At 28.7% G+C, this 72,089-nt stretch overlaps 4 protein-coding genes and 1 long non-coding RNA gene across 5 annotated transcripts; 2 read left to right on the forward strand and 3 right to left on the reverse strand.

Annotated features, from left to right (window-relative positions):
• Positions 1–949: 949 nt before the first annotated feature.
• LOC136090913 (uncharacterized) lies at positions 950–1,675 on the reverse strand. Its single transcript, XM_065817889.1, has one exon. It carries the CDS (start codon positions 1,673–1,675, stop codon positions 950–952), a length of 726 nt encoding a protein of 241 aa, XP_065673961.1.
• A 20,623-nt stretch (positions 1,676–22,298) lies between these two features.
• LOC136090914 (uncharacterized) lies at positions 22,299–23,069 on the reverse strand. The gene has a single exon (XM_065817890.1). It carries the CDS (start codon positions 23,067–23,069, stop codon positions 22,299–22,301), a length of 771 nt encoding a protein of 256 aa, XP_065673962.1.
• A 6,405-nt stretch (positions 23,070–29,474) lies between these two features.
• LOC136090504 (uncharacterized) lies at positions 29,475–31,865 on the reverse strand. The gene is made up of 2 exons (XR_010643452.1): positions 30,162–31,865; positions 29,475–30,026 (listed from the first exon to the last, which is right to left on the reverse strand). It is a non-coding gene; the product is annotated as an uncharacterized LOC136090504 (long non-coding RNA).
• A 16,314-nt stretch (positions 31,866–48,179) lies between these two features.
• Positions 48,180–50,813, forward strand: LOC136090915 (uncharacterized). Its single transcript, XM_065817891.1, has one exon. It carries the CDS (start codon positions 48,180–48,182, stop codon positions 50,811–50,813), a length of 2,634 nt encoding a protein of 877 aa, XP_065673963.1.
• An 18,097-nt stretch (positions 50,814–68,910) lies between these two features.
• On the forward strand, positions 68,911–70,645 carry LOC136090916 (uncharacterized). The gene is made up of 3 exons (XM_065817892.1): positions 68,911–69,077; positions 69,587–70,063; positions 70,171–70,645. The coding sequence occupies exons 1-3, from the start codon at positions 68,911–68,913 to the stop codon at positions 70,643–70,645; spliced, it is 1,119 nt and encodes a 372-aa protein (XP_065673964.1).
• Positions 70,646–72,089: the final 1,444 nt, after the last annotated feature.

The raw sequence follows: 72,089 nt of genomic DNA on the forward strand, positions 1-72,089 counted from the left end.
TATCAAGTTTCAAAAACACCACTTGAATTAACAAATTCAACGAAAGCAAAGACCTGTAAAAAACTTTCCACAGAGGCACAAATTTATTTTGAGAAAAAGAAAAAAATGTATGTTGTAATAATTTTAAAATAAAAACTTTGCTAACAATTTGTTCTCGACTAATTTATATTAAATTATAAAGGAAAAGACGTTATTCCAAATTATTATAAATTATTATATAAATAATAGTTATGGAAATAAAATAATATTGACAATATTCATTAATGGTTAATATTTTGAACAATATAAATTAGGATTATTTATTATAGTTTGATTTTTTTATTTACTTACATTTCTTATAGAGTTGATGAAATAAACTTTTACTTATCACTGTCTAATCTGCATCAAAAAGTATGTCCTTATAAATGATGGGGAAATTACAAATAAACATGTATAAAGAAACACTCTAGTGGCAATAATATTTTAGACCTCTCATACCTAGCAAAAAAATATTTAGGAGATCCGCCTTCTTCTGTGTTCAGCGAAAGATTGTTTAGTACTGGGGGAAATATTTATGAATCGACACGATCTCGACTAACTGCAGAACATGGAGAACATCTAGCTTTTGTGCATGAGAATTGGAAATTTTTTGGAGAAATGGAAACAAAAAAATAGATTCACTATTTTTATATAACATATTTTATTACTTTTCATAACATTATAAAAATTTATATTTTTTTCTAACATAACGCAATTTGTTCTATTATGCTTAAAATATGTTATACTTTATGTCTATATTGATTTTGAAGTTCTCTCTTTGTATAGTTTGGGTCCATAAGTTGTATAATTAAATAAAATTTAAAAAGTTTGATAACCATCGGTCGATGGTTATCAAGGCCGATGCAGATACCGATGCATCAGCTAAATGGTCGATGCATTGGCAGGCCGATGTCGATGCATCGGTGCACACCTACCTTCTATAGCTGCATGATGTTTCTTCATCTTCCACTTCAGCCATATTTTTAAATGTAAGAGCAAATGGGTTTTCTTCACTAATAATAGTTTGCGATCGAAACATTAAATCACTTAAGCAAAGATCATTACCACGTTGTTGCATTCTAAAATTTACTGCTGCAAGTGGATCATAGATGTATATTTGACAATATGTCGGCGGAAATTCTTGATTTGGCCTAAGATTACCTATACGATAAAAAACTTGAGTACATGTTCTAAAACATGGTGGCTCATTTTTCATGGGTTGAACTACATTAGTTTTAAATGAAGCAAAAAAAAAGCAGGTATTATAAATTCTGATATATTTAAAAAAATTCAGAATGGCATTTCCATCTGCATAGTTTCCTTTAAATAAATCTTGTAAATATTGTGGAAATGGTGAAGGTTGCGACATAACTACCTTTTCATTTTGGCAACATAAAAAATGTATTTTATCAGGAAATTTCTTAGCACCACAATGCTGACAAATATAATTTATTTCTCCTAAATAATTATAATCTGGAATAGTATTACTTTTTGCTTTACAATGCATTCTTTCGTATCTAGCAGCATATCTTGTATTTTGTCGATTATTAATTTCATCTCGCCTAAGCCTATCTCTTTCATTTCTGCGACGATTAACTTGCCTATTAACATTTCCATTTTCTAAACTAATATCTGCTTCTAGCCTAATATCATCCATTTACTTCACTTTTAATATCATCCATTAACTTCACTTTTAATTGGAAGTAGTAACAAAAATTCTTAAACGAATTTGGAAGATTTTGATCTTTTCTATATAATTTTTTTTCTACTCTAATTTAGAGTCTAAATAGCACACACAAATAATTTTTATATATAACAAAATGTCATTTAAAATAAATTATAAAATAATCTTATGACTTTAAAAATATATATATATATATTAGCTTGGAGATGTTTGAAAAAAAATTATCTTAGCAAATAATAATAAAAAATAATATTAAAAACCTGCAATTCTAATAATAAACATACTGCTTACACAGAAAAGTTAAAAAAAACAAACGTTGTAAACCGTTTTTTGCAAACTTCAATACTAACGTTTTTAAAAAATTCACTAAACTTTACAATATTTTGTTCTTCTTTACCACAAAATATTGTAAAGTTTTGTGAATTTTTTAAATTAAAATTTTCTAATTCAATCTCAAAAAAAATTTCAAACCTGCAAAAAATGTTTTACGATCCACAATTGCGTTTTCAATTTAAAAATTCTGTACTACCTACATTTTCATTTTCAATTTAAAGAATCTTAAATACAGCTTTTTTTCTTTTATTTAAAAGTATCAAATTTTAAAAACTTAGTTCATTAAATAATATAGATGCAGGAGAAAAAAAGGTTTATATATATATATATATATATATATATATATATATATATATATATATATATATTTTAAGTTTACAATGTTAGTCGTGTTACATGATTCATAAACCGTAATACATAAACATAAGTCGTAATACAATTACGCAAATAATACAATTCAGCGTACTAACAATATAAAGCTAGGTTTCCAAAAGAAAATCATAAGGATCTTATCATCGGAACCTTAAAAAGTAATATTTATAACGTATGTATATAAAATAAAAAATATTTATAAAATAAAATATATATATATATATAAATATATATATATATATATATATATATATATATATATATATATATATATATATATATATATATATATATATATATATATATATATATATATATATATATATATACATATATATATATATATATATATATATATATATATATATATATATATATATATATATAAATCGCTCGCTTCATAAGCGAGAGATTCCGAGTTCGATCCCCACCACGTCCCTGGTAGTACCGTGCTCAACTTGTTTCTCTGCGCAGCTGCCTTGTTCGTCGAGGTTCGTGTTTCGGAGTTATAGAGTTGAGAGAGGGTTATAACCACTAATAAGTAGCCTCCTCATCTGTAGTGGCCTTCTTGGCCTTGAGGAGGGGAATAACAAAAAAAAAAATAAAAAAAAATGTGTGTGTGTAAAAGATTTAACGTATTTACATTATGCTAAGATACACCACATTTTAATATATAATAAGCTGAAGATTTAGCAATTACATTTTACATACATTTTATTAGAATTTTAGAAGGATCAAAGTTTGGTAATACTATTTTATTTCAAAGATGGGGTGAACGATATAAAATACAAAATTGATTGAACTTAGTTCTACAAAAAGGTTCATTTAAAAAACTATAATTTCTTAATGTGTATTTATTTATTGGTTTTAAAAAAAAAGGTCGTTAAAAGCAAATAAAGATAAATCGTTTTTCCATATAAAAGTAAAACACAAGACATTAAATACGTTCAGCTTATAAACATCTAGAACCTTCATATAATCAAAAAAATATTTTGAATGTGAAAAGCGATCCGCATAATTAACTACGCGATTTACATGTTTCTGACTGTGATAAAGATGTTGTAATTTACTTTTATCCGTACTTCCCCAGGCGATGATTGCATAATTTATATAATTGTGTATAAATGAATAATAGAGTTGGGTTAGGTTTTTTTTGTTTAGAAAATTTCGGGCTTTGTATAAAATGCCAATGTTTTTAGAAATTTTTGTGCTTACATAATCAATATGTTTTCTCCAAGTAATATTTTAATCAAGATAATCACGTAAGAATTTTATAACAGTATCTCTTTTTATTATCGTTTCATCAATATAAATTTGAGGCATACTACTTGGTAAAAAACGTTTTATTGCACAGGAGTGAAAGATAATCCATTTTGTTTTGTTAATATTTAAAGTTAATTTATTAGCTTTGAACTAATTAGAAATGAGATTGAGTTCTTTGTTTGTTGTTGAAAAGAGTTCATAAACATCAGTATGGGATAAGAAAAGATTAGTATCATCAGCGAACATTATACTTTTCAATTTGGAAGTATTGTTTAAGTCGTTTACATAGATTAAAATAGTAGTGGTCCGAAAATAAAACCTTGTGGAACACCACAGGTTATGCTCAGGGGTTCACTTTGCTGACCATCATTACTATACACAAGTTGTTTTCGATTTGTTAAATAGCTTTTAAACCATTTTAAGATTTTATTGTTTAAACCATAATGTTTAATTTTTTTGATTAAAATTCGGTGATCGACCGTATCAAAAGCTTTTGATACGTCAATAAAAACACCTAGTGTGTATTGAGATTTTTCAAAAGGTTCAGAGATGTAATGTATAAATTGAATAATGGCATGTTCAGTTAAACTCCCTTTTCTGAAACCATACTGATTGTCATGAAATAAGTTGTTGTAATTTAAATAATTGTATACTTTGTTGAAGATAATTCTTTCTAAAATTTTTAGAAAATATAGAAAGAACAGAGATAGGACGATAATTACTGATATTGGATCTGTCGCCTTCTTTATGGATAGGGGTAACCCTGGCAAGTTTTAAACGTTCAGGAAAAATACCTTGATGAAAAGATGCTCTGAAAATTTCAAAAAGAATTTATTTTAATTGTTCGTAGCAGTCTATAACAATATTTCTGTTTATTTCATCTGCACCAGGTGCTTTGTTTTTTTTTAAGGATTTGAAAGCTTTTTCAAACTCATCAAATGATAGTTCGGCAGATAATTCTTCGGAGCAAATATCTTTGTCAATAGGTACCAAAAAATCATAAAATCAGGTTTGGGTATTTGGTATTTTTCTTGACAGAGTTAATCTAATTTCAGTGAAATATTTATTGAATTCATGAGCTATTATTTGTGGTTCATACAAGCTATTGTTATCGACTTTCAGCATTTGTGGCATCGAGCTTGAGCATGTTTTTTGTTTTCCAGTAATTTCTTTTAATACTTTCCAAGTGATTTTTGAGTCATTTTTAATTTTATTAGTTAATTTTGAATAGTAAGTTTTTTTTAAATTTTTTCGAATTTTTTCGAAAAGATTTTTGTAATCTTTTTATATTTTTTCTCTAGCTGGTGTTTTTGTTTTCAGACATTTTATGTATAGCTTTTGTTTTGTTTTTAATGATTTTATATATATATATATATATATATATATATATATATATATATATATATATATATATATATATCCCATCTTCCGCGGATAATAAAGATAACATTAATAAATGCCTCTATTAATGTTATCCTTATTAATAAATTGCGTTAGAAAAGATTCGCTATATCTCGCGTTGTTTGAAAGACCATTCTGATAGATCGTTATTTTCAATTAGAGCGATTTGACCTCTTATAGTTTTCCTAATTTTCAAGTATATTTCTTCACAAGGATTTGTGGAAAAAGCGAGTTTTGAGGTAAAAAACAAACATCATAGTGATAAATATCATATAAATCTGATAATGAATGATAAAAGTTAACGTTGTCCATCACCAAAGTCACCAAAAATGCGCAATGCGCACTGTAGTAAGCGGACGTGTTTTTTTTTTTTACGGCTGAAAAAAGTTTTATCTTTAAACAAATTTTATAATAACATATATTTATTTACAAAAAAAAAGAAGAAATAATAAAATAACAACAGGAAGGTTTGATAAATATGACTGTCACAATTGTTGAAATTCAAAAAATGCTAAAAGAAATGTTTTTAGAATATAAAAAAGAAACAGCAGCAATGTTTTCAGAATACAATGGCAATTATATTGAAACAGCAAGAAAAAATTGTTATAGACATTTTAAGTGCAAAGAGCAACATATACAATGAAAGACTAGAAAAAGTAAAACAAAAAGTTATTGATAATTCTAACGAAATAAAGTTATTAGTTAATGATGTAGAAGATGTTAAGGTGAGCTTGAATTTCCACGAGGAGTTGTTCGATAAAAAAAATTGCCAGTATCAACGAACGAAATAACAAAAAATCAAGAAAAGAAACATCATTTAGTAAAAATATCATGGAAAAACAAAGAATATCTGAAGATAGATCCAGAAGAAAAAATCTAAGAATTGATGGGTTGTTGGAAACTGAAAAAAAAAGCTGGAATGAAACAGAAGAAAAAATTCAATCGCTTTTTGCAAATAAATTAGGGTTAACTGGAATTAACTGGAATAGATGTAGAGCGGGGTCATCGAACAGGATTAAAAAGAAATGGACGCTCCAGAACAATTGTTATTAATTTTTTGAGGTATAAAGACAAGATAAAAATTCTAAAAGAATCATAAAAACTTAAAGGAACTAACGTGTATGTGAACGAAGACTTTTCCCGTGAAACTGTGGATATAAGAAAAAAATTATTAGCGGAAGTGAAGAAAAGACGATCCAATGTTGAAAATGTTTATCTTAGGTATGATTATTACTTCAAAAAATTCTTTCTTTAAATTTAGTAATAATAAATCAAATCAAAATTAAAAAGTTATTTATATTTTGAATGAATATTTAAAGGTAACATATATATATACATTTTTTTTAAAATGGCGGAAAATAATATTTTGAATGTTTTTGATATATCTACTAGAGAAAACACGATACTTTTAACAAATGACTTTGACCCTGAAGTGAATTATTTTATTAATTTTTAATAGATACTGTTTATTTTGATATAAGTGATGCCTCCAGTTATTTAAACTCTTCATTATCCAATTTTTCATTAATAAATTTGAACATCAGGAGTATGAGTAAAAATTTTGAATCCCTAAAAATAACTTTAAAAAACTTAAACTACAATTTTAGTGTAATCTGTTTAACAGAAACTTGGTGTCAAAATGGCGATGAGTTAAATTCCAATTTTTTTCTACCAGGTTATAATTCAATACACCAACCCACAAAAACGACATTGGCGGGGGCGTATGTACTTTTATTCTTAATTCTTTTACTTTCAGAAAATTACTAAACCTCAGTGTCAATGACGCTAATTGTGAGTCGTTAACAATTGAAATTCTTAATCAGAACACCAAAAATATTTTTAAAACTTCTCTTTACAGACCACTTAATGGTAATTTTGAAGCGTTTGAAAGACACTTAAAAAGTATATTGCCAAAAGTCATTGAAAAACATATTTACTTAATTGGTGATTTTAACATAGATATTCAAAAAATAAATAATGATTCCTACGCTAAACGGTTTGTAAATACAAACCGTTTAGCGTAGGAATCATTACTTATTTTTTATACTTCAGAACAGTTTAATACTTGTAATTAACAAACCAACACGCGTAACACGCAATACTTTTTCAATTATTGATAACATTATCACTAATATTGCCTTGACTTGCCAAATCAAAAGTGGAATATTAAAAACTAATATCAGCGATCATTTTCCAAATTTTCTTATAAATTACTCTTTAATTCCTGAATCTAAAAATTTATTCGCAACATATCTAAGACAAATAAACAACCAATCTATTATAAAATTTCAAGAACTATTAACAGAAATTGATTGGAATCTTTTAACTGAGTGCAATGATGCTAATGATCCATACAACTTATTTTTACGGTTGTTTTCTAAACAATTCGAAAGATCCCTTCCAAAAATTAAAAAAACGACTTATTCCAAAAACTTTAATAATCCGTGGATGACAAATGGTCTAAGAAAATCATCCAGAAAAAAAACAAAGGTTGTATGAAAATTTTTAAAAAAATATAACTTAAAACAATAAAATTAAATACAAAAGGTATAAAAATTATTTTGAAAGGATAAAAAAGCAATTAAAAAAAAAATCATTATTCTAACCCCTAAGAACATTCGATCGGAAATAGTAAAAAGACATGGGAAGTAATTAAATTAGTTACAGGTAAAAAACAATTACAAAAAAACACCACTATTCCAAATAGATTAAAGCTAACCTTGAACAAACAAATATTTGATAAGAAAGAAATAGGTGAAAACATCAACAAATTTTTTATAAACATAGGAAAAAAATTAGCAGCAGATATTACTCCTGGAAATAAAACATTCCAATCCTATTTAAAAAAAACACACTATGTAATAGATGAGTCGGAACTGTCTCTAAATGAACTTCAGGGATCCTTTACTGCGCTTAAAATAAATAAAAGTGCCGAGTTTGATGATGTTAATGTTAATGTTCTAATAGCTGTTTTTGATGTTATTAAATTACCTCTTTTGCTTATCTTCAATCTTTCAATAACAACTGGTATTTTTCATTATCAATTAAAAATAGCAAAAGTAGTCCCTGTATACAACAATGGCGACGATTCTATACCATTTAACTACAGACTTATATCTATCCTTTCTTGTTTTTCAAAGTTGCTTGAGCGTATTATGTATAACGGACTGTATAGTTATCTTGAAAAACATAATATCTTATACAGCAAACAGTTTGGTTTCCATAAAGGGCATTCAACACATGCAGTAACTGATTTAGCCAGTCAAATTCTGGATGGGTTTGCTAAAAAACGTTATACTCTCGGTTTGTTCATCGACTTGTCAAAAGCCTTTGACACTATAAAATTCTCTTGTACAAACTAGAAACATATGGAGTGATAAATAGCAACTTAAAATGGCTGCAAAGTCACCTTAAAAATAGAAAACAAGGAATATCTTATGATTCAACGTGTACAAAGTTAGAAACAATAAGTTGCGGAGTTCCTCATGGCTCTATTCTTGGATCCATACTATTTCTGGTTTATGTAAATAATATTTACCTATCTTTAAACATGCCTAATTTTGTTCTTTTTGCTGATGACACTAATCTTTTTTATACCCATTCCAATATAAAAAAATTTTCTTTACAGTAAATCGTGAGCTGGAAAACCTAAATGACTGGTTCAAATCAAACAAATTCTCTTTGAATATCAGTAAAGCTAAGATAATTTGCCTCTGCAACTTCCTCAGCTAATAATAAATAACAATATAGTAAACAGAGTTTCACCACTTAAAATTTTAGGAATAATATTTGATGAAAATCTTAATTGGAAAAATCATACTACGCTAGTTGAAAACAAAATTTCTAAAACCTACTAAGTATTAAATGTTTAATAGATTTATATTACTCTTTTATCCATAGCTAAATAAGCTATTGTAATATTACTTGGGCAAGTACTTGCCGTTCAGCGTTAAAAAATATATACATTAAGCAAAAACAAGCCAGTAGAATTATATGTAATTTGCATAAATACGCCCACTCCAAGCCGTTACCCCAGGTAATTAAAAGCTCTTAATGTCTATGAGTTAAATGTGTTTCAAAACTTGTTATTCATGTTTAGATATCAAAATGACATGCTTTCAAAATCCGTTAATAACCGATTTCTAAAAATTAATCATAAATACAGAGTGACCAGAAAAAACGGAGACAAACATTTTTAATCATTTTTTACTAAATCTACAAAAATTAAGTAAAACAACAATGAATAACAACAACATGGAGCTTCCGCAGTATTATACTCAGCCGGTTACAAAGTGGCCTCCTCCGGCGGCAATACATAAGTCCAAACGCGTCTTGAATTTTCAGCGATGGGCTGCAGGTCTTCTGGCGACAATGTGCTTTTGGGCTCACGGAAGTACCACAGTCTCGAGAATGTCGCGTCGGTAGATTTCTTGGTTGATTTTGACTCCTTGATCCATGAAAACGAGGGGGGTCTTACCCCTAGCGCAGATTCCGCCCCACACCATGACGGACTGCGGATTTTGGCGGTGTTCGACAATGGCCGACGTGCCGGGAGCCTCAGCGGACCAGCTCCCGTCGTTTTGGTGATTGTGCGCCTGCTCGACGGTGAACAGCTTCTCGTCCGTGAACAGGATGCGCTGCCATCGCTGAGCAACGGCGCCCGACGCCTGAGTTGGCAACATCTCTGGAGCCGCACACGTTTGTTTTCCTCGGTGAGCTATTGAACTTTTTGGAGCTTATAAGGCATGAGGTTAAGCTCCCTATCTGCCATTTGTCGTACCGACTCACGTTTCATTCCGGTTTTACGGGCAATTTTTTGCATGGAGACCCTCGAATTTCGCTTGACTCGCTTCCTGATGATCTGGCGGTTGGCGCACGTGTTGACGATGCGTCTTCTACCACTTCCTGGACGGCGATCATTGTGGCCGAGCTCCTTGAAACGATTGACGGCCTTGGACACAGTTTGCTTAGGCACATTAAGCAAGCGAACAATTTACCTTTTTTTTTTTTTTTCTTTTGGTGTTAAATAATATATACAGTTTCGAAGCACATAAATAAAAATAAATATTGGCGGGGCAAGAAGAAGACTAATTTAGCCTTATCACCGAGCCCTATTCTCACGTATTTACAAAAACCGCAATATTTAAATACCAAACTATTTAACAAACTAAATTAAATACCAAACAAATTAAATACCAAACAAATTAAATACCAAACTATTTAACAAACTAGTTAACAAACTATTTATTAAAAAAATAAAAAAATAAAAAAGTAAAATAGATAACAATTCCTTGTCTTTTAAAGAAAAACTTAAAAAATAAAAATTTAAGGAAAGAGTAAGATCAAGTGAATAAGAAAAAATAAATAAGATATTATCATTTGCTTAAAACTTAAAAGTTTAAAGAAAGATTTAAAAATAAAAAGTAAATAAATTAATATACACCATAGAAATAACATAAATAAATTAGTCTACTTCATAGAAATAACGTAAATAAATTAGCAAATGTCAGAGAGGTAATACCATAATTAAGATAATTAAAAAAAAAAAAAATGTCGATACACTCAGTGACATAAATTTTTTATTAATTATTTTTTGTATTTGAGTTTTAATTTAAAAAAACATTTAAAATCGGATATATTAAAATTCATAAGTAAGAATGCCTGTTTTGATTCATTTTTAAACTGCTCTTTACTAGTTTTATGAGTATTTGCAATTTTGGGAAACATTTTCTACAAGTAGGGTCCACGATAAAGAACTGAATATGAAGTTAGTTTTAAATTATATTTTGGGACAACAAAGTGGTTACTTGAAAATTTTGTTGGATATTTATGAACTATTTTGTCAAAATAGGATTGAAATATTTTAGGAGATAATTCTATATTTGTTTTATACATGAACATTAAAACTTGGTGTAAGTTGATTTTATATACATTTAATGCTCCAAGTATACGCAGAATAGGCTCACAAGGTAGAGTTCTATTAGCTCCAAAAATTATTCTGCACGCGTGTTTTTGTTTACACTACAATTTTTTTAATATTGTATGGTTTGTACTTGTCCATGCAAAATTGCAATAAATTAAATAACAATGAATAAAAGAGGAATATAAACTTTTAAAGAACTACTGTTTAAAAATGGTTTAGCCCTATATATCATTGCAAAATATTTTGATATTTTATTTTAAATTTTTTTTATATGTAAACTCCAACGTAAATGTTCATCTTAGATTACGCCTAGAAAGTTTACTGAGTTTTCTCTTTTAATGTCAGTGTTATTGATTTTTAGATTAGGCAATTTGATGGGAAAATTTTTTGATTTATTAACTTTGTGGTACAAAATAAACTTGGTTTTATCCACATTTAGAGAAAGTTTATTACTTTTGAACCACTCATTAACTTTCAATAATTGTTCGTTTGTTGTTTCAAATAGTGTATTAATATCACTGTGGGAATAAAAAAGATTGGAGTCATCTGCAAAAAGAATACAATTTAATAGGTCTGTTGCTAAATTTAAATCATTAATATACACTCGGAACAACAGTGATCCTAAAATAGAGCCCTGGGGAACCCCACAAGTTACGGCAGTCGGAAATACTTGTTTTTGTTCATAAACTATAAATTGTTTTCTATCAGCCAAAGAACTTTTGAACCAAAGTAAATTGTTATTTCTTACACCATAGTGTTCAAGTTTTATTAGTATATTATGATTAACGGTATCGAAAGCTTTTGACAGATCAATGAAAACTCCTAAGGTAAAGTAGTTACTACTAAATGCACTTGATATTTGATTAACTAGTTCAACCACTGCATGCTCCGTTGAATTTTTTTTTTGAAACCAAATTGTTTTGAATACAGCATGTCGTTTTCTGATAAGTGATTAAAAAGCCTATTGTACATTATTCTCTCAAGTAATTTTGAAAAACAAGGTAAAATAGATATTGGCTTATAATTAGAGATATTTGAGTCATCTCCGGACTTAAATATCGGCGTGATTCGTGCAATTTTTAGCTTTTCAGGGACGATACCTTTTTTAAGTGAAAAATTAAATATGTGAAATAACGAGGGTTCTATTATATTATATACTGATTTTACAACATTAACGTTAATTTTATCAAATCTAGCACTTTTGTCAGTTTTAAGGTAAAAAAAGGCGGTTTGCTATTCAATAAGTTTTAAATTAGATTCATCCATAACTTTATCGTAATTTTTTAAATAAGATTCAAATGGTGTTGAATTTATAGGAATTTTTAATGCCAAATTTGGACCAGCATTAGTAAAGAAGCTGTTTAGTTTTTTAGCAATCATTGATTTATCATAAATTGTGTTTTTATCAATTGTTTTTTTTGGCAGAATGTTTCTCGCATAATTTTTCTTTCCTATTATTTCTTTAACTACACTCCATGTTTTTAATAAAGCTTTTTTGAGTTCCTTTTTATTTTTTCAAATATATTTTTATAATTTTTATATGTCATTTCGTTTTTATAAGTTTTTTTTTTCAAGTACTTATCATATAACTTTTGTTTTTTTTTTGGAAGATTTTAGTAACCCGTTAGACATCCATAGAGTTAAAACAGTTTTGATTTTTACAAAAAAAAAATTTTAAGGAAATGCTTGGTCATATTGCCTACAGAATAGATTAAAAAATAGATCATATGCGTTGTTAACGTCATGTGACTGCAATACCAAATTCCAACCAACGTTGTCTTTTAAAAGATTTTGAAATTTTTTTGCCGAGTTTTCATTGATCTGTCGCCTAAATATAATGGATTGAGAAGGAATACTGTTAAATAACATAATAGTAACTAGATATGTTGGGAAACGATCCGATAAGTCAGTTTTGACTATGCCTGTTTAAAGACGGTTATTAAGATGGTTGTTAGTTATTATATTATCAAGAAGTGTAGAAGAGTTGTTAGTCACTCTCGTTTAGTGATCGACCTAAACCGAAATTTGAGCCGAAACCGAAAGTACCGAAATTTCGGTTCAGTGAAGCCGTAGCCGAAACCGAAACCGAAACCGAAATTTCGGCCGAAATTTGAAAATGATTGTTTAAAATCCCTGAACCTTTTAAGATCACCGAATTAAAGCAAAAAAAAAACTATTTTACATATATCTAGCCAATCACCATGTAACATAGTTTGATAAAAACTCTAATATGTCGAGACATTTCAATAATTAAAGGTAATAATTGAAGTATTTTCTCTGCGAAATACATATTTTTTTATGTTTTCTGGCAAAAGTCTGTTTCTTTCATTTGAAAGAATTTCTCCAGCAGTTAAAAACAACCTTTTAACTTCGGCAGATGTTGGTAGAGGTCGAAGGAATCTCTTTGCTACTTTTGCCAAACCAAACTTTGCTTTTAATGTTGTATTCTAATATAAATCTATGAAACTTTTTTTTTTTGTTTTGTTTAGGTGCCTCAAGAAGACCTATAGGTCTTGTCACAAAGCACCGCGGAAGTGCATTTAACCAGAAAGTTCACGCCTCCTTCATTAGGGGAGAGTGGGGTATTGGCGAACACCTAAGCGGGAATGCGAATTAAAGACACCAGTTATACAAAATTGATCATATTTATTGCTTATCAATTAGTTTAACTACTCAGTCACAAACCCTCAAAAGGAATTTTTAAAAATCTTAATATAAAATAAAAATTTATGCCAGAAATAAAACCATTGGTGTTCGGAATTACCCTGCCTACGTGGGGTAATTCCGAACACATTGGGGGGCAATCACAAGCACTGTTGTGTAATAGCGAATAAAAAGCTAATTGTAATAACTAAGTCTAAAAACTATATTATGCAACAAAAACAAAAAAAAGGAGTGACTTTATTTCCATAGAAGCTACAACAGAGTGTTACTCAAGAAAAAAGTTGCATAAAATTATCAGAAAAATTTAAAGTCAAATTATAGTGAACAACATCCGCAGCTTCATTACACTACTGCACGTCTGGAACTGAGCATAGGATCCCTTCTCAGCAGGTAAAAAAAAATTGTCGAATTTATTTTTTTACAATGCTGTTTTGACCATGTTCGGAGTTACCCCGCGTTCGCCATTACCCCACTCTCCCCTACCGTGACGCAAAAACATATCCGAAGCTCGTTTTGAGCCTGGATCTACTGCTAAATAGGCAAGCGCTCTAACCACTGCGCCACAGTCGCACAAGAAACTTCAGACCTTCTTTAAACTTTGAATCAATTTTTGAGATTTATAGGACTGCCGGTAGTTGTATTGCTTTTTCAGTTAAGAGATTTTTTAGAGTAAACCACTTCTTAAATGTGATTCTAGTTACTATTGTATATTATAAAGTCCGCTAATTGATTGAAGTTTTAGATTGTGCGATCCACGAGATATTTTCAAATTGCAGATATTGCAAGTTCCGTGTTTGAAATCACTACCTGTCACGGTAAAATGGTTCCATAAACCAGTTTTTTATCGATTATTTTCCACTGTAAAATTTAGCACTGAGAAACTTTTGATGAAACTATTGGTTTGGGTTGCTTTACTTAAATGTTAATTCATTTTAAGAATGATTTGAGAATAGTAATTTAAAACTATTATGTAACGTGATTTCAATTAAAATTTTTACAATTGTTATAATTAAAAATTGATTTACTAACAAACGATTACAATTAGGAAACTGTCATGATCTGACTCTATTTTAAAACTAAAAAAAATCTTTTAAAAGTTTCGGTTCATTTCGGTTGTGGTTTGAACCGAAATTTCGGCCGAAACAGGAAAAGTGAAAAAAATTGTTGAAGCAGAAATTTTGGTTTCGGTTTCGGCCGAAGCCGAAAGTTTCCGTTCACTACTCTCCTTGGCTTGTTTATTGACGGAAATAAATTATTTTGAAGAAGAGTATTTATAAGATTGTTAATATTATTATTGGAAGCATGGTTTATTACGTCTATGTTAAAATCCCCAACTAAGGCATGACTTTGAGTTTTATTTATATTTGTTAATAATGGTTTAAGATGAGTTTTAAATTTTTTTAAGCTAGTAGATGGAGGTCTATATGTGGCATTTATAATTATTTTTTTGTGGTCTTATTTATTAATTAAATGAATAATGACTCACAATCTTTTTCATTTACACAGAGATTGTGACGTAAATTATAACTAATTGAGTTGCGAACAAAAATACATACACCCCACCAACACCAAAACCACGTGGTTGATGAACTGATGAGTAATTAATTAGTTCAAATTGGGCATTTGTTTCACCACGCTTACACCAAGTTTCCATTAGACAAATAATTTTAAAATCGTGTTTTAATCGAATATTAATGTTTAAAATTGAAAAACTATTTTTATTTTTTTGAAGATACTGTTTAACTATATTTTTAAAACAATTTATTGAAGTTATACTTTTCATATTTTTATTAAGAACAATGTTCCTCAGACATTGACGCATTCATTTACGAAACAACTTCAAAATTGCACTATGTTTATTTGACATTCTAAAAATATAATATATTTTAGAGATATCAAACTAAGAACATATATATACTAAACATAAAAACATCGCGAATTTAAAAAGCAATAAAATTAATTGGATACCGTAAAAATTAAGTACACCCTGAACTTAACGAGGTGCTCTATCCATAATTTTAATTTACCTAAGTCAACTTTTAAAACATCTGATTACTCAATTTCATATAGAGGGCTTTGCTGTGGAACATTGTTCTTAATGAAAATATGAAAGTTATAACTTCAATAAATTGTTTTAAAAATATAGTTTAACAGTATTTACTTGAATTAACAGACAAAAACATATTTTTGTATTTTTAAATGAAAAAAAAAAAAATCTTGTAATATTTCTTACTGTATGTATTTATTTAATTTTTGCAATTTGTTGTATTCTTTGTAATTATGTTTTATATAACAAGTATTTGTAAATTTATATAATGAGAACTTTGTAAAAAATATTTTACGCTTATTATAGGGGCTTGGTGACAAGACTTCTGTCTTCTACTTGTTCCTGTCGTTATTATTATTTTTTATTTAAATATTATTGATAAAAAATGTTTATAAATGACGAAATAAATGTTTCTAAAAGTAAACTCTTCTTCCACCCCAAAAACACTTTTGAATGTATTTAAGAATCCTGTTAAGATATCTGCTTTGACCCCTACACTAATTATTGCTTCATTGAGTACTATGTTTAAACAATTTAAAGCTAATATCATAGTTATGTTACGACCACTTGATGACGGTACACGTTAATTTGGAGTTGTTCCTTGGTGGCTGTATCCGCGGTATCTTATTATATAAAGATTGAACGGACTTTCATTGATATAAATAATATTTCTGTAACGTTGTAGCAATGTCAAGTTTAAATACCATGAAACATATGTGTTTTTTTTTCTTTTTTATCTCTAGCAGTATTGCGTTTTTTACTTATGGGTCTTAAAATTTTATATGTATAATTCAATTTTTTTAACTATTACCGTAATGTAGAGACATTGACATTATTTCCAACCCTACCTTTTTTTCTGTAGATTACGGTTTCTGTTATCTCCAAATATCTTATAAAGTTTATCTCCTATTTCCTCAATACAACCTGACGTCGAAAACCACCTCTAGCACCAGGATTGATATTACCTGTTGATGTATATTGATGGACCAGGCGTCGTGCTGAAGTCTCACTTCTAAGCAAGAGTGTGCATTGTCTTCGAACGTTGTTTTTTTAAGAGTTTTAAAAAATTAAAGAGAAAACGGGCTTAAGTTGTATATAAGAAAGTTAAATTAAACGAAGTAATGAAAAGCAAAACTATTTGTTATGATAAAGAAAATCCTCCAGATTAAATGCAAAAAAATGCCAGACTAAATGCTAGAAACCGCCAATTTAAATGCAAAAAACCGTTAGATTTAATGCAAAAAACCGCCAGATTAAATTCAAAAAACTACCAAGTTAAATGCAAAAACCGGTATAAGAAATTAAAACTTATGAGAAGATATTTGTAAACCACGACTTTGTAAAAATGGGGCTCGGAGATTAGACATTATGCCTTTTTTCAGCTATTTATTTTGTTGTTTATGTATTTATATGAAATTGTATTTATAGTAAAAGGCAAAACAAATAAACAATATATTTCTATGATCGATAATGGAAAGATTATAAGTGATGCCTTCAGTGCCGTAGCTAGTTGCTCCCCCCCCCCTCCTCTCTCCTCGAAAACCTGTTATCAAAAAACCAGTTGTATTAGATTACAAAACGTAAATTTAAAGCAATTCGGCTTAATTGAGCACGGTTCAATATGATTCAATATAAGCAACATTTTTGACTATAAAATAAACATGTTTTTGTATTTACTACGCAGGGATGTTATATATTATAAAACAATTTGTTTTGAAATATTGGGTATCTATTTAATGATGTTAAACTTATGCTAAAAAAAAGTCATAACGAAAAATAATGTATAACACAAAAAACAAACAATTTTTTGTAAAAATAAGGCTTATTTGAAAACCTTCATCTTCAAAGCAGGGGTCAGAACATCAAAATTCTTGCAAACCGTAAACAGTTCCAGTGACTGTTTGTCGTTATTGCTGTCAAAGACAACAGCAAAACCACTTCTGTGTTCCGCACAGCTTTTTATTTTTTCTTTTATCATTGTAATTAAAGAGCATAATTTCCCTAATGATTGTTGATACTCCTCTTCTTTACGACCACATCTATCAGTCACTTCTTTAAATGAAATCTTTTCAACTTTTTTTAAAACTCCCCTCTCGTGCCAACCAAAAACCATAATGTTTATGTTAAAAAACAATAGGTGACTCCATTTATTCCTTGGAAATTCGTAACCATTCCCATAGATACCTTTTGTTGCTAATTCAACAAATTTTTCATATTTTTGATTGTCAAAATCTCCACCTTCAATCAGCATTAATTTAGAATTTTCATCAAATATAATCGGTTCTTTTTTTTTCGGCATTAACTCCTCGTGAACTGAATTACTATTTTTTTCAACGCAATCAACTTGAGCTTGACACATTACACGTATACTACCTAACATATAAGTGACAATACTCCAATAACTTCCGGCTTCAGGTGACCCATTTTCTGTAAATTTATTTTTGAAATCAATATTATAGTCTTGGCACGGCAAAATGACGTTCTCGTCGTTACGAATAAATAATAACGTATCATTTTCATTCATTTGAATATCAATTCGAAATGAATCTTTTGAATTGCCTTCAACAAACTCGAATAATTTACGCAAGTTAATACGATCAGTTATCAAATCAACCGAGCTAAAATCGTATTCTGGAGTACACAGTAAAACAGCTTGAAACATAGGTTCCATTGGATGATTACTCATAAAATACTGATTTTCATCGCAGACTCGTTGAACATCACTCTTTTTAAGCTTTTGACAAACTAGATTTTCTTTAATATAATTGGGTATACCAGGTACTATAATTACTGGTTTATCCGGTGTGCTTTGTAGGGTCCAGTTATACGACCCAACAGATACAAAATTATCCAAGAAACCGTTTGAATTCAATGTTATATCATTTTTTTCAAAGTTTTTAATCGACTCTTTTTTGTTCTTAAATAACCAATTTTTTTTTAGTTTAATCAGGTTTTCATCGAGTTGGCGGCATGATGTATCATCGCGTCGATCAAACGATTTATTTTCATCCCAGCGATATGAACCAGTTTTTTTGTACATTGTTTTTTTAAGCTGAAAAAAATGTTTTAATAACTGTTTTACCATTAAATGGTAATGAAAATGAATATAATCAATAAATGAATACTAAAACGTTTTAAGAAATATAAAAAACCAGAATAATTATGTTTCAACATTTTTTTTTTTTTTTTTTTTTTCTTTCTCTGTTTTAATATAATATAAGATTTTACAACTTCGTAATATAAAATTTCAATAAATAAAATAAGTAAAACAGATAGGGGCTCAAAGAAGATGAGGATGGCAGTACGTTATCACAATCTTTTAATAGAGCCCCTATAACAAGATTTCAAAAAAATATCGTAACATGTTACAATATGCGTAATAAAATTTCAATAAAATATCGTAATAAAACGCGTAATTCGCTAATAAAATTGATAAGCAACCAACAAAAGTAGAAATAAAACAAAAACAGATTTATGAGAAATTATTCAAAGTATCATTAACCAAAAACGTTTCTTATATTTTAAAAATTTCTTTTTTTGTTAAAAACTTGAATGAACTTAACGAATTTACCGTACCTTTGAATCCTTTTTGAAAAGTATTCCATACTTTTGGACCTCGATATAGAATGCTGTACTCTGAATATTTGTTTATTATCCGAGGCAGTTTATATGTGTTGGTCATATTCGCTCTTAGATTATAGCTATCATTTTTATTTATTTTAAACTTGTTATTAAAGCTTATAGGAGAGATACTGTGATTATAACGATACATGAAAATTAAATGCTGGTAGATATTTATTTCAAACACATTCATCATTTTCATATCTTTCATTAAGGGCTTAGCGTGTTCACGCCTATTTTTTGAGTAAATGATTCTGCAGGCATGTTTTTGAAGACTATAAATTTTTTTAATCTTTGCCGCTTGAGTACTTGCCCATGAAATGTTTGCATAGCTGATGAGGCTATGAACTAGCCCAAAGTAGATTAATTTAAGACTATTTTTATTGACGTAGGAGCGAACTCGATACATCAAACCTATTATTTTGGTGATTTTTGACTGGATATATATTATATGTGGAAGCCAGGATAATTTTTCATCAACAATGATTCCTAAGAATCTTATATTGGATTGCTTATTTACTAGTTTATCATTTAGAGATAGGTTAGGCAACTTGAGAGGAAGATTTTCTTCTTGTGTTTTTTTGTGAAATAGTATATACTTTGTTTTCTCAGCGTTAAGTGAGAGTTTGTTTGCCTTAAACCAGTTGTTTACTTTACACAATTCAATATTCATGTCTGCATATAATTTCTTGATATCATTGTTGGTGAGAAATAAGTTTGTGTCATCTGCAAACATGACCGAGTTCATTTTTAAAGATGCATTACAAAAGTCATTTATATATATTAGAAAAAGAAGTGGATCAAGAATCGATCCTTGCGGGACTCCACATATGACATTTAATACTCCAGATTGGACATTATTTACATATTGTTTTCTGTTTGTAAGATAGCTTTTAATCCAATAATAAGTTTTATTTATTATTCCGTAATGCCTTAATTTATCAAATAGAATGCAATGGTCCACTGTATCGAATGCTTTTGATAAATCAAGAAACACTCCTAAAGTAAATTTATTATTTTCAAAACCATTAGTTATTTGATTTACTATTTCAATGATTGCATGTTCTGTAGAGAGATTTTTTTGAAAGCCAAACTGATTTGGGTAAAAAAAATTGTTTTTAATGAAGTAATCATAGATTCTATTATAAACTACACGTTCGAAGAGTTTTGAAAATACAGAAAGTATTGATATAGGCCTGTAGTTTGAAATGTCAGAATGATCATTACATTTGTATAATGGAATTACTTTTGCCAATTTAAGTACATCCGGAAATATCCCAGAATTTAATGAGAGCTTAAGTATATGAATCAGGGGTCTATTAAGACTGTGTTTGTTTGCAATAACTATATCACTAGATATCTCATCAAATCCTGGAGCCTTTTTTTTTTTTAAGGAGGCAAAGGCTGCCTCTAATTCTTCATAGCCTAATTCATAATCAAGCATGGTAACGTTAATCGTGGTTTTAAGATAGGTTTTAAATGATACAGATGTTGGTACAATTTTATTTACAAGATTAGGACCAATATTTGTAAAATATTTATTGAATTCTTCTGAAATTAGTTTTTGACAAAATATATCGTTATTTTCAATAACAATTCGTTTAGGAAGAGAAGGTGAATTTAGTTTCTCTCTTCCCATTATGAGATTAATGATGGACCATGTTTTTTTGCTATCAAATTTGCATTTGTTAATTTGATTACTGTAATATTTTTTTTTTGCATTTTTAATGAGATCTTGATAAAAAAATTTATAATTTTTGTAATTTTTTTCATTATCATTGTTTCTATTTTTCAAAAATTTATTGTAGAGTTTTTTTTTTTTTTTTTGAGCACTTTAATAACGATTTATCCATCCACGGATTAGCAATTGCTTTTGACTTAGTTGTTATTATCTCTTTTGGACAGGTTTCATTAAAGTACTCCAAAAATGTACTTAAAAAGGCATTGTAAGCTTCATTAGTATCTTTACATTTATATACGTTGTTCCATGTTTCTTGTTTTAGTCTACTTGTTAATTTATTAGTGTTACTCAATTTTAAATTTCGTTTTATTAAATGTATAATTTTTGAATGACAATCAGACATAGATTTAAAGTTTTTTATTTTTATGAATATCGGGAAATGATCGCTAATATCTGTCAAAAATATACCGGTTTCAAATGTCGTTTCTAAATAATTATTGATAAAAATATTGTCTATTGCTGTTGCAGAGGTTTTTGTTACTCGCGTTGGTTTATTAATAGTTGACAAGACATTAAATTTAAAAAGCATATCAAAAAAAGATTTTATTTTTGGAAATTTTGTGTTAGAAAGAGCATCAAGATTTATGTCACCAGTTATATATAAAATCTTATTTTCTTTATTTATTTTCATAATCGTATTTTTGATAAAGGTTTCGAAATTTTTTATTTTTCCACTCGGTGGACGATAAACACATCCAACTAAAATGTTTCGGTATTTTTTATTAATAATTTCAATGAAAAGGCTTTCATAGTTATCATTTGAAATATCCTAATCCTCCTCCTTTTTTCCCATTTCCTCTTGATTGACTTATTAGTTTATAAAATGGTAATATATAATTAGAATTTAATTCAAGAGAACTTTCTGTATCATGCCAAGTCTCTGAAATAGATATGATGTCGAACGTGTAGTTTAAAATATTTAAAAATTCTTTAAGTTTATCAAAATTTTGCTGCATGCTTCTAATGTTTATGTGTAATACAGAAAATGAGCCATCATCTGCTATTACTTTAAATTCAAAAGGATCAATATACGGTGTGTTAATTAAGTTCATTTGAGTTTCTTGAAAAATATTTATATTTTCTTCTGATAGGTTATTTATAAAGTTGTCCTCAAAAAAGTCTAAATTTAAATTGTGAAAATCTAATTTCTGTGGAAAAAGCGCTGCCATTTTTTAAAAATGTATAATTTAAAAATATTTAATATAATTAAAAAATAAAATACTCAAAACGCTTACTCGTTTACGCATGTCGGAATAACATCTGTGCTGCGGGTGTTTTCTCGAAATTCGTGAACAATTAGTTTGTTGTAAACAACTTTTGCAAAATAGCCATTTTGACGATGTATCTTCGCCTGATCAAAAAGTTCTTTTCGAATTTTTCGCGTGGTAAAACTAAAATCTTCATTTAGAAAGATATTAGTTCCTTTTAATTTTGTTGCTCTTTCCAAAATTGTTTTTTTGTCCTCGTAATCCCGGAGCTTCAAGACAATAGTTCGTTCTCGTTTATCATTAGCTACTCCCACTCGATGAGCCCGATCAATTATAATGTCTTTTTCAATACCAAGGTTATCTTTAAATAGTTGCTTTACCTTTTTCTTTGTGATTTCCCAATTCTTTTCTTCGCTATTTTCAACGACCCCATCAATTCTTAAATTGTTTCTTCTGTTACGGTCTTCAATATCAACGCTTTTTAATTTTAAGTCAATATTGTCAGAAGATATTTTACCCTGCATTTTTCGTACATTTGATAAATCATCGTGAACTTTATTAATTTTTTCCTCAACTGCTCTAGCTTTATCGTTGAATACATCGCCAACAAAATTTAATCCAGATTTCATTTCGTCGAGTTCTCGCCGAACTTCTTTAAAACTAGATTGAAAGTTATCAAACCTCTCATTTATGTTCGAAAATGCTTCATGAAAAAAAGACAAAATTGTTTCTTTTTGAATATTTAGTAGCTCTCTCATCATAGCAATCGAAACTAACTCTTCTGATTTAGACATATCAACTTTTATTTAACGAATTAAAAAAATTCCAAAAAATATTTAACTGTAAGAAAACGCGTCTGTTCACCACGATGTTCGCCACGCAAAAAACAAAATTTAAAAACGGTACATAATTTTTGTTGTTGCTGTTTTTTTGTCTTAAAAATTTATTCAAACCGTAAAGTATAATATAAATAAAAAAAGCAGAAAGACATAATTTGTCTCATCGCCAAGCCTTCTAACTTTAACACTATATAACTATAAAACGTTTCGATTAAGATACGGCAAAGAATGATACGCCGAAAAAACTTAAATTATTGCTAAAAAAGTTCTCATAAAGACTTTATAAATAAAAATCATTGGTCCTAGTTTTCTACTTCTAAGAAGGTTCATTAAGAAAAAATTAAGTTAAATAAAAAATTAATAGAAGAAATTGTTACGGTTTACAAACATTTTATTGTATTTTTGATGATATAAGAAACAAATAATTTCATAAAAACTATGATTAAGTTATTTTTAAAGCAAATTTCAACAAAACCAAGTGGTAAACAGGGTAAATTTGAAAAAATTTTAAAACTGTTTCTTGATCAATTTTGGTTGAAGCTCAATAACTTTTTGTTTATAGCTTCATTATATTATTATCATTCATTTCTACTAAAAAAAATTAAAAAATACTTAAAATATTAGAAACAGGGCACAATACTTCTAATCATTAATTTATACATAAAATACTTCTTTATCAATACTTCTAATCACTTCTTATCGCAATACTTCTAATCATTAATTTATACATAAAAATTACATATATAATTAAGAATTTATACTTGTTATCACAAAATATTAATCATTGCTTTCATAAAAATAAAAAAGTCATGAAAGCGATGAGATAATGTTTTGAGATAAAAAGAAATTATTAGCAATAAAAAAGTATTCCGTAAGTTTTTTTTTAAACTGAGTATTTTTTCTAATTGAGCTATCTTAACTGTTTAACAATTTTTAAACTTTTTTATGTTCAAGTATTGTCAAGAAATAATTTTAAATGCAAAGGTAAAATAATTAGTATAATAAAATATTATTAAAAAGTATGGAAGCAAACACGCATGTTTCTATATATGTTTTTAGTATGCAAGCAAACATGCATGTTTCTATATATGTTTCTAGTATGGAAGCAAACACGCATGTTTCTCTATATGTTTCTAGTATGCAAGCAAACATGCATGTTTCTATATATGTTTCTAGTATGCAAGCAAACACGCATAACTTTGAAGCTTTCCTTATAAATTAGTATCTTCCTCGAAATATTTAAAAGTGTCAGAATTCTTATAACTCATTAGTTTTCATAAAAGAAAAATTGATGCGATGACATGATACTTTCTAAGATCACTAAGTTGGCAATGACTAACCTCCAAACGTTGGGTAAGCTTACCAGTGGCAACCTGTAATACATCAGAAAAAGCCAAGCGTTTTTTCTGATGAATTATAGTTTTTGCGTCAATTTGGTGTTAAATTCATAAAGCGTTGCAATTGTTTTAAATTTATAAGTTCATAGGCTTTTTTTTCCTTTAATAAAAATTGAAAATTCAGTCGCTGAATAATAACTTTTGGGCTAAATGTAACTGTTACTTGAGAATCTGGTTAAGTATCTGTTCTAATTATTTTGAATAGCGGGTAAAATATTTTAGTAGATATATTTTTATTCATTTTTAACATAAATATAAGGAGATACTATATATTTATTTGGTAGGCATTCAATTTTTTAGACTTAATAAATAATGGTTGGGAAAGAGTAAAACAGCCCATCTTCGAAATGATTCTAGTTGTATGCTTTTATTTATTAAATAGTTTGTTTTTTTTAATTTTATTTTTATTTGTACTGCACCAAACAATGTTCACCTAATTAAAATGTCAGTAAATGAACGAAAAATGTAAATGTTCTGAGAAAGATGAATTTAAAAAAGGTTTTGCTCAACAAAGTAGGCCAATGTTCTATGAGATTTTATTCTCGAGACAGTTTATGTGATCTCTCCACGTGACATTTTTGTCAAGAAGTACGTCAGGAAATTCTAATGTGAGTTCTTTTTTTATGTCTTGATTGGAAATTTTGGAAATTCCAAAGAAATGTTATCTTGATCGTGAAAACAGTGGAAAAATTATTTTTTATTTTAATTAGACTTTAATAGTTTATTTGAATTAAACCATTCATTAAGATTTAATAGCTTTGTTTACTGACTCAATCAGAATATTTATATTATGCGCCTAAAATAGATTTGCAAATAATATTTTACTTAGTTCAGTACAAGTTTTGCTTAAATACTTAACATAAATGAGAAATAGGAGTGGTCTTAATAACTCCAGAATTTTGAACACTGCAAGTTAGGATCATATTGGTTGTTTAACCATCACAGTCAGAGATTTATTCCTTATTAATTGAGAAATGACTTTTAAATCATGCAATAAATAGATTTTAGTTCCATTGTTTTCTAGTTATCTTAATAAAGTTGCAGCGTTGTTAATATTATAACAGTCATTTATAATTAGTTTTATTGGCAAACAGCTAATATTCATATATTTTTTTTACCAATAACATCTTTTATTATTTTCTAAATTTATTGTGTCTCATTTTTGTATTTTAGTAATTGCCTACTATATTAAAACTTTTTGAGCGCTTATATGAGGGTCGTTGAAAGCCCACAATTGCGTTTTACTGGGTACGAATTTAATGTTTATCCTCTATTATATCATATAAAAGTGTAGTCTTAATGCATTATTATTTCCGAATCAAATTGCTGATGGTAAGCCGTGACAATGTTGATACTTTTGTTGTAAATTATAATACTGGGATAACTTTTTGGGCGTTCTTTTTTTTCAGTACATTTTTCATATAAACATCATTTTTTTTTGAAAGATGACTCCCAGTGTAATCCAGGAACTTTGTAGAGTTTTTGTTATATAGTTTTTGTTGGGAATGATTTATTGTATTGGGATTGTAATGTGTGAGGAAAATTATCATAGGCTTCATTTTGGTTGTTTGATTTTAATACCATTTTTCACCGACTTACTAACATACATGTCTGTCCGAAGTTTTTTTTTAAAAAAGGTAAAACTCGTTTAGAAATTTCTATACACTGAATTGGTCATATACCATAAGCTTTCTAAGCTACAATAGATGGTAGATGCTTACCTTAATTGTATTATTTATAATTTTGGGGTGTTTATTAAAAATACAAATATTTAAAAAAATAATTATTTTTCATTGATTTTAGGAACATATTTGGAACAGTATTTTTGTTTTTTGAATAATTTTTGGAGGAGCATTTAACTAAAAAGTTCACGCCACCCTCCCTTCCTAATGTCACTCAATTGACTAGAGTAGGCGTCGAACCGCAAACCTCTTAGTTCTTAACCAGAACTTTTACAAATTTAAATTTTAGAACACTTTTTATTGTTACAAAAAAGTAAATCAGAAATAAATTAGTTATTTGATTATGAAATAGAACGTAGCATTGAAAAAATAAATTCAGAATTTGCGGATTTTCATTTTAATAACTTTTTATATCAGCAAATAAAGCGTAAAGTAATGTCCAATCCATTGAAGCGATAACGAAGATTTTAACACTACATTCAAAACCCAACTTTTTTTATAAATTTGAAAGTCTTTACTTAATGAATATAACAAATAAAAACATATTTTAATTAGTGAAGATTCCTTGCAATGGCAGAAAGAAAATAAAAAATTAAAAAGCTGTTTTGAGATTGCTTGCCCGTTGTTATATATTGTCCACGAGGCTCAGTGGCAAGTGAGCTGCTATATAATAACGCTGATCTAGTATATGATCTGTTGAGCAAAAAATCTGGTTAAGAACAAATCTCCAGAACTTTTGTATAATATGTACAATTTGCTGCATTTAGAGTTTTTATAATTTGTGTTTGACCTAAAAATGAAAATTATCACTGTTTTTTTTTCTTATTTCATAAGAATTGTGCAAACGCATATTATTCGTAGCGTGTAATTCCCAATTGTATTCGAGTTTCATTTATACAAATAATCAAACAAAATTAAATAAAGTTAAACTCAACCCATAACTTATTTTGCGGCTAATAAATTTTCAATATCTGTTAGTAATTTTTCTGTTGTAAAAAAATCTTTTTTGTCTATTAAACCAGCTTACTTCAACACTTAAATTTTTTGTCTATGATAGTTCGACAAATACGGCATTTTGTTAAAAATTTTTTGTAAAGGCTTTTCGACCGGTTCAGTAATGGTTTTATACGTAAATTTATTTATAAATTCACTGTTGTATCCGTTCTTAACGAAGCGTGAGTTAATTTTGTATAAACTGTTACTACGTAAGTCAATGTGGAAAAAAATTACATTTAAGAGTTTTCAAATAACTTAAAGACATTTTCTATGTATTTCGACTAAATTGTCTGTTCGTCAGTCAATCAGTCATCAGTCAATTCAACTGATTAATCTCTGACTAATTGCACCAAAAAAAAAAAAATTAAATGATTAACAATTATTACTATGCGTAAGTTTAATAAATATTACAAACTTCCTATTATTATTAATTTTGAGGAATTTTAGTTCAACGTTGTAGACTAAAAATCTTTAAAAAAAAAATTTTGGTTCGGTGGTTGGCTATGATACAATAAATATCTTTTTATTACCCTTGATCTATGGTTTATAGACATCTATACAGCAAAAAAAGAGGGGCATTCATGCGTATACACGATTATGAAACGTTGACAAAAAAAATTAAAAATACGTTAGTGCTTTTCTATCGATTTTTTAAGTTTTTATAATTCTTTTCACTTGCTTTTTTTTTGTAAGAAACTTTTATTTTATTTAAGTATTTACTGGGTAGAGTTCCTGATGCCGCCCTGGTTGTTATGAGACCCCGGTTCATTTTTTTTTTTTTTTTTTTTTTTGATTATTCACCTCCCCAAGGCCCGAGGGGGGCCACTACAGTCGAGGAGGCTACTCATTTTTTTTTTGTGTGTGTTTTTATTTTTATTTTTTTTTAGTTGTTATTCGTGGTACAACCCTCTCTCCACTTTTTAACTCCGAAACACGAACCTTTCCGAGCAAGGCCGCTGCGCGGAGAAACTAAGTTGAGCGCGGTACTTCCAGGGACTTAAGCTAACATATAAATAAATATGTATATATGTATTTGTATATATATATATATATATATATATATATATATATATATATATATATATATATATATATATATATATATATATATATATATATATATATACTACACACATATGCTATATTAATAATACTCACGTTTTTTCACTTTATTTAACGAGAGCGCAAATTTCCAAATATATAGTAACAAATGTTCCAACTTGAATATATAAGAAATAAATTTTTCATTCTTTTGCAATTATAAATTTTGAACAATATTTTAGTAAGTTTTATAAGTTTCTGCAACTAAGCAATACTGATAGTGTTTTAGTAAAAGTGATTCAACTCAAGTACAGAGCGTCTTTTTATTTATTGTTTATTTTCCGAGAAAAAATGGAAGAAAAACATTTCTCAGAAGTAATTATGCAGGTTTTCGTTGTCATAGAAATTTTTATTATTCTATTGTGATTAGCGGTTTTCGTAAACGCACAGCTTATTTAAGCATAGTTAAGGCGATTTTCAAATTATTCGTAGAGAAGTCCCGGTTTCGTAAATGCACAGTTTGGTGTAGTTAAGGCGACTTTCAAATTATTCGAATAGAATATCCCATGCCTCAAAAGGAGGTGAATAATTTCGTTTGCCGTAGAGTTTTTTCCGTTGCTTAAGGTGGTCCTACACTCATAAAAGCTTATTTTTATAAAAAATTTTTTTTTTTTTTAAAAGCTTATTTTATTTATTCATCACTTGTGAATAGTCTCTGATTATATTGGATTGTAAACAAACTCTATTAAAAAAGATATTAGCTGTTATATTTAGGTATCTTAAAAAAGTATCCTTAGAAACACCCATAGCAACCACATTTTGAGTTATTTTTAGGTTAATAACTAGTCAAATATCTTTTTTATTGTTAAAAATTGATGTGAATATGAAACCTCGTTTTGGTTATACGCAACTTAAAGTCATATATGACTTTAAGTTGCATATAACCAAAACGAGGTTTTATATATAGTTATTATCAAATATACCCATTGTTTGACCATTATAAAAACAAAAAAACCTTACTTAATTGTTTAAAGATAGCTAAAACAGACTTTCTTGAGGTCTGAAAGCAAACCGCACTTTTCGCAAAGTTATGAAAAATATAGTTAAAAGGGGGATAAGTTGTTAAAAGAGTACATTTTTAAAACTAGAAGTTCTTGTTTTAGAAACTTATTTTCCTAAGCCAATAAACTCATTGCATTGCAAAATAAAGCCAGATTTCGATTTTGGAACATTTAGTCAAAACATTTAAAGCTTAAGCATTTATTTTTTTCTGTGCATACAGTTCTAATAATATGGTGTTAAGTTGTTAATAAATAAACACTCACCAAGTCTAATAAAATAATTCATGCCCAAATTTGAGTTTAAGTTTTTGAATTAACCTCGCTTTTGGTAATAGAATTATTTTTTAGCACTTGAATCTATAGTCTCTTCTCTCAGTAAATAAAGTGTTTGAATATACAAATAGCTAATTAAAATCTTTTGAAAATTTGTTTTTATTCCCATTAAAAACTATTTTATAATCAGTTGGTTTACTGATAGGTTCTTTAAGTAGTAAACTATCTTTGTACTTCCAATTGATATCAGATTCATTCTCATGCTAAACCAGAAAAACAATTGCTCCACTCAAAATTTTGATAACGTTTACAAATTCTTAATTTATTAAACTAAATTTTTACACCAACTTTATATGAGATTTATATTCCATTCTTTAACCAGCGAGGAGGTATGTAGAGCAGAGGTACTGCAAAGGTAGAACTAACTTCTGGTGATAAACATCAAATGGATATGTAATATATCTATAAAAAATGTAACATATAATGAAGGACAATACATTTTTTAAATTAAATACACAAACATACAAGATCATACCCAACCAAAATACCAGTTGCTCTGATCACAAGTTAATATATAAAAGCTAGATTTTTACATACATTTGATGCAAGACTAGTATTCCATTCTTTAACCTGAGCGAAGGTATTGCATAGGTATAAATAACTTCTGAAGATAGGAACAGAATGGGCACCTACCTAATATATAAAATCAATATATTAAAAAATAATATTTTAAACTAACATTACACAAATATTAGAACAGAATAAAATTATCTTATATATAAATTAAAGATCTTATATAATTTATATTACTTGTAAATAGTTTTTTTGTTGTTGTTGTTTTTAATTTTTTAAATATTTTAACTAAATTTGATGACCACAAACAAGACAAAGACCTTGTCTATAAAATGAATTTTCGCCACGCTCAGAACACACAACACACATTCTCACCTTAGAGGCTTGAAGCTTCCTATCAGCTTTGCTGTGCAGTTCAAAGCGTTTTAAAACAAGATGCAGCTTCTGCTCCTGATTTCTTACTGAATGCAACTGTCTTAATTCCTTATTTACGCTATTATGCAAACACTCTCCCTCTTCTTCACTTAGCAACCCAATAGTTTTATGGAATTTTACAAATAGTGGCACATTAAAAATAAGTTCATGCATTTTTCGTGTGATACTTTCATTTGGAAAGCAAGCATGAAACTCAATAGCAAATAAATTTATATATTGATGAAGCTCAGTAATTAGCTTAATACTCATAGTCTCTAACTGAGAACTTAATGAGTTACAATGTGTGTTGAGAGCCCTATTTTTAGAATTTAAATCTGTAATTTCAGCTTCCAACTTAAATACTTGCATTTAAAATTTTTCTATTTGCTCCATATTTGTTTTATTTTCAGAAGTTAATTGATCAATTTGATTCAGTAGCTCCTGACTGTTATTTAAAGTGAAACATTTTATCAAACTCGTCATTACTAGGCATATCAAAATCAATTGGCAAAAGAAAACTCATAAAACTAAATAAATCACCTCTTATTTTAAAGACTGTCATTAAAATGGAAATGACATTGTTACTGATCTTATCTGTCCTAATTAATCGCTTAACAAAAGGAAAGTTACACCTATCTTCCCAACCATTTTTCCATCCAATATGTTGTTTTAGAATTTCCCTCTCAGTTGAATACATTGTTATCAAAATAATATTGACTTATTAATAAATATAATTAAAACAAATAAAATAATATTAATTAACAAATATATGCACTAGATAAAAGTGGATTTAACAACTTATCTGATATTAGTTTGATAATCCAAAGAGAAAAATTCCGCGTAACTTTGTTTACTTTTATACTTCAAAAATTGACTCGCCGAAACAGTTGTTTGGAGAATTCGTTAATAAATAGTTTGGGACGTAACGCATAAAGGTTACGTCATCGCAAAAAAACGTCAACACAAATGTACGCCTAAAACTAACAAGATTAGTTGTAAAACATGACATGTTTGAAAACATATTTCATAACATAGCTAAAGGCACGTAAAATAATTTTTTTACTTTTATTTGCATAAAAGGTTGAAATTTCATTAACTTACGTCATCCATCAAAAAAGTTACGTTTTGCATTTAAAAACGATCAATTAAAAAATATAAATGCTTTAAAAACAGTCTTTTTGTAAAAAATTCTCTAGGATGACGCAGGAATCTGATAGAATGGACATTTAGGGTTAAGTGTTCCAAATTTCAAATATCAAGCACAAAGCTATGTTATGAAATCTTAGTTGGCCCAACTCATGTTTTCCGGAAAATATGCGATAGTTAGAAAAGTGGTTCTAAATTATTAAAAATATTTTGGCAATATTTATTTTTATACCAATTAATGTAAATATTTATTTAACAAGGAAATGTAGATCTTTTATTTTTTTTTAATTGCAAGATGAAAGCATTTATATAAAAAAGTTACTTTTAATTTAAAGTTTGTGAATTTTTATACTTTTTATGCGGAAATACTTTTGTTTTTGATAAACTCATGACGTCACGCTCGTTTTTATATTGAGTGAAACAGCCGTGACCAAGGGCTGCCAACACCGAAAATTCTATATATCTATGTGTAATTGGCCGAAAAATGCATTATGGGATGTCTTGCGGGACCAAATTCATATAAACAACATAATCAATTATTACACTAAACACTGTTTATAATATATATATACATAGATATATTACATTTTAAAATATTATTGGCTTTAGCTTTTCAGGAATCAAATTATTATTTGTAATCCCTTATATAATTAAATATGCCAGCTTTTTGTTCAGCCATCAATTGTGTAAACAAACGTGGAAAGAATGTTGAAAACAGTATATCTTTTTTTAGATTCCCAAAAGAAAAAAAAAAGGCCAGTAACTATTCATCATATTTGATTTATCAAAAAAATAAATATATCAAAACTTTAAAGATATTTATAAAACAATGTAAATGCATAATATGATGAAAAATATTAATGCATAATATGATGGAAATAACTGCAACACATTTATAAGCTTAACTTTTTTTTAGATGCAAACGTTGGGTTCATAATTGTCGTCGTCAAGATCTTGATACAAAATCTTGTGAAGAACTTAATCTTAATTATACAATTTGCAGTGAACATTTTGATTCATCCCAATACTATCTAGCTAACAATGGCGGTAAGAGCACTTGTAACTGCTGTACCAACAATTTTTAACTTTCCAAATCAACCATCTTCGTTAAATTTAAAGAGAAAACAACCAACAAACAGAACTTGTTTACAGGATAAAATACAAAAAAAAGAAGTCAGTAATACAATTGAGTTTAGCGCAAGAAATAGTGTTGATACTACTGTTACAAATAATATATCAGCTGTCAAAACCAATTTTAGAAATAAATATTTGTCATCTCAAGTTAAGATTTTTCGTCTTAGAAAAAAAATAAAGAACTTACAGTTAAAGAACAAAATGTTACAAAATTGTGATGGTTCAATAGAACACATTATAAATTTATCTAAAAAATTTTTAACTACTACCCAGCTACAATTTTTTGAAAGTCAATTACTTATGAATAATCGCGTTAAAAAAGGAAAGCGTTAAACTGTTAAAGATAAACTGTTAGCCTTGAGGATTATGTATCACAGTCCACAAAAATTTTAAAATGCTAAGAAGAGTTTTTTCATTGCCTGCTAGAAGCACTATTTTAATGTTTCTAGAAAAATCTTTTGGGACCCTAGTATCTGGATTTTCAAATAAGGTTATGGCTTTATTAAAAATGAGATTTGAAACCATGACAAAATTAGAAAGGAACTGTAGCCTTGTTATTGATGAAATGTCTTTAAAGCAACATCTGGATTATGACAAAAACAGTGACAAGGTTGTTGGAATTCAATCGAATGGTAAACCAGTGAACCAAGTACTTGTATTGATGGTTCGAGGGTTATCAACAAAATGGAAACAACCAATTGTTTATTTTTATAGTAATAATGCCATAAGTTCAACCAATTTAGCTAAGATCTTAAATAATGCTATGGTTCATCTACATGCAATAGGTTTAACTGTAAGATGTCTTGTTTTTGATCAAAGCTCAACTAATATTAGAGCTATTAAATTTCTAGGATTTTCATTATTAAATCAACAAATTTTACATCCAACTACAAGAGCAAAGGTATATATAATATTTCAGAAATAATTTAATACAACATGACATTCTGTCTGATGGTAAAATAATCTCGTCGAAGCATCTGCAAGAGCTCTATAATTTGGAAAAGGTTAATGCTATCCGCCTTGCTCCAAAATTAACAGATTGTCATTTAGATCCAGGATCACAATTAGCCATGCGGGTAAAGTTGGCAACACAAATTTTTAGTAGTCAAGTTAGCACTGCTTTGAATGTATATGCTTCTACAAAACTATTGCCTGAAAAAGTTTTGTCTACATCCTTTTTTATTAAAAATATGGATATTTTATTTGACATAATGAATTCTCGTAAACTAATAGCAGATAAACCAACACGTTCTGCTTTAACGTTAAATAATAAGTTTATTCAACAGCTTGAAGATTTGAGAGTTTGGATTAAGGGGTGGTATTTTTGTGGTGCTCGTAGCCAAAAAGGTATATCCAGTCATTGGGGTTTAGATGTTACTATTTCTAACATTCTTTGTCTCATAAACGAATTGCTTCACGAGGATTTCTTTTATGTTTGCACAGCTCAGTTTAATCAAGACTGTTTAGAAAATTTTTTTGCATTAATACGAAGCAAAGGAGGTTGGAATGATAGACCAACAGCATTGCAATTTAAATCAGCATATCAAAATGCTTTAGTACTCCTTTCAATAGAGCAATCTAATTCTAACAGTAATTGTCTCCCAGAATCAGATTTTTTGGTTGCAGTTACCGTAGATTCAATTACCAACAAAGTATTTGAGAACCAAATTTCTACAAATGAAAAATTGATTTTTAAACAGCCATCTTCATTATTATCAAAAAAATTACAACCTTGTGTTAAATGTTTCAAGTGATTCACTTTCGCAGTCAGTTAAGCAAGTTTTAAAATCGATTGCAGAATATTTAATAAAGAAAGTTCAAATTTGTCAAAAATGTGTCCAAGTTCTTTCAAGTGTCACATCAAGTGGAAGTAACTTATTTAATACTGATTCTTTTTTAGAAAACTTGCTTAAGGATATGGAAACTGTTTTTATTTTACAAATCAAAATTTTACTTACTAAAAGAAACATCATACAACAAGTTATTAATGAAATAAAAAATCATTGCAGTTTTAGATTTCTTTTTGATGAACATGTTGATCATGCCTTTCTCTTGAAAGAAAGTTTAATTAGAAACTTTGTTATTATGAGAATATCTTATTTTATACGCTTTTATAATCGAGATATGCAACCACGAAACAAGGCATGTAAAAAAAAAAATGGCTCGTATTATCCATGGATAATGCTTGTGATAATGCAATTATAGATCCATGCTTACTTTTTTTATTAAATAGAAATGATTTTATTTTATTAATAAAAGATATTTCTTATTAAAAATAGTTTTTTTTTCTCACAGTATCATTTATTAATTTAGAATCTAAATAAGAATATATTTAAACGAATACGGTGATAACAATGCTTTTAAATAGCAGTTTTGCAATTTTTATCACTATCATAAATATATTCATGTTAAGTTAATGTTATACAAGTAAATTTATGAATAAGTTAATAATATTAAAAGTTTAGTTTCTAAAGGAGTTTTTTTCGACCTGCCTGATATGATTGCTACTTAAATTTATGTTATTAAAATTCATTAAGTTTACGTATTAAGATTATTTTGGTCCCGGCAAGACATCCCACAATGCTTTGCGGTTAAAATTACACTAATTTGTCGGGAGTTGGCAGCCCTTGGCCGTGACTTATCTGTTACAATTTTTATTTTAGGTTTGTCATATGACGCATTAATGCAATATAAAAGATCAAAGTTTACATATTTTTTTAAATTTGTTATACACATGTTTGATTGTAAATTAAATTTTTTTGTTTGAAACGTATTTGTACTCAATTGCTTAGTTATTTATAATAAGCTTAGTTATTTTTAATAAATTTATTTAGTTTTGTGCATTTAGTTGTGTGCGTTTATAAGACAATTTTCTTTTTTAAAGAAAAATGAATCAAGGGGATACCGAAAAATTAATAACTCCTGTATAATATAAGTTAACTTTATAATAATCCTAATAATTAATTAAAGTTCACGTTAAAATATAATATTACAAGAATTTAGTTGTAGTTTTTTGTCAATTTAAATCAGGATGAAGTGTTATTATTTTATGTTAGTAACTAAAAACGTATTGTGTTGAACTTAGGAATGTCGAGGAAAATGGTTCTTACGCTGCTATGACCTATGTTAGTTTTAAGTTACTCTAATAATGTTAAATAATTGGGAAATTATTTTACCTCCTCATACTTTTTATGTTAATTTTACAGATGAATTATTTTTTTCAACTTGAAGGCGTTTTTCTAAAAGGGTATTAGTTAAGGTTTCGCAACTTTAAATTTTGGAAAACAGCCACTATAAATTAGTTATGTAACGTACCGACCATCACCCGTATCATGGGTTGCTTTCTGTTAGTTACTATTATAACTAGTATTATTGATTTCAGTTTTTATTACTATTTTCATCATTGTCTATAACGTTGTGTTGTATATTCAGGTATTTACTTTATATTAGTACTTGTACTATTGTAAATTTTCTTGAAATGTCATAACTAATTTCGAAATATATTTGATTTAATATGATTTTGATTTTGAAAACAGTACAGCGTTGCGTTTAAGAATCTATCGTCTTTTAGCCGTCAGTAAAAACTAAACTTGCTTTAATAGCTTTCGTTTTTATGACGCCAAATTGTTTGTTTGTTCGAATATCAATTACATAACCGATTACGTTTAAGTCCAAATATCAATCTTGTAATACCATACGCTACTTAAAAAAGATCTATTTTATATACATAAACTTTACATTATTTGCGACAGTAATTTTTAATGAATTTCAAGTAAACGACGTTTAACATTCAAAGTTATAACTTAATTGATATATTTAAAAAGTGATTTAAAAATATCAATTAAGTTTGCTAGATAAGAAATTATTTGATCACAAAGAATCTACTGGACATCAAGCTGCATTAAGGATGGTAAAAGAAGCTAAAAAAGAGATTTTTTCAAACAATAATTTAAAGTCTTTAACGCGTGAGAAAATTGTAACAGCAAACATTTTTCGAACTGCAAATAAAGTTGCAAAAGGAAATCAGTCTAATAATAACTTTGAAATAGAAAAATTGATTTTTAAGAAATTTACGGAGTTGAAACGGGTTGTATTCTTCATTCTAAATACGTATGCATTAACATTGTCAATCATTTAGGTAACAGAATGAGGAAATAAACTATTGCAGCTATCATAAAATCAATGAATTAAATTTGAGTCAACCACTAAAAGCCAAAATTTTTTTTTTTTTTTTGTTCTTTTTATTACATTATAAATAAGCATTTTGTTACAATATTTAAAATACAAATATATAATAATAAAAACATTAATTTTCTTTGCACTACCCTAAGCAATGTTTGCATAGTTTATGTGACAATGAATAAATGAGTGATATAATTGTACTAAAGTACGTTTATTTAAAACATTTCTTGCTTTGTACAATATTCCTATACTTTTTGAAATTTTACTTGATAAGTTTTTAATGTGACTTTTCCATGTAAGATTTTCATCTATACAAACACCTAGAAAGTTGGTTACTGTTACTTGTTTAATTTGTATATTGTCAATAACAAGATGAGGCATGTTAATTGGCAGTTTATGTTTTTTGATAAGAGGATGGAAAAGAACCCATTTAGTTTTATCAATGTTAAGAGATAATTTGTTAGTCTTAAACCAGTCAGATATTTTGATTAACTCGATGTTCAAGCAACTAAATAAAGTAGGAATGCTTTTGTGTGACATGAATAAATTGGTGTCATCAGCAAACATAATTGTTATTAAATCCGAGGCTTTGTATAAATCATTAATATAAATAAGGAAAAGAAGAGGTCCTAATATGGATCCTTGAGGAACTCCACATGTAATATTTAACAAATTTGATGATAATGTTTCATCGGCGTAAACAAATTGTTTGCGATTAGTTAATTAACTTTTTAACAATTTTAAAACATTGCCTGTTATACCACAATATTTTAATTTTTTTGCAAGAATTTTATGATTAATGGTATCAAACGCTTTCGCTAAATCAATAAATACTCCCAATGTGAATTTAGAATTATTAAATGAGTCTGATATACTTCTTGTAAGCTGAATAATTGCATGCTCTGTTGAATTATTTTTTTTAAATCCATATTGCATGTTATATAATAATTTGTTTGATAAAAGGTGATTGTATATTCTGTTGTACAAAATTCTTTCTAAAATTTTAGAAAAAACAGAGAGGATAGAAATTGGACGATAGTGTTTAACATTAGTTTTTTCTCCTTCTTTAAATACAGGAATAATTTTTGCTATATTTAAATCATCAGGAAAAACTCCCTGATTAATAGAGCATTTAAAAATTTGGAAAAGTATGTCTTTTAAAACGTCAAAACAGTTTATAATAACGTTCCCATTGACATCATCTGGACCAACTGCTTTATTTGACTTTAACAATTTATAAGCACTTTCAAACTCTTCAAAAGACAAATTAAAAAAATTTAGATACGAGTTTAGAGGGTCATATTTTTCCTTAAATGATTTTTTAGGGTTTGGAATTATTTCGGCTAGGTTTTGTCCAACAGATACAAAATATTTATTAAATTCGGAAGCAATTGTTTTTTGATCAAGAATAAAATTATCATCTACTTTAATAACTGAGGGCAAAGATTGCGATGTTTTTTTAGTGTTACCCGTAATTTCGTTTATTAGTTGTCAAGTGCGTTTAGAGTTTAATTTGTATTTTTCAAGTAAATTAGTGTAATATATTAATTTTGAATTTTTCCTTAGGCGTTCAAATAGTCTTAAGTAATTTTTATAATTGGTCTTACTCTCAGTTGTTTTCAATTTTAAATATTTAATATAAAGTTTTTGTTTAATTTTATTAATCATCTTATTAAACAAATTATTTATTAAATAAATTGTTTAATAAGATGATTTTAGAATACCTTTAGTAATTCATGGCAATTTAATTTTTTTATGTTTGTAATTAATTTCTACTTTGGGAAAATTGATGTCATAAATTTCATAAAAAATTTTAAAAAAAGATTTGTATATTAAATTAATGTCTTCAGAAAAGTTAATAATGTCCCAATTAACTAAAGAAAGTTGATATTTAAAAGATTCTAGGTTTTTATTATGAAAAAGTCGTTTTTTAAATGATTTTTTTTCATTATATAAAATTTTCGCATAAATATCTATTGAAAAGAAAATAGGGAAATGATCAGATATGTCACTTTTAATAATGCCTTTTTTAAGCGAATTATTAAAAATATCATTGGTTATAATGTTATCAATTAAGGAAGTTGTTGTTTGAGTAATTCTTGTTGGTTTGTTTATTAGAGGAACTGCTCCATTTTCAAATAGGCCATTATAAAACCCATTAATGTCTTTTTTAACGTGATACTCAAAGCAATTTAAATTCAGATCACCTAATATGTAAAGTAATTTCTTTTCGTGGTTGATTTTATTTACAATATCGTCATGTAAAAATGAACTAAATGTATTAATTTCGCCAGTAGGTGGGCGATAACAACAGCTAATTACAATATTTTTAGTTTTATTGCTTAATATTTCAATCGTTAAAACCTCTATATTGACGTCAGAAATACTCATGTCATGCCTAACAAAATACCGTAGCTTTTCTTTTACATAAATAATTAAACCACCGCCGCGTTTGTTTGTTTTCCGCCCTAAAAAATTGACACTGGTAGTGTGCATTCGATGCTATGTAGAGGGCAGGGGAATAAATTCACCAATTTTTTTTTGATTTAGTGGTACTTGAAAGCGTTACGGTTAAAGGATTATTTGATGCTTTATTTGAATGTCTTCATTCTAATTGGATGATAACTATTGGATGAAAGAAGAATATTTGAAGAATTATTTAGTTTCTGTAGCATGTGATGGTACAGCAGTGATGTTAGGATGCAAAAATGGCGCATTCAAATTATTTACTGAAACGTTTTCTGAAATAGTTTGGCATTGTGCCAATCAAAGACTGGAATTATCAGTAGACAATACTATTAGGGAGCTTTCAAGTATTAATAGATTCAAATCATTTCTTTATAATCTTTACGTCGTGTATCATGCTTCCCCCAAAATAGCAGAGAGTTACATTCATGCGCAGAGTTAGTTAATATTCAGCTGCTAAAAAAATTGGTCGAACTTTAAATGAACGACGGGTGTCATCTAATTTTCATTCAGTTTTTGCGGTATGGAAAAAATTATGAAGCGCTGGTGAATCATTTTGAAGAAGCGATGGTTGATCCTACAAGGGCAAAAATGAAAAATCCACTTAGGTGGATTTTTCACCTATAAAGGTTTAAAAAAGAAAATTACATCTACAGATTTTTTAATGGATCTGGGATTGTTATTTGATGTTCTCTAAAAATTATCGGAATTGAGTTTGGACGTCCAAGACCGCAACATCGATCTGTGCAAATCAAATCAAAAAAGTGAATCATTTGTACGAGTATTCGAAGAAAGGAGAAAAAATGGTGGTCTTTATTACAAGTTTGCTTTAGTGTCTGCGCAGAATCTCCGTTTTCATGGAGTTTTACTAACAAAAAAAAATTGTAAAAATGATTCGGCTATTGATCCGTATACCTTTTACATAAAACTAAAACAGTTAATTGAGAAAAGGTTGTTTACTTACAAAGATGTTGAATTAGCTCAATGGGTTCGCATCTTAGACCAAAAACAATGTCTAGAAAATATTAACTCAAATGTGGCATCTGGAGAAAGTAAAATAAAATATCTGTCAATAAGACTACATTAAAATGAAAGTGAAACAATTCGAGGATTCCGTAAATACCTTGCGGAAAAAATATATCCTAAAAATTTAGTTTATTTGGTACACGTTATTCATATTATCTCCATCGGAAAACGGCTTTTTTATTTGTTCCCGCGTTATTGGACATGATGTGTAGGGGAGCCCACCAACGGCTATACGCATTTATAAATTTACAATTTACAAGTTTACTGCTTCAGAAAAATCTCCCCAAAAAAATATAGCTTGGCTTATTTATTATTGTCACTGCATCTCTGACTCTTCTTTGTTATACATGGGTATTCTTCTGAGCTTTTTGAGAATGTTTCCATCACACTTAACGACGCTCTTTGCCATTATTTTCTCTTCATAAAACTATTTCCGAAGAGGCTCGGATATGAGTTTATTTATTTAAAGCGGCTGCCTGTACTTTTTTGCTTAACCAAAGCTTACCCAGGTCCCACTTAAACAGGTAATGAGTCGTGACGCAGAAGGAAAAATTACCTGAATGAAACTCTATTATCTCTTTAGTATCTTTCTATTAACTCTATTAGTATTTAAACTCATCAAAACGGTGTTTCGGTCCCAAATCGTAGTTATTCGAGCACCTGCTACTGGGACCGTCGACGTAAGTACAAATTTAGTAGTTAACGCTCTAGCCAGGTTTGACGAAGGAGTTTGTTTCAGAAACATTTTTGAGTAGTTTTCTTTATATGTTTTTCTTTTTTATGATAGTTAATTTTGAAAGATGGTATGTAATGGTAATTTCATTTTTTTAAATTATTTTCAATTTTAGAACTAATGTTTTAGTTATCAAAACAACAAAAACATTAGGTCCAAAACTAAAATAATTTTATACATAATAATTTTATACATTAGTATGTTATTCTTCTGCTTCAAAAGACTTTTGTAATACGTATACACTGCATTGTAAATACCGCGAAGTCCTAGGTTTAGGGTTAGGTTACAAATACTAACATATGGTTTTCACCGTTTGTTAATATTTATATTCTAAATCAGTAAAATAATTATTTTCATATGAGATACAAAAACTAGTTTAAACGTCGGCATCTCGCCGTGACTTGCTTCGATCGGCACAGAAGAAAATTAATAAGAAAAATGCTTATACAAATCGGGAAAAAATTCTGCTGAAAAAAATCTCCAAAAAAAAAAGTTAATACCAATCAGAAATTTTTTTCCATGACAAAAATATGCTGTCAAAAAATCTACTGACAGAAAGTAATTAAACACAAGGATAAACCATTGACGACAACGGGTATTTTCTTCTTAATATTATACGATTTGTTTTTGTGGTTGTTGTTTTCTTAATAACGTACGGTTTGTTATTCGTGTTTATTATTTTTTTGATTATATACGTTTGTTTTTGGGGTCAGTATTTTCTTATTAATATACGGTTTGATTCAGTAATTTGACTCTAAAACACCTAGTTTCCGATATAAGCAACTCGTTGCTAGAGACGTTGGTATGAAAAAAGTATTACTTCGTTACAAAGTATCTTACTTTAGCGCATTCAAAAAATCATTATTTAGAATGATTTATATATATTTGAAATGTAGAATATTCGATCTTTAGGAATTTAAAAACTTTTTAAAAATTAATTTTTAGGTTTTTTTCAATATAACTTTTAAACTTGGGTGTTCAAGGTAAATGCCATCAATGAATATACAATTAAGAGTTCTTGTTTTTTTTTTCCAACAGCAGTTCTTTTAAAGTCGGAAATAAATGTGATATAGATGAGAACTAAAATAATTTAAACTATACCCTAGATTGAACTGTGAGGTTTAAAGCAGGATTCAATAATTCATATAGTATGATATGGTAGGATTTTGACCTATTTAGTGAAAAAAATAAATAAAAAAAAAATCTCACCTATATGCTCCCCCTTCTGGTCAGCTTCCCTAAGCTTGTGCTAATTTTGCTTATAAGTTATTCCAAGGCTGGTTTTCTTACATCTATATACAACAGAAAAATAGACTTTTGTTCGGTTAAATAACACTTGCATCATCCATATATTTTTGACCGCGTCACAACGTATTGTTATAGGTAATCTTGCAAAGCGCATTAAATGCAATATTTATTTTTTGGCAGTTTACTCCTTCTCTAGGATGCCCCTGATATTAACATAAATTTGACGTATGCCTTTATAACTTTCAAAAACACTGTAGGAAACTATGAACTATGTGCAAGTTATAGCCTTAGGAGATATTAATGCTCAAAGGGTAAAATTTAAAGTATAGTGGTTACAAACCATGGTTTCTAGGCAATAAAAAGTGCAACCATGTTCCATTTTTTTTTTATTTTTTTTTTTACTGTATAAATCTACCAGGAGTAGCAGAAAAACCAAAAAATATTATGTCTGACAAATAAGTTCACTCCTTTATCCGTACTAATTTCGCTTATTGGCTTAGAGCCGGTGTAGCAAAACGGATTAACTCGCCAAAAAATTAACTCCAGGTTAAAACATTTTAACTTCCTGGTTAATATATTTCGAAACAAGTCAACCCTGGGAGCAGGCCTGGATTAACCATTAGGCAAACAAGGCATTTGCCTTGGGCACCACAAGTCTCCAAGAAATTTTTTTTTTTAACAAAATTTAAGTCCAGAAACAACTGAAAATAGAACAAGTGCTATAAAAAGGAAGATATATACATTATAATAAAAATTCACATTCAAGTTTGGTAAAATCTTGAATGCTTAAAAATTAAGCTATGAATGAGCCGGTTTTTTCTATTTAGCTTTTTTTTTAAACTAATTATTTTTTTCGCGCTTTAACGACTTCACATGAGGATATTTTTTTATTAACAACGTGAAACTATTATTAAAGCTGTTTTAACATTTGTCTTATCATTTTTATTGATTCTGATATTAAGGAATTATTTGTAGGAGCTTACACCTTAAGTTTGTTGTTTTTTAGCCTTATTTTGCATAATTTTTTAATTTTTATGTAAATCACATTTTCGTTTTATATCATTTAATCATTTTTATTTACATCTTTTCGCATACTTTTTTCAATTTCAGATCCCAAAATGAAATGTGTTCAGTTAAGTGTTCATTAGAATGTATACAAGAAGATCAGTCACAGAAAGGAGACATCAGAAGAGAAGCAGAAACCATTGCAAAGAAGATGCAAGAATTAGAATTTGCTTTCATGCTTATTTTCGGAAGGAGATATCACAGCATTTTCACAGGGTTAGTCAGGCTCTCCAAAAAGAACATGTGAACTTAAAAACGTGTGCTGATTTGTATTCTTCACTAGCAGAACACTTGCATAAATCTAGGAATGAATTTGAAAGATTTGAAGAAGCTGCAAAAATAATGACACCAGGTGTAGATTATAAGTCAACTTTGACCCGTAATCGTAAACAAAAGACAGTGTTCATGATGATGATGCCCCTGAAGTATCTCTGAATGTTGATTATTCTTTGATTTTTTTTTCTTTTTTTAAAAAAGCCGATTGATTTAGATAAGCAAAAAGTTGATCATATGCTTAAATAAATACTCTATAGTAGATATTTATACATGTATATATATATATATATATATATATATATATATATATATATATATATATATATATATATATATATATATATATATATATATATATATTATATATATTAATAAAACAAACGAATAAAAAACTACTAATTTCTCAAACATTACCTATTTGTCACAGGATTCGTCTGCTTTCAAAAACCTTTTTAGCTAAACAATTTGTTTTTGTAATTTCAAAACAATATCACCTTCATTAGCTGAAACAAGACACTCTAAACCTTGATCATTTTAAATTGTAAACAGTGTCTTAATGCAATGGTTACTGATCCATCAAAATGAGGAATACTAAACTTCTGTTTATCTCGTACGTATTTTTGTGAGCAACTCTTTGGTCTTTGAACAAGATTTCCTTGAAAAAGTTTCGTATTTGAACGAGGGAAATTTAACAAGTACTTAAAATTTAAATGTATAATTTTCTATATGTATTGAAGAACAGAAATAGTAAACTATTTGATCCTTACCATAAAGTTTACCAAATGACTTCACAAAATAAGTGAGTAATTGACAAGCATGATCAACATATTTTTTCAATAAAATAAAATATAAAATTAGAACTGCAACTGAAAGATCTAAAAAGTTTAAATAGATTTTTTGGGAAATCTTCCCAAATGCTAGAAAAAGTTTAAGTTCAGTTGCTTTCCATTTTTTAATATGTAATTAAGACCTTGGTTTTCTAGAAAATTTTTTTGGAATGTAATGTCGTATCTGGAAAATTACGCCAGATAAAGTATTTACTGTAATCTGAGACAATTTACAACATTTGGTCCATTTAACCATAAGTTGATGAGTCATCACATAAGCATACTAGATGCATAAAGTCTAAAGGAAACTTGGTCACCATGTCAAATTTAATTCAATTTAACAAACCACTAACATGTTCAGAATGCTTTTAATGACAAAAATATGAACCAATACTTAAAATTGTTAAAATATGTGGGAGTATTATCTTGCCACACCACTCTCCTTTATAACACAACCCTCATATCATTTACCCGCATATACTCTCCTTTATAACACAACCCTCATATCAACCATCATATCACTGTGTCTTTTAATAAACTTAACAAATGCTCTAGCTGGTGCATCACTATGATAACAGCAAGATTGATTTCGTACTCAATAAGTTCATAAACAAAACCAACATTTTGAACATTTTTTTTTGTTTTTTGTTTTTTTGTTTTTTTATTACATTATAAATAAGCATTTCGTTACAATATTTAAAATACAAATATATAATAATAAAAACATATATATATAAAAATCGTTATTAAATAATAAAAGAACGCAGGAACTCCTAGAAGACCATACGGTCTTGTCGTCGAGTACCGCTAAGAAATGATCGTGTTAAAATTTATAAGATATTTACAAGATAAAAAATAAGTTAACGAAGTAAGAAACTTAAAATATTCCGTTACAAATACAAGATACATTATTATATATTACAATTGTTAATGATGCAAATATAATTTTTATAAATCAATAGTTAAATAGGGGGTAAAAAGGAAGATCACTAAAAAAAAAGAAAGATAATAAAAGTATATTGTTACATCTTCAATTGTAAAAATGAGTTCTTTAAGCTTTCGTTTAAAAGAAAAATAGTTACTTTGATGAATAAAATCCTTAGTAAAATTTTTTAAAACTATTTTATTCCATAAGAATGGTCCGCGATAATCAATACAAAATTTAAAAAGATTTGTTTGAAAAATGGGCTGCTTATTAAAATTATCATTCCGCAAAATGTATTTATTTTTATCTTTCGATGAATTCAAATTATGGAAAGAAATAGGGGATGAATTGGTTTTACATTTAAACATAAAACAAAGAATATTAAAAATGTTAATGAACATTGAACTCTACAAAAAAAATTATGCAGATAATCAAAAATGGAATTAGGTTTTTAGGCACCACTATTCAAATTAATCTCTAAAAACTAAATTTGGGTCACCAAATTTGCGAGTCCTAGACCTCGGCACTGACAGCAACATTTATAAATAGCAACAACTTTTGGCAAATTTTATTAAAATGTTTTTACATAATGTATGTTTAAATTTCTTGGCTATTTTAGATTTTCATTGAATAATATACAACATGTTTTTATTATATAAAATATTTATGGAGTATTATTCTCTTTTACAATCAGCTACCAAGCTGATTATACTGACTTGATCAGCTTCAGCTTTAATCTGAAGCTAATGAGTTATAAGCTAAATCCGAAATATCAGCTGCAACCCCAACTTTATGGACAACATAGTTAATGTGATGCATACTTTATCATAATACAAGTGTTTTTTTTATACTTGAATACTTATTTTTTTATTTTATAATGCATGTTTTTTTTTTAATACGTGTTAAATTATAATATTTAATACTTAAAAAATATTGACTTTTTCCCAATATTCTTTATATAAAAATAATATTTTCTTACATTGCTCTAATCATGGTAATAAACAAAGGTAATATTTACTCCAATCAATATATTTGTCCCCAAAGTTCATGCAATTCTATTATACATAAGTCTCTCTTACCATTTCTAATGAATAAAAGTTATTACTATTATTATATTTACTAACTTGTCATTACTAATATTTATCAAAAATACATTCTGGTTGTTTAAGTCACTTATACTTATATCAGTATGCAAATAATGTTAACAGTCAGTGTGCACCAAGCAGAAATATTCTTAAACATGGTGCAAAATATATACATAAGATACATATCATATTAGACCTACTTTTGTTCCTTTAACCTGGAACTTAATATTTTTATTCCAAAATTTTAAAATTAAGTTACGAAAAAGAAAAACGGTGTTTAACTTATTATAACTCAGTTATAATAATTAAGCATATGATCATGATCTATATAATAACTATTATCTTTTTTTAGTTATTGTTATTTATGTTAAAGTTATCAAGTTTAGTTAAAGTTTTATTGTAATTAGTGTAAATAAATGTATTATATATAAACTATTGTTGTATTGCGACAGAAGGAACGTTGTGGGTGTGTCATTTATTACATTGTATATAACGTTTATAATGTTTATTATACCCTCGGGGGTATTTGCAAATGTATATATATTGAGTAAAGATATTTACAAAGTGTGGGAGAAAAACAAATATAGAATTAATATTACAAGCTATTTCGGCAATGAGTATAGTGATAAAGTTTGCAGATTTGGTGTCGCAATACGATGGTTCGGGTGAGTTTTCAGAATGGATACAGAAATTGGAACTGGTTGCAAAACTTCAAAAAGTTGACGAGTTGCATGTGGGGCTCCCCTTATTTCTCTCTGGCGGAGCGTTTGCCGTTTATCAAGGTCTTAGTGATGAAATAAAAGAAGACTACAAAGAAGTGAAAAATGCACTGACTACTGCCTTCTCTGCTTCTCCGCTAACAGCATACGAAGAATTCGTAAATCGCTGTCTTAAAGAGAACGAGTCTGTTGACGTATATCTCGCAGAATTAACGAGGCTGAGCAAGCTAATATCAACTCACGTAAGCGAAGAGTGGATAAGGTGCGCATTCATTCTCGGGTTACCTGACGAAGCAAGAAAACAGCTGCAAACCGCATGCTCAATATCAACAATGTCGCTGTACCAGATCGCTGAAAAATCAAGAAGTTTGGTAATTTTACGTCGTAAAGAATCATGTTTTGTTAGTTGCGTGAATCCTGTTGCCATCAGTCCAAGGCAGGTTCCTCAAGGACGCGGAAGAAAGACCGTAACTTGCTACCGTTGCGGCGAGGATGGACATATCAGTCAAAATTGTAGCGAAGAAATTGACAAGAAGAGGTGCTTTGTGTGTGGAATGGACAATCACCTGGCCCTGCACTGCTATAAAAAGTGTACAAACTCAAAAAACGTGGAAGGGAAGCCACCCGTTTTTGTGCGAGCGGCTTCCCACAAAATTTAAAACCGCCAACTCTCTGCGTATATGTTAATGGAAGAAAAATAAAAGCATTGTTGAATACTGGATGCTCCAAATCAATTTTAAGTCGGGAAATTATAAACGAAAAAAATGTCAAACTCGCAAAAGAAAAGGTTGTTATGATGAATGGAAACTCAATTGAAATAAAACACCAGATTGTTGTTAATCTTTCTATAAATGATACCACCATCGATTTGGAATGCCTGGTGGCAGACATTGTTCCCGAATATCAAATGCTACTTGGTATGGACGCAATACGACTGCTTGGAGGTGTCCAAGTCGGGAGGGACGGCGAAACCATAAACTTCAATGTGGAACAACTAACTATCGGTGCTACTGCTGTTTCTCAAGAAAAAACGAGTGAAGTATCCTCGTCTACTATTCTAAAGCTGATTGATAAAGACTTCGTAGCAGAATTCAAAAATGGCAGTTGGAGCGTGTCTTGGAAATGGCTGATGGAACCACCAACGTTAACTAACAAAATTCCAAACTATCATATCTCTGAGGACGTTAAAAGTGAGTACGCAATGGAAATAAGTGAATGGATAGCACAGGGATGGCTGAAACCATTTGAAGGGAGATGTAATGGCATCATTCCATTGATGGCAGTAACTCAACGAAATAAGTTAAAAATACGTCCGGTGATGGACTACCGGGAGTTGAATCAATTTGTATCCAGTCATACTGCAGATGGCGATGTTTGCAGTACCAAACTTCGCAACTGGAGAAAGTTGGGAGAAAATCTTGAGATAATCGACTTAAAGAAAGCGTACCTGCAAATTCGTGTCGACGAAGCATTATGGAAATATCAAGTTGTGGAATATGAAGGGCAGCGTTACTGTCTAACAAGATTGGGTTTTGGTTTAAATGTGGCGCCCAGAATAATGACTAAAATCTTAAAAAAGTTATTATCCTTAGATAAATTTGTCGAGTCTGGGACGGATTCATTTATTGATGATATCATTGTCAATAATAACATAGTGTCAAGTTGCAGAGTTCAAGAACTCTTGAAAAAATATGGCTTGGATTCTAAGTTGCCAGAAAAACTTGTCGGTGGTCGTGTGCTTGGATTGCGATTGTACAAACAATGCAACCAAGTCCGTTGGAAACGTGACAACATACCCAAAGTTCCGGAAGGAAAAATGACACGTCGGCAAATCTTTTCTTGGTGCGGACAGCTGACCGGACATTTTCCAATAGCAAATTGGCTGCGCCCTTCGTGCAGCTATCTAAAAAGAGTTTCGAGTAGTTGTGGATGGGACTCTTTGGTGAACGAACGAGTTGTTAAATTAGTAAGCAGTTTGAATGAAAGACTTACAAAAGAAGATCCCGTTCATGGGTCATGGAACGTCAAAAACATTTCTGAAGCAACAGTGTGGTGCGATGCAAGCAGTTTAGCTGTTGGCATAGTTTTGGAAGTGGCTGGGGAAATAGTAGAAGACTGTTCGTGGCTGAGGAAACAAGATGATACGGCTCACATTAATCTTGCAGAGTTAGAAGCCGTGATAAAAGGAATTAATCTAGCAACAAAATGGGGATTCGAATGTATTAACATAAAGTGTGATTCGGCTACTGTTGTCGGTTGGTTGAGATCCTTAATTATCGGTGACAAACCCGTTCGAGTACACGGTCTTGGAGAACCACTTGTCCGTCGCCGGTTGTCATTAATTGAAGACCTTGTGAAGGAGTGTAATATAAAATTAAAACTTTTCCTGGTAAAGTCAGCAGAAAACAAAGCCGATGCTCTTACGAGAGTACCACAGAACTGGCTGCATGCAAACCATTCTGCAATGACAGCAAACGTTGTACCGCCTGATGTGAAGTCGTTTCATAATCTTCATCACTTTGGAGTCAATCGAACACTTTATTTGATGAAACAAACATATCCGAAGGAGAAAGTTTGCAGAAAAGACGTTGAATCAGTCGTGAAAAGTTGCGAAAGATGTTTATCGGTGGATCCTGCGCCGATTAGATGGGAAGAAGGAAATCTTGAAGTTGGAAAGAGCTGGCATCGTTTGGCTATTGACATAACCCACTACAAATCAGAGATTTACTTGTCTATTATTGACTGTGGAAAAAGGAGCAAGTTTGCAATTTGGAGAAGGCTACAGAACGAGAAAGAAACAACAGTGTGCTTCCATTTAGAAGAAATATTCCGAGAAAGAGGACCTCCGTGGCAAGTTCTACTTGACAACAGCAAGACTTTTCGCTCAAAACTCGTTGGTGAATTATGCGCAGATTGGGGAGTGTCCATCTTGTTTCGTTGCGCTTACAGGCCATCTGGAAATAGATTTGTTGAACGTCATCATCGCACAATCAAGCGCATGGCAGCCAGAAGTGGCAAAGACCCGTTAAAAATGGTATATTGGTATAACATAGCTCCCAGAAAAAATGGCGAGGAAACATCGCTCCCCTACAAAGCTATATTTTCCTACGAGTGGAAACCACACACAATTTCTGCCAAAACTAACGCGGAAGTTCTCCACAACTATACACAAGGACAAGAAGTATTTGTAAAACCACCTGACTCAAAATGCACGAGCGAATGGAACAGAGGAAGAGTCTCAGATGAAGGACGAGGAGTTTCGGTAGAAATCAATGGATTGCCGAGACACATGTCGGACGTCCGTCCTGCTCCCATTGTAGCTGACTTGTCTATCAGAGAATCGGAAGAACCCATCGCGGATAACCTAAATCTCCGAAGATCGACGCGAGTGCGGAGGTTTCCGAATAAGTATGCGGACTTTGTGATCTAGAGATCAAGGGGTGTTGTAATTAGTGTAAATAACTGTATTATATATAAACTATTGTTGTATTGCGACAGAAGGAACGTTGTGGGTGTGTCATTTATTACATTGTATATAACGTTTATAATGTTTATTATACCCTCGGGGGTATTTGCAAATGTATATATATATTGAGTAAAGATATTTACAAAGTGTGGGAGAAAAACAAATATAGAATTAATATTAATATTATTAAAGTTTGAATGCAAAAGTTCATATTAATAAATATTTTATCAGTATTGTAAACATGAGTTAAGTATTATAAGTATTTACGAGTATAAGCATCGTAAGTATGAGTTATTACTATGTATATTCTGATATTATTGTTAATATTACAAGTGTACAATTTAAATCAAAGTCAAAAAATATCAATAATTAAAAAATCCAGTTGATGCATAACAATAAAGCGATTCTTTGCATTTAGATGTAAACACTTAAAATTTATATCTGTCGGTGGGTAAACTTTGTTAACATTTGGCAGTCATTTGGCTTGAATAAAATATAGAAAAATTAATGGAAATGAGTGAATCTGTAAAAACGATTTAAAAGCTTTAAATTCTAAATATAACCTATCCATTACAACTTTTTAAATGTTTCTGACTAAACCAATATTTTGATTTTTTACCTGCGGCCTTGTAAGAGCAGGACGTGTTTATCAAAAAATTTACGATATGGAAGTAACAATGATAAATATTGAAAAACTAATAACCCCCAAACTGCAAGAACAAAAAAAAGTATTCTTAGTGAAACTATCAACCTTTTAAAAAAAACAAGAAAAGATATTTATCTATATCATAAATGCAAATCTAAAAATAATAACAGATTGGGTTGACAAACTTGAAAACGAGTTCAATAAAAGGTCATAATAATTGAAAAAGACGTCAACAATATAAAGGAAAGTATCAACTTTCAGGAAGAAATTTTCTTAAAAAAAATATCGGAAACTAACTGTCTGATTATGTCTGATAGACAAAACTGTCTGATAGACAAAAATCTATTTGAAAAAATTAGAAAGAATTCAAAAAAATATATTATTTGAAACAACTACAATATAGCAAAAGTGGTATTAAAAAAACCTGGAACATATTGAAAGAAATAATAGGTAAAAACCATACAAAATCAAATAATTTACCCGATAAAATTATCGTTAACGAAACTGAATATATCAACAAAATTTCTATCGCTCAAAACTTCAATAGTTTTTTTGCAAACATAGGCCCAAACATGGCCTCAAAAATTCAATGCTCTGATATCTCCTTCGAAGCCTATATCTCAAACCAACATTTTTGTTTAAATATTTTCTGTGGACTAAACCATGAAGAACTAGAAATTGCAAACTAGTAAGGCCCCTGGGATAGACAACATTTGTAGCTATATAGTTGTAAATGTGTTTCCGGTGATAAAACGACTAATCTATGAAATATTTAAATCTTCAATTATTACAGGATCTGTACCGAATAAATTAAAAATAGCCAAGGTAATACCAATATTAAAAACCGGTGATGCATTTACACTAAATAACTACAGACCTATCTCAGTGCTACCTGTATTTTCAAAACTTTTGGAGAGAGTAATATACAATAAACTGTATAAATATTTAACAAATAACAAAATCCTAAATGAAAAACAGTTTGGCTTCCAAAAGCAACATTTAACCGAATACGCAACTCTTGATCTTATAAATAATATAAATGACTCCTTTGAAAACAAAAAATACGTCCTTGGAATCTTTGTTGATTTATCTAAGGCGTTTGACACAGTAGATCACGCTATATTAATTAGGAAAATGGAAAAAATATGGGATAAAAGGACTTCAACTAAACTGGTTCAAAAATTTTTTACTGGAGAGAAAATAATGCGTTATTGCTCATGAAGAGAAATTTTCAAAATTACTCAAAATAAAATGCGGTGTCCCCCAAGGTTTCATTCTTGCACCTCTTTTGTTTTTAATATACATAAACAATCTTCCTCAAGCCTCAAGTAAATTGGATGTTATAATGTTTGTAGACAACACTAGTTTATTTTATGCATCCTCATCAATTACAGAACTTTATGAAACTACAAATACTGAACTTGAAAAAATAAACAGTTGGTTAAGATCTAACAAGTTATCGCTAAACAGAGAAAAAACCAAATATATTTTTTTTTAATCTAACCTTAAAAAAATACCACCCGATTTACCTTTGCTAAATATAGATACTAAAGAAATAGAGAACCCAAGCAACTAAATTTCTAGGGATACTTATTGATGAGAACATCTCATGGAAGTCACATATAGATATATTAAATACCAAAATATAAAAAAACATTGGTATTCTCTACAAAGCTAGTTCTATACTGTTTCCTGATAATTTAAAGTTCCTATACTTCCCGTTTATACAAAGCTACATCATATACGCTAATGTTGCATGGGCGAGTACTCATAAATCCAAACTAACCACACTATATTGAAAACAAAAACATGCTGCAAGAATAGTTTTTAATAAGAATAGACTCTCGCATGCTGAGCTACTTTTAAAAAATTTGAAAGCATTAAATGTATATCAAATCAATATATTCCAAAGTTTGTTATTTATGCTCAAATATAAACTTGGACTTGTTTCTTCTTACTTTTCAAAGAATTTCTTCCAAAATAGCATAAATAGATACCATACCAGAGGAACCGGAATCTTCAACGTACCTTTTAAAAAAACTAATCTCTCGCGCTTTTCCATTTCTTATCGTGGTCCTTGTCTCTATAACAAATTAATATCGAAAAATACTAAACTGAAAAAACCGAATAACTTAAATACTCTGAAAACGATATTAAAAGATCTCATTTTAAACACTAACAACTTTATGAATTTTTATTAACCCCAAAGCAACTATGAATAAAACTATCTTTGTTCCGAAACCAACGTAAACTCTAATAAGTCTAAAAACTCTAAATAACTCAAAAGCAGCATCAATAACAAAAGTACAAAAACAAATAATAGGCTTATTTATCACAACGACTCTATACCTATTTAGCAAATCGTGTACCTACTTATATTTATGTGTATTGAAATAAAATTAAAAAAATTAAAGTCTGCATTCTTTGGTTTTGCATTTTGGATTTTTGTTTTCATTCAGCCGAAAACTGATAACATTTTTTTTTTTAATATAAACTTATTTTAAATTGAAGTATCCAAAAATATTAGTAACGGTTTCTTGATGACAAGACCGTCGGTCTTCTGCAAGTTTTCCGCGTTCTTTAAAGTAATTTCTAATACTTTATGTTTTATTTTATATATATTTTTGTATAACGTTACTTCGTGATTTTTTTTTTTTCAAATTTTACTTACTCTGTAAAGATTCTATTATATAATACGAATTTGTAAAGATTAAAGAACAAAAAAATTAAAAAAAAGAAATTAAATTGCGGTACATTTGATAAAACCATAAAATGTATACTTGATATTTGCGGTAACAAATAGAATTAGCCTCATCAATAATTATTTTCAGTTTACATGCATATTTTGATCTGGTGATACGCTTTTGTGACTTTTATTTAATTATTATTTGTAAGTTAAACAAAGACCGTGAAATCAGTGCTCATAAAGTTTTTAACATTTGGTTTTTGATACCTGAATTTGAAATGGGACGTATTAAGCGTTAACGAATGAAAAATTAGCTGTAATCAAAGCATACAAAGATATAGGCTTATCTAATCGGGAAATTGCAAAGAAAATTAAAAGATCCTCAAAAGTGGTTAATAATTATTTCAAGATGGGCGTTAAGGGAAGTGGTGCTAAACGTAAAATTGATAAATGTGCTAAACAAGTTATTGTACGTCGTGCTGCTGCTCAGAACATGACTGCATCTCAAATTCGTGCTTATTTACAATTACCTTTAACTGTTCAATATGTGAGACAGATCTTACATGAAGATCCAAACACAGTTTGGAAAAAGCGTAAATCAAAACCAAAACTTACTGTTCATCATAAAGAAGCTATGTTACAATTTGCAAATGAACATTTGTCTTGGCTGGAAGAGTGGCATTAAGTTCTCTTTAGTGATGAAAAAAAGTTCAATCTAGATGGTCCTGATGGCTTTCAATATTACTGGCAACATCTTCAAAAGAGAAAGAAACTTGGATGAGTCGTAACTTTGGTGGTGGAACTGTTATAGCTCAGGGGGCTTTTCCATTGCTGGAAAACTTCCACTGGCACAGATTTCAACAAGAATGAACAGGACTACATTGACTTATTGAAAATTAGTTTGCTTAAGTATGGTGAAGAATTAATGGGTGAAAATTTCACTTTTCAACAAAACAATGCTGCCATCTATAATTCAAATCTTACAAAAGCTTGATTTAGAGAAAAAAATATTCACGTAATGGAAAGGCCCGCATGCAGTCCAGATCTTAACCCAATTGAAAATCTATGGGGAATACTTTCAAGAAAGATTTATGAAAATGGTAAAAAATATGAATTTACAGCGATAAATAAACCTATATTGGAAATTTTCAAGTCTTCGATTAAAACAGAAGTTGTACCGGACAAGTTAAAAGTAGCTAAAGTAGTACCATTATTTAAGACAGGTAAATCATACTTAATTAATAAATAAACATTTTGATTGCATTGAAACCATTATATTCCATTTTTTTATGCGATTATTTTAAAGTAATAAAAATTAAAAAAAAAAAAATTATGAACGAGTGCAGTATTTGAAAAAAAACTTGGTTAGAAGAAATTATATTCGACTGGATAAACAAAACTTAAAACGAAAACCCGTGGTATGTTTATTTTAATTATAAATAAAATTTATTATAACTTAAACAATTTATTTGTATTGTTATTATTGATAATTAAATTATTGTTAAACTATTTTTATAATTTAAGGTGGACGCCCTTCAGTTTAGTTTGAAGATGCGTCTGTGCGAACGAAAGATTGCATAGTTTCCGAACTTTCAGCTTCCTCGCCATATACTCCCCCCACTCCTCCTCCGGTGAATTTATGAAGTTATAAATATATAGTTACGAAGCGTATAAAGTACACGTTTTACGTACAAAAAGGGGATTAAATACGGAACGCCAAAGCTGTCTTAAGTGAGCACATCATTATATGATGTGCTCACTACATTGTACGAGGGGCTCACTACGTTATATGATGTGTTCATTACAGGATAAGATGCGGTCACTGCATTTTATGATGTGCTCGTTACATTATATGATCCGAAATTGCATTATATGATGAGCTCACAACATTATATGATGCGTTCATAACATTATATAATGTGGTACTGCATTATATGAAGTGCTACTACATTATGTGTTATGCTCTCTATATTATATGATGCGCTCATTGCCTTATATGATGAGCTCACTAAATTATATGATGCGGCCGTTTACGAAGGAGTTTTAAAGGAGGGTGGAATTGGGGGGGGGGGAGGGTTTGTGGTTTTGTGACGATTCATACAAAACTTGCAACTAAAGTGTTGCGATTTTGTTGACTTATTTTTGATTAATCAAACTGTCCATTTGTCAAATTCTATTGGTAAATTTACTTGAAATATTTAAAAATTTTACAATTAATTTTTTTTAAATGTTAATTTTCGAAAGTCTACAATAAGAATAATAACCTCTAAAAAAAATAAGAAGAAACTTCAACAATAAGTTTTTTTTTATAAGAGTTTAAAAATTGTCTATAAATGCTACAAGCATTGTGTTTTGACAAATTATTATAGATTCTTAGTTTTTTAATTGACATCTAATTGTCAAAATTTATTATACACTTGTGTAAATGATTTTGAAATTACATTTTATGCTGTCGATTTTAATACTATACAAAGTTAGTAGTAGAAACCTAAAATAATATAATGTCTAATATATTTGATGTTAGTCACAAAGCGGAAGAAGAGAGGAGAAGAACACTATTAATTTTATGTGTATGGCAAGTATGTAAGCTTCAAAAATTCCTTTTACTGACCAAAAAATGATTTAAAAAAAAGCAGGCCTTGGGTGTAGATAAATAAAGCTTGAAAATAAATGACAATGAAGAAGGTGTTTACATTAAAATTGTTGAAAATTTTTCACACGTTAAAGGTGGAATTGAGTTTATGGCTTCTTTAGCGTCGAGATTTCGTATTATTGAACTGCTTGCTGCAAAAGAAATTAAATTAAATATAGGCGGAGGCCGAGGAAATGTGTATACTAGACTAATACAAAAATCTTTGTCAACTAAATCAATAAATGTAGAACTTATAGTTACTTTAAAGAGCAAGTGTTTGAGTCGTTGGAAGGAATTCCTCTTAAATGAGTTAAAAAGTCACATACAGATTAGCTTTAATGTTAGCAGTGACGAAAATGAGGATGTTTTTAAACTTCCTCTGTTTTCTCCATTCAAAGAAATGACAACTATAACAGTTCAAATTATAACTTTAAACAACAAAATTATTTTTCAATACAACCTTTACCAGTATGAGCTGCCAGAATATGAATCGCCAAATTTGAATTTGTTTTTACCCATATTGAAATCTAAAAAAGACAACTTGAACGAGAGTTATCTGTTTCTGCAATAAACTGTAATAAAAATGTAGATGCTTTTAAAGAAGATTGAGATAAAAAGAAAGAAAATATTATCCAATACTGTCATGAGAAAAATATTATCCAATACTGCCATGAGAAAAATCTTATCCAATAATGTCATGAGAAAAATATTATCCAATATATTGGATAATATTTTTCTCATGAAAGTATACTGTCATGAGAAAAATATTATTCAATACTGTCATGAGAAAAATATTTCACAAAATCCCGCTGAAATATTGCGATATATGCAAAAAAAGTTGATCACTGGAAGGCCTCTTGAAATCACAGTCCTTGCTGTTTGTCCAGAAGAAGAGACATCTTTATTCTTGTTGTGGCGACTGCGTTCGAAGAGTTGCTGGATATTAAAAATAAATGGGTTACGTGGAAGTACAATTTTATAATGAGGTAAGTCTTATAACATTAATTATATCATTGAAAATGATTTCATTTGTATAATTTTTTTTGATGATTTGTTCTTGATATAATAACTAGAAGAACAATTTTTTTAATGTTCATAAAAAAAAGGATGCTAAAGGTTTTGGAGGTCCCAGGAAAGATTTCTTTAAAATTATTTTACGAAAGATTAGGAAAAAGTATTTCGACAATAGAATACTCGATTCATTCCCTGAGGATTATTATGCAGTTGGTTTAGTATTTGGTACGACTTTAGGGGGCATCCGTAGTGCACGTATGCAGTAAAACCTGCTCAAAAGTGATTTAGAACCCCCTCCTCCTTGTACGAACTTGTACGCTTTCAAAACTGCTCTTCTCCTCCGTGTTCGTATGCATTATTTTTTTAAAATAAACTTGATTTCTTTTTTCTCTCCTCATTATTTATATAGAAATTTAAAAAAAAAAAAATTGTGACTGGAGTCAGAAAAAAAAAAACACAATTCTGATTTGTTACACACGTATAACTCAATGTTTTAAAAAAAATAAAACCAATTTTAGGAGAAATAGTCAAACCGCGTACGCACTCACTGTCTTTAACATCACCTCCCCCCTTGAACGTATTCGTATGCTTTCGGGAAACCCCCTACCCCCATACCTGCGTACGTACTTTATGGATGGCCCTTAATTATTCTAGCATAGTTTATTCTTTTATGTATCAATTTATGAATAAATTATGCATGTGCCACATTGGTTTGGTTAATTCATGGTCAAAAGAATTTACAAGTTGTTGACAAAGAGTGGCACACCAGGCTTCTCTGTGATGAAAATACAGTTTTTCAATTTCAGCTAAAGTGAAGATACCGGAGCAGAGAAAGTTTGTGTTTGAAATTGTTCAAGTTCTTTGGGTCCACCGCATTTTGGGTTAAAAAATTCCATAATTTTACAACACGGTCGGTGAAGAAGTTGTTTCTTTCAGCGCAATTTCGGGCAAGTTTTGCTTTTAGTTGTTTAGTGTGTCCACGCGGCTGAAAACTGTACTTGGAAGATTCCGTGTTTGGTTGAAGTTGAAGCAAATAATGACGTAAAACTGTCAATAGAAGTTAAAAAAGTAACTTCTATTGACAGTTTTAACCAATACCTTAGGGAAACCAATAACTTAGGGAAAAAATGACCAAAGAGTGGTCATTTTTGGACCTCTTAAGGGAGGGGTTAAATGAATTTTTTTTCAAATTTTTTTTTTTACTAACTATATAAAGGACTAAATTTTAGTTTAAAACTGTATGGTGTTTTAATTACCTCTCAAAAATTTATGTTCCCGTGGTATTGAAAATCAGGTAAATTGGCAATTTTTTTTTTTTTCGGAAGGAAGGAGGGCGGTAGTGGGGGGGGGGGGGGAGAAAGGAGGTTATATATATACATATATATATATATATACATATATATATACATATATATATATATATATATACATATATATATATACATATATATATATATATATATATATATATATATATATATATATATATATATATATATATATATATACATATATATATATAGATATATATATATATATATATATATATATATATATATATATATATATATATATATATATATATATATATATATATATATATATATATTAGGGGTATGACTAAAAAAAAAATTTAAGAATTTTTTATTCCCCATGTAACCATGAGTGGAGAAATTATATTTATAAACATAAAATATATTTTTTTTATGTAAATTGTCAAAAAAGATCACCCCTCAAGCTAAAAATAATTTTTCCTATCTTTTTAGTGAGTTATAAATTAGAAATATAATAGAGAACCCAATCTTACTCAATATACGACTGTGATCACAAACATCATAAATTCTACAGATTTCTTTACGAGATAACTGAAACTTTTAATAACTGCAATTTTCGATTTGAACCCTGTTGGACCGCGCGGAAGTGCTTCAGCATTTTATAATTGGTTTTTTGTATATAACCGGAATTGTCTTCTTTAACTTTGTCAAACTGTTATCTTGTGTTTTGAACATTATGTCCAAAAATAGAGTTGCTTCAAACAAGAATAAGAAAGTTTGGGAATGAAATTTAGTAAGGTTTGAAAAAGCTTAAACTTCCAGAAAATGTACTACTGTTGTTAAAAGTATTAGTGAAATGAATAAGATGCCAACAGAACAGCGTATCATTGATCGATTTAAATGTTTGTCATCAAATGTGAAAAGTAGAAAGGAGAGAATTGCAATTGTGGCTGAAGAAACTAAATTGCTATGGAGAAAGCTAAATATTCCTATTCAACAAGGGAAATTGGCAGCAGAAAGAAAAATAGAAAATGTATTGAAAAAACTTGACAAAGATAGTCGAAAACGCGGAACTCAAAATTTTACACGATTGTTTGACATAACCGATGAGAAAGGTGAATGGTTGTGTCAGGAAGATAAAGAATTTTATTGTCTTCAAAAGTCAACAAATGGAAGAGCTGAATATTGTACCACAATTAAAGATGCTGAAGGTATTCATCCAAGAAAATTAGTGTTGATAAAGAAACAAATGTCCATCAGTCAAGGACAAGATTTTGTTGAATCAGCTAGTGAAGAAGAACCTTCAGAAAGTGAAGAACAGTGTTCCAGCAGTGATATTGAAGCTGAAGGTCCTTCATCATCTTCTAAAAAACAAAAAACAAATTCAGCAGTAAATTTAGTGATTTCTGCTAAGATTAGTACCAAAAAAGCACATAAAGTCTGTAAAACTCTTTCAGAAAGTGGTATTTCTATTCATACTCCAACGCAAAGTGGTATCTACAAAGGTGTTATGAAAGAAGGAGAAAAGTTGAAAGCAAGTTATATGGAAAACCTAAAAAATGAAAAGTGGTCTTTGCACTTTGATGGAAAACAAATAAAGAAAATGGAACATCAAGTAGTTGTTTTGAAAAATGAAAATAGAGAGGTTAGGCTTGCTGTTCTGGAAATGATGAATGGAAAAAGTAAAACAATATATAATGGGATAAAGCATGTGCTAGATGAGTATGAGCTGTGGCCAGCCATAAAAATGATTGTATCTGACACAACATCTACAAATACAGGATTAAGAAATGGTGAAGTTACACGGTTACAGAAACATTTTAAAACCATTGGACTAGAAAAGCCTGTTTTTATTGGATGCCAACACCATATTCTAGATACTCTTTTGAAACATGTCATGAATGATCTTTTTGAAGGATCGACAATGTCACCATATCTCCATTACCCTTTTGTGACAAGGTTGCAGCAAGATTACGAGAACTTGAAGCTATTGTTTAGTAATATTGGAAATCCTTTGACGAAAGTGAAGCGAACTCGCAGGAGAGATGACATGGATTTCCTGAATCACTTAATAGCATGTTATAGAAAGTTTAAAAGCACAGGTAACTTTCCAAAAGTTAATTTCAAATCACTTCCTGCTATAAGCAATGCAAGGTGGAATTCGAGAGCCATTTTTATTCTACTTGCTTACATTTTAGTACCAGAATACCAAGAATCAGAATCAGCTCAAGCAGCATGTGACTTCATCTGTGGTTCATGGGGTGATATATGGTTTGGGGGTCACTACTTCAATCCTGCAGACTTTGTTAATCTATTAGAAGCATGCAATGAGCATCCTAAAGCATTGAAATCATTGAAAAGGTTTTGGTCCACTGAGCCAACACCAATACCAACGCAACGTTCAAATATATGTGCAGAACGTGCTGTGAAAGTGATGCAAGACTTAATGCCATTATGCCATAGCGTAGAAAAACTAAATGTTAAATACTTATTGTCAAATACACAGTGGACAAATTTTAATTATACATGTTTATTGGTTTCTATAAAGTAGATGTGTTGCAAAACTACATTTTTTAAAAAAAATTTACAAATATTTTTTAATTGGGGGTGAACTTGACATATAGTAAAAATGCTTGTTATTTTTCTGATTTTTGCACAAAATCTCCACTAAATTTAGTATGGGAAGATAGGGTTGCAAAATTGTCATATCCCTAATATATATATATATATATAACGCGATAAGACGTGTTTTTGAGGAGGAGAAAAAATTTATAGTTTTTTAATATTATGGTATTAAAAGCTGACTTTGAGGCTCTAGAAAAAAGAGTATCAGCTTTAGAAAAAGCAATCAAAGCTAAAGACGACCAGTTAACTGAAAAAAACCAAAAAATAGAAGAACTAATAAAAAAGTTAAAAGATAAAAACTGTAATGATGAAAAAGGTAACGAGGAACTTTGGACTGATGTTGTAAAAGGTAAACAGAAAAGAAAATCAATAAATCAACTCAACCTGATTAATGCAGTAGCCAAAGAATCAAAAGAACAAAAAATGCGAGAAAAGAATGTAATTATTTTTGGTTTAGCAGCATCTACGAATAAAAATAAAGATAATGCATTTGACGAGGATAAAAAAAATGTGATAACTATTTTTAACAAAATTGATACAAATGTTAATATAGAACACATTATCAAGTAAAAAACAAGGAACGAAAATCCACCACCTTTTATCGTTGTCTTAAAAGATAAACATGAAAGAAATAAAGTTTTAAAGTCTTCAAAAGTATTAAAAGACGATGACTCGTTCTCGAAAGTATTCATAAAACCTGATCTTACAGAAGCAGAAAGACATAAAGCAAAACTCTTAAGAAAAGAATGTCACCGAATGAAGACTGAAAGAAAACAAAGAAATGAAAATAATTATTATTTCAGTATCAGATATGATCGAGAAGTAAAAATTACTGTATAGCAATTACCAAAAAACTATAAGAATAACAAAATCGAATATCATAAATCAACGGACAGGAACAAAAAAATCATCAATGAAATATTTAAAAAAATAAATTACGTGTCAAAATCAATTGAGTCAATAAACATATTATCTGAAAATACAAAAAAAATAACAATTAATAATAACGACGTAACAGAAAATTTTTTATCACGTTGGTATACAAATGCTACATCATCAAATTGTAAATACAATGAACTTATTGCTGAAATAGTCACATCTTCCCCACAGATACTTTTTATTAGTGAAACATGGTTTAATGAAAAGTCATTAAGTAATGTTCCAGGTTATAATATATTTCGCAAAGATCGAGTAGGTAAACGAGGAGGGGGAGTATGCATATATATCAAAGAAAATATTAAATCTGTTACAGTTTCTGATAAAATGTTAAATGACGACGACTTAGAGCAAGTTTGGACATCACTGCATATTGGCAATGAAAAGATACTTTGCGGATGCATTTATAGACCAGGCACAATTGACTATGAATCCAATCTAAAAATAATAAATTCAATTAAACGAAGTTACAATCTATTGATAAGTAGTAAGTATTCCGGCCTATTGATATTTGGAGATTTTAACTACTTTTCGATTAAATGGAATAAAGAAAACATCGGCAAACTTATTAATAATTCAGATATTTCTGCTAGAGAGTTCTTAAAATGTTTAAATGATTGTTTTATAACACAAAACGTAATTAAACCAACTTTTCAAATTAAAGAATTTAAATCCACTAACGTTCTTGACCTAATATTAACAGAGTCAAACAAAAGAATAATTGATTTGAATCATTTTGATAATTTGGGTGCACTTAGTCACGGTCATCAGATCCTAAAGTTTTTGTATTGCCTTAGAAATAATTTAAAATAAACGGAAACAGTAAAAAAAAATATAACCTTATATATGAATACGGTAATGAATAGTGCGCATAGTTACGCCTAATGTTAGTGTTGTTAATGACGGTTCTGTATTCTGTAAAATACACCATTTCTCAGTTTTTAAGTAGTTTCTAGACTTTTTTTATGCGCGGTTACATTTGCCAAGCGGTCTTTCGAGTAAAGTCAGCTGGCAAATTGGAGATGATGTACTTTTATTCTATTTTTTTTTTTTTGATGATGTACTTTTATTCTATTTTTATTTTATATATTTAGAGTTGATGTTGTTCATTGTTTAAAACAAAAGTTTAAATAATCGTTTGTTTGTTGTTGGTTGCTTTTATTTTTCTAATTTTTATAGCCTGTTTTCAATTTTTAGAAGAAGTTAGAAATAAAATGTCTGGTAAAATAGTTTTTTTAGTACAATCTAAACATGAATACTGTAATTTATCTAATCTTCTAAATATGAATACTGTAATTCAATAGTGTTAGTGTCATTTCACATTCTTTTTTAATAAAGAACTTTCCAGGCTTTTCTAAAAGCGTTTCTTTACTCCACGCGGTCTTTCAAGCAAGGTCTTCCAGCCGATTAGAGCTTATAAATTTTTAGTTTCAAGTGGAACTGATGTTGTTCATTGTTTAAAAACTTAAATTTGTTTGTTGTTCGTTGTTTTTATTTTACTGTTTTTTTTTTTTAGAAGAAGTAAAAACTAAAATGACTGGTAAAAAAAATTTTTTTAGTACAATGTTTCTTTTTTAGTAAAGTGTTTCAGTTTTGTCTTCAGTCTTTTTGGATCATTTTAAGCAAGTATTGTTTCATTTTTTTAGAGCAGTTAGAAGGAGCTGAAGGCCTTTTTAATAAGTATATAGTGTATAGTAATTTATTTATAATTTATATTAGTAACATAGTTATATTAGTTAATTTATAGTTTATATTAGTTTATATAGTATAAAGAAGTTTATTTATAGTTTATATTAGTTCAAGTTTATTTATCGTTTATATTAGTAAGTTTATTTATAGATTATAGATTAGGATTAATGAGAATACAAATTTTTTTTAGACAGGGTAGCTGACAGCGACTTAAGTAAGTTTTATCATTTAGATTTTATTTGAGTACAAATGTACCATTAGCAATGTCATTGTATATAATTTCATCTCAATTTTTATTTTTAGACAGACAGGTAGAACTCAGTAAGGACTTAGATTTTGTAGATTTAAAAACTTCTTTTGAATATTCTTTTAAAGCATTGAATATGTTTTAAATATTTTAATAAATTTTGTCATTTAGGTGTGGTAGCATCATCAGTTGGTGCAAGTGGTAGTAATGTCTTTTATTTTATTTTACAGCAAATAGTAATGTTTTTTAATTTATTTTAAAAAGAATCAATAAATATTGTTTATTTAAACATAATCATCAGGATAAAATAGATAAGATAGATAAAATAGCTTTTTTATTTAATATTTTTTTATTTAGTTATAACTTCAGTTGCACCAGCCACAACAGGTAACTTCGTACATTTATTTTAATATACTTGAATTACATTTGTTACTTAACTTTTCAAGCAATAAATATTGTTTATTTCAACATTATCGTCAAGATTATATAAATAAACTTCTTATTTGATAATTTATTTTAGTTGCTTCTGGATCAACTTTAAATAATGGTAACTCATTAATTCATATTTTATTATAGATAAATGTAGATAAAAAAATGTGTTGGAAATTATTGTAGATTTAAAAGCAGTAAGCTTTTTTCTAAAGGTTCTTTCTATTTTTGGATTAAATCCACTATCACTACATTTGTTCTATGTTTATATAATGTTCTTTAATAATTTTTGTCATTTGAAAAAAAATATTAAATTTGTTAAATTACACCAGGTTGTCGAAAATAGTTATAGTTTAATGATAATGTTGTAAACTGTTAGAGCAGATTATAGATCTTTGATCTATTTAATCTATTTAATAACCTACTACCAAAGGGAAAATTTACTATCAGTTGTTTGTTTGTTTTTCTGTTTAGTTGACAACAATGAAGAGAAAGGTAGTATGTTTAAAAGGATTTTTAATTTTTTATAAAGTAACTAAAATGTTTTTTAAAATATTGTTGTTGACTTGAAAGTAAAACAGTAGGTTTTTATATTTTTATACAATTAGCCCAAGAACTTATAGTTCTATAGTAACTAAGGTAATACTTAATATTATATTGTCAATAGCAGAGAAGAAATTTAAAATTCTCAGTAAGACAGCTTCTTATTATTTTACCTCAAGTTAGTTTAATTAAAATTTTTTTTTTTTAGTTGATCAAGAGAGAGAAAATTAAGGTATTAGTTACATTAGTTTAGTAAATTTATATTTAAAAAGTTAAGTAGATATTTTAACGTCTATACATTTAAGTGCTTTTATTGTTTAGACACAGAATTGAAGACTGAAATAAGTCAGTGTTTTTGCTATAAGATAATTGTTAATAGGAATTTGTTTATTTGTGCTGTAACTGGAATTTTAAAACTTCAAGTACTAAAGCTTTATTTTCTTTTTGAAATATATGCACATGAAATATAATTTTGACAAAAATAAAAAGTTAAATAAAAAAAGTGAAAAGTCATTTCTGAACTACAGACGTTTTTCCTTTGAACATTGTGGGGACACCAGACCCTTTATATTGACCAAACTTTGTTTCACATTGTTGCAGGAAAACAGTCTTTATACCTATGCAGATACTGAAAAAATTAAAAAGGTCTCATACATAACTCATTTTCACAAAAAAATGGATAACCGACCTTTGTCTTCTGAGGTACAGATATTAAAATTTAAAGTTTTTTTTAGTTTTGGTTTAGGTTATAGTTAATTTTAGTTTAGTTTTAATTAGTTTTAGCTTCAGTTATCTTTTATCTTTCTTTAGACAACTTCATGGAAGAAAAGAGGGGAATAGGTAAAAAAAATTATAGTTAAATATTTCTTTATATGTAAATATAATTCTATCAATTATTCTGAGGTATATTTTTTGTCTTTAGTGTCTGGTAGAAGCATAACTGGTAGGGCTGTGTTTTAAATTTTATATATTTTTTACGGAGAAATATGTGCAATAGGTGAAAGAATTATTTAATATAAATATGACATTTTTAAACTGTTTGCATTTTACTCATATTTTTATTAAAATTAAATTTCTCACAAGTTTAACTTTTTTTAATTTAATTTTTTTTAATTTATTTTTAGCATCCTCTTCATCCTGTGAAAATGGTGAGGTTTGCTTTATATTTTGATTAAAAAAAATTGTAAATATTTTTAAATTTTATTATATCCTTCTATTTGTAATTTTAGAGTCGTTAACATTTGAAGAGTACAAAAGATATCGCTCCCAACACCCAGGGCCTCTCTCGGAGAGGTCCTTCAATAAGTGGCAAAGTAATGGCGGTATGGATGAGCCATCCTTCAAATGGAGGGCTCATCCATAACGGGGTGTTGGGAGACACCGAAGAAAAAACAGCAACCAAAAGGTTGTAAATGTCTTCTATCAGTGAAGATATTTATAACTTTTTTGTTGCCATTTTTTCTTCGGTGACTTTTTTTTATTTTATTTTTGTAATTTTTTTTTTAATTTGTAATTTTTTATTTTTTATAATATACTATTGTTTGTTTTTGGTTTGTTTTTGTCTTTTTTAATTGAAATTTTATTTGTTTTTTACCAATTAAACTTAAATATAGTTAAATTGATTCACTACCCAATCATCATAATAGGATGCTACATTCTGTTTGTTAAAAATAATTAATTGGTAGTTTAATTTATTGAAAACACTGCTTTTAAAATTTACTATAAGCCAAGACTATTTAGCTATATAAATGCAATTTATTTATATCTATTTGATTTTTTATCTTTAATGTTTTTAGTTTGGTTCCTTGAAGCATTTTTTTTTTTTTTCTAATTAAAATATTTTAAATCTATTGTAATGTCTTTTAAATATAACTAAAGTTTACTAAAACCCAACGTGAAATAACGTCATAAAACAACACCGACAAGTTGCATCACGACAGCAGTTTAAGTATGACAACAGGCTACCAAACAGCAGGTAAATTGTTTTCCATTTTGTTTGTTTTGTTTTTCTTTTATGTCTACTTATCTGTTACAATTTTTATTTTAGGTTTGTCATATGACGCATTAATGCAATATAAAAGATCAAAGTTTACATATTTTTTACAATTTGTAATACACATTAGGGTAGAGCGATTTTGAAAAATTTTGAAATTTGATTTGCCTGAGCAGCAAATCAATATCTTTTGGTGAAAAAAGAACCTTGCTCTTTTTTTTTATAGTTTAGATAAGTTCTTGAGGTTCCTCTTTGGATTCTGAATTTTTGATGGGTCCTAATATTGTTTAAATTTTTTTTTTCTAAACTATATTAACTTGATACTTAAAAGAAGCAAAATAATATACTGATTTTGAAAATGATATTTGTTTTTATTAAAAAATTAAAAAAGTAGAGTTGTTTTTTTCATCAAAAACCCCCGTCCTCAACAAAACGGGGGTTTTAAGGTATATTTTTGCATGTATTTTTTTCACTAAAAAATTTTTCTAATAAAATTATTATTTATGAAACAAGCATTTTTTTCTGCTTTTTTTGAGTCCAAGGTTGATATGGTTTAGAAAAAAAAAATTCAAAATTATTATTGTCAAGAATTTAAATTCCAAAGAGGACCCTCAAGATCTCATTAAAATCAAAAAATATTTTTTTACTTTTATCTTATAATTAATAGACATTGATTCGTGCCTCAGTAATATTGGTTTTTAAACTCTTTTTTTTTTGCTATGAAAATCGCTCCACCCTAATACACATGTTTGATTGTAAATCGACTTTTTTTTGTTTGAAACGTATTTGTACTCAATTGCTTAGTTATTTATAATAAATTTATTTAGTTGTGTGCATTTATCGTTTTAAAGACAATTTCCTTTTTTAAAGAAACATGTATCAAGGGGATACCAAAAAATTAATAACTCATAAATAAATTACTTCACTTCATATTAATCTTATTAATTAAAGTTCATGTTATAAAAAATATAACAAGAATTTAGCTTTAATCTTTCGTCAATTTAAGGCATGATGAAGTGTCATTATTTTGTGTCAGTAACTAAAAACGTATTGTATTGAACTTAGTAATGTCTAGGAAAATGGCTCGGCCATACACTGATATGACCTATGTCAGTTGTAAATTACTCAAATAACGTTAAATAATTGGTAAATTAATTTATTTTAATTTTACAGATAGTTTAATTTTTTAATTTGAAGGAGTTTTTCTTACAGGGTATTAGTTAAGGTATCGCAACTTTAAATTGTGGAAAACAGCCACTATAAATTAACAGACCGACCGTAACCCGTATTACGGGTTGCTTTCTGCTAGTTCTGTACAAATACGGCAATTATAATGGCTTTTTCGATATGCTAAAGAGCTACGACTGGCATCTTGAATTCAAAAACTTAGATACTAATGTTTCTTACAACAAATTTGTCGATATTTACAATAAAGGTCTTATATATTTCATTCCAACAATTACAAAGGGAGTTGTTAAAGCAAAAGCGCCTTGGATGAACTCTTACTTAAAAAAGTTAATTAGAAAGAAAAGAAACCTCTGGAGAAAATGTTTACATAATCGTTTTTTAAACAACGGAAATGTATTAGAATACAAATCAATTAGAAATAAAGTAAAAAAAGAAATTAAGAACCAAATTAAATTATATGAAACAACCATCGCCTTAAACGTTAAAAAAAACCCAAAAGCAAATTATGCGTATATAAACAAAAAATCAAAAGTTAAAGAATGTACGGCAAACTTGAAACAAATTATTTATCAATAGCGCATTCCTTAAATAACTATTTAACTCTGTTTTCACCAATGAAATTAGCCATTCTTTAAAAATAGGACAAACATTATTTGTGATGACCCTACATTTTCACCGGACACAGTTTATATAATCCTGAAGTCACTAAATCCAAATAAATGTACAGGAGTAGATGGAGTTCACCCATTTCCTTTAAAGTGTTGCGCAGATGCGTTCTCACTTCCTTTATCACTTATTTTTAATAAATCTGAAATTTGCCATTCTTTAAAAATAGGACAAACATTATTTGTGATGACCCTACATTTTCACCGGACACAGTTTATATAATCCTGAAGTCACTACATCCAAATAAATGTACAGGAGTAGATGGAGTTCACCCATTTCCTTTAAAGTGTTGCACAGATGCGTTCTCACTTCCTTTATCACTTATTTTTAATAAATCGTATGATACTGGAATAGTTCCATCGATGTGGTTAAATGCTAATATAACACCATTATTTAAAAGTGGAGATAAATCGGAACCATCAAGTTATCGACCAGTATCACTTACTTCAGTTATAAGTAAAGTAATGAAACGTATCTTAAAAGATTCCGTGCCTCACAACAGATTGTGTCTTAAACTAAAAAGTTATGGATTTAACAAAAAAGCAGTTAGATGGTGCAAAAGTTTCGTAAGTAACAGAGTGCAACGTGTCGTCAGCAACGACGAATTTTCAAATTGGTCTCCAGTTACAAGTGGAGTACCGCAAGGGTCTGTCTTCGGTCCGTTTATGCTTATTGTTTATATAAACGACTTACCGAATGAGTTATCAACGAACTGTAAAATGCTGATGATATTAAACTAATTAATATAATTAGATCATCTTCTGATATAGAAAAGACTCAAACAGATCTAAACAAATTATTGACATGGTCACAATTATGGCTATTAAAATTTAATGTCAGCAAATGTAAACGCATGCATATAGGTAGCAAAAATACTAGGCATATATACACAATGTATGATTCAGTGCTAAATAGAGTTGAACTACCAGAAACAAAAATTGAAAAAGATTTAGGAATTATGATTTCAAACGACTTAAAATGGTCTAGTCAAGTTAGTTGTGCGTCTGGTAAAGCTAATAAAATGTTAGGAATAATAAAACATTCATTTAAAAACTTAGACATAAACGCATCTAAATTGTTGTACACCTCTCTTGTAAGACCGTATCTAGACTACGCAAATTCAGTGTGGTGTCCTTACTTAGAACAAGATAAAAAAAAATTGAATCGATACAACGTAAAGCAACACGAACAAAATGTCTTCAAGGGAAAAGCTATGAAAGTAGACTAACCTACTTTAAATTAACGACTCTTGAAAAAAGACGCGAACGTAATGACTTAATCCAATTTTTTAAAATAGTAAAAAAAATAGATAACTTAACATTGGAATACCCACCAGATTTAATAATCTCAAATATGAGAGGTCACAATATGAGGTTTCATAGACAAGTAATTAAAAATCCAAAGAGGTACTATTTCTTAACAAACCGTGTTATTAACAGCTGGAATAATTTAGATCAAAACATTGTAGATTCTAAAACACTAAAACAATTTAAATCAAAGTTGGACTTATTTTTAACATAAGCTGGCTGTTAAAGCCTAGATTACCTAGGCTCCGTACATTGTCATTGTACATGTACACAGTTATTATTAAATAAATGAAATATATATATATATATATATATATATACATATATATATATATATATATATATATATATATATATATATATATATATATATATATATATATATATATATATATATATATATATATATATATATATATATATTAGAATTTTAATTAGAAATTGCTACTAGTTCCTCGTTTTGCATTTTTTTTCAAGCTGGAATAAGACTTTTGCAAATTAAAAAGTTTTTTAACTAAAACTAAATCAGTTAACACATCAAATCCAGCTTTAATCCAAGATCTCTTGATTTTAGACAGCAACTATCTGAGCATCTTGAAAAACTTTTTTTAAGGGGATAAGCAATTATATTTGATATTGATGGTTTTTTTTTACAAAATTTACTTTATTTGACTCCCTCTAATATATATATGTATATATATATGTATATATATATATATTTATATATATATATATATATTTTTCTCTCTCTTTCTCTCTCTATATGTATATATATATATATATATATATATATATATATATATATATATATATATATATATATATATATATATATATATATAAAAATATATATATATATATATAATATAGAAAATTTAGAGAGCTACAAATGGAGATGGTGACTTTTTACTATATAGTAGTAATTTTTTTAAAAACTTAATTTTAAAAACTTTAAAGAGTATAACAAATTTTGTTGAATTCTCACAACATTACAAAAAGGAGACGGTGGGCCCGATTCTACGCAATCGTTTCTTTATAAAAACAAATAAAACTCGTTAAGTAACTCTACATGTAAGAATTATTAGTCTGTATTCCATTTCATTAAAATACCAGATGTTTCGAAAATGAACCATATTATATGGTTTTCGAATAATAATGTTATACATTTTATGGTCCATAAAAAGTATAAATTTTTTAGGAGGTCAGTCATTCCTCAGTCACTATTGATCTGAGAAGGGGCCCAGACTTTGTTTCACCCCCGGTCGCAGATGACCGTAGCTACGCCTCTGCGTACACCAATTGTTTTATACACTTTTTCTTAAATGTTATTTTGTTGGTTTCAAATCAAGTTTAGCTCTACTATAT

Source organism: Hydra vulgaris, chromosome 14 (genome assembly GCF_038396675.1).
Source record: "Hydra vulgaris chromosome 14, alternate assembly HydraT2T_AEP".
NCBI lineage: Eukaryota > Metazoa > Cnidaria > Hydrozoa > Anthoathecata > Hydridae > Hydra > Hydra vulgaris.

Excerpts from the sequence above, each read along its gene's own strand:
- LOC136090915 (XM_065817891.1), top strand. The coding sequence starts at position 48,180 with ATGAATGGAAACTCAATTGAAATAAAACACCAGATTGTTGTTAATCTT.
- LOC136090913 (XM_065817889.1), bottom strand. The coding sequence starts at position 1,675 with ATGGATGATATTAGGCTAGAAGCAGATATTAGTTTAGAAAATGGAAAT.
- LOC136090916 (XM_065817892.1), top strand. The coding sequence starts at position 68,911 with ATGCTAAAGAGCTACGACTGGCATCTTGAATTCAAAAACTTAGATACT. Across the intron at positions 69,078-69,586 it reads ATGAACTCTTACTTAAAAAA|GACAAACATTATTTGTGATG; the intron begins GTTAATTAGAAA and ends CTTTAAAAATAG. Across the intron at positions 70,064-70,170 it reads ACAAGTGGAGTACCGCAAGG|ATCATCTTCTGATATAGAAA; the intron begins GTCTGTCTTCGG and ends TAATATAATTAG.
- LOC136090914 (XM_065817890.1), bottom strand. The coding sequence starts at position 23,069 with ATGTCTAAATCAGAAGAGTTAGTTTCGATTGCTATGATGAGAGAGCTA.